The sequence below is a fragment of the Stegastes partitus genome, unplaced genomic scaffold, assembly GCF_000690725.1.
Source record: "Stegastes partitus isolate 25-593 unplaced genomic scaffold, Stegastes_partitus-1.0.2 Scaffold1416, whole genome shotgun sequence".
NCBI classification, from domain to species: domain Eukaryota; kingdom Metazoa; phylum Chordata; class Actinopteri; family Pomacentridae; genus Stegastes; species Stegastes partitus.
The window spans coordinates 127,181-182,639 of NW_007579147.1; the positions used below are offsets into that span (position 1 = coordinate 127,181).

Consider the following 55,459-nt stretch of genomic DNA (forward strand, 5'->3'; position numbering starts at 1 on the left):
AAACACAGGGCTTTCTCAAGAACTGGACTTACATATTCTTGAGGTATTATTCCTTATGTGTGTTATTTTCATACTTGCATTTTCAGTTGCTGCTTTCTGTTGTTTTCTTCCACTGTTTTGTTTTATGCTACAAAACTACTTGATTAGATTTAGGAAAAGATGATGGTTTGGGATAAGATACATCTGTTAAAAAAAAAAAAAAAGCTAACCACAGAGCTCTGGTTATTTTCTAGGTTGTTAAATCCCACCAAAAGATATTGTAAGCATCTCACAATTTTACAGCCTTTTCTGTGAAATTAATACCAGACACTGTGGAGCAGAGTAGCTGTTACACATTCTGCTGTGTGTGCATCATCTATCATGTACAAGTTCTGCATTTTCTTTGAAAATTGTAGGATACATCCTGATAAATTAAATTTAGAAGAAAAAAAATGGACGTAGGTAAAGTCCATACGATACATTTATGTTGTCGAAATGTTCAGTAAGCTTGTCGTTATTTTTCCTTTTAGAGATGTACAAAACCGTTAATGTAGACGGATAGATATGGATGAGGAGGGTTGTGCTATGTACGGTGTAAAAAAGTGCTCAGTCTCGCATGAAAGTGCAAAGATCTCCAGACAAAAAAACAAGAACAAAACAAACCTGATAACTCTTAAGTTTCAAAACAAGGCGTTCAACTCTTCAATCAATCATTTTAAGCCCTTTGTAGCAATGAGCCGCATTTACATTCCTCTCTGCTGGAGCTCAGTAAGAACACTGAAGTCTGACAGAGTGATCTCATCATTAATCTTAGAAGCAGACATTTCCATGTAACACCAACATATATGTGGTTGCATTTTGTCCATATGCTATCAGTCAGAGGAAGCTGCGGATCACAGTAAAGATATTCCCTAATTGAATACATAAATGAGCTATTTTTGGTCGTAATGCAGCTTTATGCCTTTGGAGCTACACTTATCCCAGCATTTAGATCTAACAGTGGAGATAAACAGATCCATGTGTTGCGTCTGTGATGCCGCCAGTATGATGTCATAATTGAAACAAGACAGTGCAGAGCCCAGACAACACTTGAGGTGACCGGTCCCTCGACCTCTCTGCTCGGCCTTAAGTCTACACTTAAGTTATCTTCCTGTCCTCTTCCTCCCGTTCGTCAATTAAGAGTGCTCTCCAACCTTCAGATGTGATATGTACTTTACTGGCTTGCCCTTTAGATGACTTCCCAGAAACTCTCCGTGGCCTAACATTCTTCTGAATTTGTCCCAGGTGTGGACTGTGACCAGAGAGGTGGAATTCATGCACCATCACTCAGATTGATTGCCTCCTTCCTGTTCTGGTGCTTCTCTCATGCTGCTGGCTGGAGCTGCACCAGAGGAAAAAAAAAAAGTAAAAATGGGGGCGCATCATAGACCATCCCTCACAATAGTGCTGAGTGAGGGAAAGCAGACCCAACCGCTGCCACTACTCCCCTTTTCATCCCCAAACTTATTGCGCCGCGCTGTCGATGGCTGTATTAGACAGGCAAACTTCAAGCACGCCATTGCAGTGAATAGTTTCGGAGAGGAACGCAGAATGATGTCTTCCTGCCCTTCTTCTCTCAATCATGCCTCTGTGAACTCGTCTTATGGCTATGATTACAAGTTATTACCGCTCACTATCTTGGGAGCCATTTATCACTTGTGGGACCCGTGAGATCATTTCCTATTCGGAGCCTTTCCTGCCTTGTAACTGTCAAGCAACACTCCACTTCACCCCGCACTCGGTGTAGTTCAGCTCCTAGCAAAGCACAGAGAGCAACTTTTTTTAATATAATTGTTATCCTATCCAAGGAGAAAAAGGACTATCACATGAACAGTACTGTGCCAGAGGTGCAAGCACTTGATTTGTTATCAGTGGCTGATGTGTTTTTCTTTTGTTTTATAAGAAAAGATTGTCCAAGTGCCTGTCCCTTTCTCTGTATGTATAGATAAAAGGGTTGTGGTATTGTGTTTTATATGTGGAATACTGTTCTGCCTTGTAGGATTCTAAATTTAAAATAATAGTAATAAAAAAAAATACAAAGCAAAACACTTAAATTAAAAGAAGTCACTGTGAAAATGGTCATTTAAAGCTGTCATGGGGTAAAACTGAAATGCTTTTATCTACAAAATAATTGATGCAAAAACTTGCAAAAGTTTCAAAATATGCAGGTGAACTGTACAACTGAGTAAAAAGTGGTTTAAATTAGTTAAGGATTTTTTTATTTTTCAAACTTAAAAAGAAAAATGAACACGTCACAAAAAGGCAGGTTTGTTAAGTGGGTTAGAAGATTGTAGATTGCTATTCTGAAGGTGATAAATTAAGTTTACACATTTTTCTTTCAGTTTTTAACCAAAAACACTAATGACACTTGACTACACAATTTTAGATGCATAAAATATACCTGAAGAAATAAACAGTGGTAAACTAAAACTGCTTCAGTGTGGCCACGGAAACAAGGAGATGAACAAATGTGTAGAGGGGGGGGAAAAAAAAAGAAAAAGTCTCTCATCGTCATCCCTCGACTGACAGATCCTGCTTTAACTGGATTTGAGGAGTTAAGATAAATAATTTAATTTGGGCTTTCCATTGCGACGCGTGCGTAAATCCCACTTACGCACCTCGCAAATTCCGAAATCCACAGTTAATCCACAACATACACATATAATTTACAGATAGTCGAGCTGATGCACTTTGACAAAGAAGGCTTTTATATTTTCAGAGATTGGATGAATTTATGAGGAGAGAAGAGGCAGAAGAAGGAAATTAATGTCCTATAATGTTTGTAGATACAACAGTAAATTTGTCGGATAGTTTTGGTTGTGATCGACTAAGACGCATGATGACTTTCCATCTGTTGTTTAAAAACCTAAAGTTACGGTTTAAATGATTCCAAATGAGCCACTTTGGATGATTTATCATTAAAAAAAAAAAGACTGATTCTACAGAGAGACGGGGCCAACTAGAGTATAGCTGGTGGGTTTACTCAAGCCTTTGTGTTTTCGTGCTTCATAAAGGCTAAAGCATCGTGGCCCGAAGGCTGCTCTGCAAACAAAACTAGAACAGGCAACTTGAGGATTTGGAGAGTTGTCTAAATGTGAAGTGACAGGAGGGAGACCTTGGCTCCTTGTGGGACGCCAGCAACCCGGCACCAAGTCTGCCTTAATTAACAGAATCACAGCTTCTCCGTGAAGCAGCAGACAGTCACAGTCGGGCTGCAGTTCACTTCGAAATCTGCAATGATGATATTAGAAATAATAATAAAAGAAAGGAAAAAAAATAAACAAGGGCAATTTCACAAAAAGTTTAGTTTAAATTTACATTTCGGGTCTATTGGCTACTTGCGCAAAGAGCATAAAATGAGTCTTATTAGTAGTAGTAGCAGTCTGCTATTTTTACTATAATGACATAAATAAACGAAAAGTTCAACCTCGAAATAAAGTAAAGGCACTTCGGGCATCCATTCATGCTATGCTGCTTAGGCCTATATGCTATTTAAGCATCCTGACCCTGCGTGGCCCTAAAATCCAGCGATTTCCCTGCAGTGCGAGTGGCTGAAACCCCGCCCAGTGCTCGGCCATTGGTGGGGACAGTGAGGGGCTGTCAAAGAACTTTGTCTCATTAGTGTAGGCTACCATGTGCAGAGGAGGACAGACATGCTAACGCCTTCCCTTTGCCTCCCTCTGTCCCCACTGTATGTGCCATCGCAGTTTACCTTTAACAGGCTTTACGCATGGTGCCAAAGTGCGCTGCCCTCCTCGGTGGGTCGAACAGCGGATTCTTGCCTCTGCCCAAATATCTGGAGATTCGGGAATTTGCATTCGGTGTGAAGACCACTTAATCATGCTACAAAATCCACTTAAAAAAAAGTAGTTGCAGTTTGGATGTAGACGCCTGTGCGCCTGCAGGAAGTGGGTTAATTGAGATCTGCCTGATCGGATGCCCTGATGAGAGATCCAGTTGGCACAGCGGCTCCCATGGCTTACCATCCTCTCCGACCGGGCGCCTTGTCCTTGTCTGCCTTCCTCACCACCGCTCAGCCCTCGTTTTTTCCTGCGCTGACTTTCCCGGACGTCTCCTCTCTCTCCGAGCCCCTGTCGGGGCAGGCTGCGTCTGGCGGGGGGCTGCACGCAGCTCTGGGACGCCAAAGTCGCTCCTTGAAGAGCCTGCAGCCTGACGAGTGGCTGGATGACGACCCGAAAGTTACACTGGAGGCAAAGAATTTATGGAATGACTTTCACAAAATGGGAACCGAGATGGTCATCACGAAATCAGGGAGGCAAGTAAAACTACGATGCGTAATCAGGTTATCACTGAATTCATTTTAGTGCCAGTATTGGAGTCGTGCTGTATTTGAAATGGCATTTATTTGTACCTTCCAAAGCGACAGCACCAGATCTTGATTTTAAATTAAATTAAATTTTATTTTATTTTAAAGCAAGCAATCGGGTTTTTTAGCTGAAGCAGAAAATAACTATTTCAATAACACCGAGACAAATTCTTCAGTGTCAATAAACTAATACCAAACATGACGGCTATTCTGTCCATCAATTTACATTTGTTTGGTTGCTTTTGTGATTCCAACACTTGTAAATGTAATTCACTAAATGCATGGTTCAGTTCTTATCCAATTAATGCTATAAATCCTAATCTGATCAAACTATTAAACCCTCCATGTGGCTTCCGTTTAACAACACAACTATTGAAACATGCTCCGAAAACACATCTGTAAACTTATCATACATTTTCTAAAATACTATCTACTACAGGAGGATGTTTCCACCCTTCAAAGTGCGAGTAGATGGACTGGATGAAAGTGCGAAGTACATCCTGCTCATGGATATTGTAGCTGTCGATGACTGCCGCTACAAGTTTCACAACTCCCACTGGATGGTGGCTGGAAAAGCGGATCCGGAGATGCCAAAGCGCATGTACATCCACCCTGACAGTCCGTCCAAAGGAGAGCAGTGGATGAGCAAACCCGTTGCTTTTCATAAACTCAAGCTCACCAACAACATTTCAGATAAACATGGATTTGTAAGTCATTGGAAACTGCAGCCTAGTTTGCGCATGGCTTAAATGTTTGAGATAAACTGTCTTAAAAAAAAAAATAAAAAATCAGTTTAAAGTGCACTACCGTAACTTGTTCCAATATAATTTGAATTATTATTTTTACATTTGTGTGATTGCAGTTGGACTGGCTATCTAACAATATTTCTGTCTTTGATTTTTCCAGACAATTCTGAACTCCATGCATAAATACCAGCCCAGGTTTCATATCGTGAGAGCCAACGACATCATGAAACTTCCATACAGCACCTTCCGGACCTACGTTTTCCCTGAGACGGAGTTCATCGCTGTCACTGCCTATCAGAACGAAAAGGTACCTCCATCCTCCACACCCTCAGGCTCACGGGACACATATGTCGCTGCGCAAATTACGCGGCGCGCATTAAATTATACAGTGATGGGGAGTTTATTTGTAGACCTTAGGAAAATAACTGACCTGAGTTAAGAGGCGCATTTTAAAGTTATAGAAGGATGCTGTAAAGTTGGTTTTAATAGTCCAACATAATTTTCTGGATGCTGCGCATTTTCGTAATGGCTAACTTGCAGATCTTTTTCCATTCAGATTACGCAGCTAAAAATCGACAACAATCCCTTTGCCAAAGGATTCAGAGACACGGGGAATGGGAGACGAGAAAAGAGGTATTTATTTTAAAGCTAGGACACATCAAACTACCTGCTCATCACCTTTCCTCCCTTGTCAATAAACACAATCCCCTTTCCTCTGCAATATTTACGCACCATCCTGTACTTCTGCGTTAAAACTGGCATGTAAATATACAGTCCAGTAGATCACAGCCTATTTATTTACTTTTTCTATTCATATTCTGAGCTGCATTCATTACAGGAGTCATGTATTTTGTTAGTGTATGAATATTTAGCTTTTGTTTTTAGCTGACAAGCCAAAGTTCCCTACACACTTGCTGAATGAAGTGATTCTGATCAAAGTATTAGGAGATGCTTGTAGAGAGTTGTATCTAATGTCAGTTTGTGATCCGCAGGAATAAACTGTTTAGCACTTCCCCTCTGCACGAGAACCAAGGAAAAGCAGACCAGGACTGTGCTGATTCCGATGACTCCTGCGAGCAACCGGGCACCAGTGAGCCTTTTCATTCCCCTCAGGAACTGGTGACCAACCCTCTGATGTCCACCTCAACCTGTCCAGGTGGGTTCACCGACAGCATCATTAAGCAACATAATGACTTATAAAGTGTTCATCTAGCTCACTAGAGAGGCGACAGTCACTACACATAGGACATGTTTTCTAAACCACTCAACAGCCTTTTAGCAGCTCGTTTACAACTTGCAACTTCAAATGTGCTAAATGTTTAAAATAGTTTAGAATATTCAGAGACTGTTAGAGAATTTCTAATGTGCAGGGAAACCGTATAAATAATATGTTCAAAATTGCACTTTTTTGTAAATCAAATTAAAATGGAATGAAGCCTATTTATGTAGCACACTTTTAAAACAACCCGAGTGGACCAAAGTGCTGAGCACGCTCTAAGACAGGCAACAAATAGATGTGCAAAAAGGACAATAGGATAAAAACTTGTAAAAATAATACATAATATAAAACACTAAAAAAAACAAGGCAAAACAGGAAAAACAACCCATAAGATCCAATTCTAAAATAAAACACTGAAACATTAAAATCACTAAGAGAAACCCAAAGTCTTTGCAAACATCTCCACCCTTAGGATTTTTCAAAAGTGTCTTTACGTAGAAAAAAAGATCATATTTAGTGTTATGGAAAACTGCAACAGATTTGATTAGTGATGCAACATTTGTGACTATTTGTCTGTTTTGCTTTCCTTGTTTTGAAATTTAAGAATCCAAAACTTAAAAAAAAAAAAAAAAAAAAAGCATTTTCTCTGCTTTTCCCAAAAAGATAAGTCAAATTACACTCCTCAGCGTAAAGAAAATCATTTGTCTACAGTCTCTTAAACTAGCTCACGTTTCACTTTGATAAAAACAAACTGATCCTTAAACCACTATGTATTTATTTGTAATGCAGAAATTAATAAACTAGTATATGAGTCAACTTTGAGTTCACATTTACTTTTCTATTTTCTTTCCCTTCTCTCTTTAAATTGCAAAATTACCACATCAGGCCTTTTTCATTTCAATTTGTCTTAGTAGGAAAAAAAAAAGTGTTACTAATACCAGTAACGGTGGCTCAGCTCCGTCTGAACACAATAATTCATGATGGTGTGACTGTAAGTCAATGTGCTCAATGCCAAAGCCCTCATACTTGAAGCAGCAAAATGGAATTCAGCCATGCTTCATTTTATTATTTACGTCTGTGATTTTCCTGCTGGGACATTTCAGAATGTCTACATTTCATTAGTGTGACTCGACTTGACAAGGCTAAAACTACTCTGCTTAAATAAATCAGCTGTTTCTGCTGCCTTGGGGTTAGTTGCACATGAAAACTGTTTCATTAAAGGCTCGAGTTGTTTGCACAAAGTTCTCCTCTCAAAAGTCTGCGTCCACCGTGTCAAAGTAATGCTCGGAAGACCCTCCTTTTTCTTGCAGCTCTAAAGCTTTTCAAAATGTTGTTTACCACAGATGAGAACACTACGGGAAGTGATCCAGATGTTGATCTGCAAGACGATGGCGTATCTGACGCCGGCTGTTCCGGGACTGAACACACGCCGACTTTGAGTCTGAAAAGCAAAGAGATGCTGCAGAACTCGTCTGATCTCAGTCGGAGCGACAACAATCAGCATTCGGCGAAAGAAAGAACAATGTTTAGAACTCCCGGGGAGACGTTTTCTATGGAGATGGACTCTTCAGAAGGGCACATGAGGGAAATTAAAGACGGGGTCCTGCCTGTGACGTTGCAGTCGCGGGGCTCTTCGTCCCTCAGTGCTGGTCAATGTCACACTTTGGATTTCTCAAGCGTGCACAACCAGACGTTTACTAAGCTCGGCGCACCTTTGTTGTTTCATCCTGGACAGCTGTCAAAGAAACCAGAAGCTTTTTCCACTTTGGGTATGGGACATGTATTTTCTACTTTGCCCGGAGTAAGTGACTTAGACAACGGAGGCCTATCGTCGAGAAGCATCACCTCTTCATCTCCCTTCATGTTTCATCTGTCGCAGCACATGCTGGCGTCTCAGGTACGCTTCACCGGCAGCACCGCATTCTACTGTTACACATATTTTAACACACATTGTGAACAGATATAGCGAGCCGAGGCTGCTGGCTCCTCGTAGGGTTCGCCCACATACAGCAGCACTGCGTGTACTTTCTCTTCTCAGAGAAACATCTGCCACCACTCCAGGGCGAATAGGATTTCATTTGTGCTCATAGAATTACTGGGGGGGAAAAAAATAAAGTAAAAAACACTTTGAAAGTATCTTTCCAGAGAAAAATTCTGAGCTGATCTCTTGACCTCATTGTCAACTATTTATATTGGGACTGTTTCAGGTGAGAAGTGTTCACAGAGAGATCTCTGGATTACACACAGAAACCTTTTAATAATACTCAAAGTCGTAATTAGGGAGCAGCAGAATCTTCAGTGGACCTCTGAAACTTTGAGTGAATCAAACTGAAATCATCCACATTACTTGTGCCACGACCGATGGTAGTAAAGGTCCCTATGGAAGACCCTTTAAATGTTACCTCATAATAACGTACCAGCCTCCTACCAAAGCTGCAAGATCACGTTTTTAATTAACTCTTCACATTTGAGGCAGCAGGTACACAATTTACAGAAAGAAATGTATGCATATTTAAGATGACAACATACAATTACAGCTAATTGAGAGGTCCAGGATTGGTTTTGACCCCTCACAAGGATCATAAGATGACTAACGGGGTAGGGAATCGGCCATAAAGAAAAATCAGCATATTTTTCTGATTTTCTCTCAACGTAAAGTCGCTCCTCACCTGAACTGATAACAACTCATAGTTCCTGTTTTGTGTTAAGGTGTCACACACAAGAGATTTATGAACCCAGTTTATACCAAACAGCCATTCAACTGGTGCCCAGTGGGGTCTTTGAAGCCCATCATTCCTGCTTCCCCTATAAAGAATTAAATTTGGCCTCTTTAATCACCGTCTTGTGTTTCATGGAAAGCCTCTTGAGTTTTGTAAACAGCAGGTTATATAACATGAGTAACACAACCTCAGATGAAGTCTATATGAAGGTCAGCATATAGTAAAGCATCGCTGTTGAAGCCTCTCGTTACCCAACAGGATTTGATCAAGACCGTTTCTGAGGTCATTTGCTAACACCTTGGAAAATCATGTCTGTTTATAAAAAATGCAGGGAGATCAGAAGATCTGTGAAGTTGGTGTAACAGGAGTGCTAACAACCTGACTTTCTCATACAGGGAATCTCGCTGTCACCTTTCGGAGGACTGTTCTCGTATCCATACTGCTACATGGCAGCGCCGGGAGCCACCGGTCCAGCTCTTCCCGCCTGCTCCGCGACGGCGTCGCTCACCAGAAACCACCGTTACAGCAACTCTCGGCCTTGGTTGCGATTCAGCCCTTATCAGATCCCCACATCTGTCACGTCGCGCCAAAATCTGCAAGCGGCCAGATTGCTTGGCAGGTCGCATTCGCAGTCTGAGCTGTCCAAATCTGGGAGCACAGAGTCAAGTCCAGCATCTCACAATCACAGTTACAAAGCCAAAGCGAAGCAGACGACTGTTCCACCCAAAACCGTTGTTATGTGTTCCACTGATGAACTGAAACACACGGATAGTCCAGCTGGAGGACTTGATAAACCACATCCTCCGCATTAGCTGTTTTTATAATACACGTGGTAAATACTGGGTGATGATTACACAGACAAGTTTGTTAAGTTGCACATAATATTCACATGAAATAAGTAGTTTTTCAAAAACTGTATCCATTTAGCCCAGGACCAGACCGTATCTGCAACAAAAAAAAACAACTGGTGCCATTTTTCAAAGGCTACCAAGCATGGCAGATTCACTGGAGGGTGTCTGGTACCACACTATGGCTAAATGGACGCAGCGTTAAATTTGGTACGGTTGCAGTTGAGAAGTTTTCCAGCAGGTTCCATAACATTAGTGTCGACTGACTCTTTGTTATAAGACTGTTATTTACTCTCTGAATCTCTTTAAATGTAAATGTTTTTTAACATCTCACTCTGGTCTGGTGATAAGGAGGATTACTGAATTTCAAAATGTGTCCAAGTGTCCCGTATCCTTAGAGGCCTGGTTGTCCGTTTGGCCTTACAGTTTGGCAGCTGTCACTGACTGAATTTGGGGTGGGGTTTTTTTTTTCAGGTGTAAATTTCAAACATGGCTTAACGGGTTAAATTCTCATTCAAGACATAAAGCTGCCTAATAAACACTGATTTAGTGATTTGCAGTTGAAACGACAGCCGTGTTAAAACACAGCCACTCAAAAGATCCTTTTAATTCTTCATCCATGTTCAACCCAGTTTGAACCATTTTATACTTGAACTGTCTTTTGATTTGATTTGATACTAAAAGTTAAAAAACATCAAAGACAAACAAAAGGAGCTCATTGGATTGTCTATAAAATGAGCGATGCAGAAGTCAATGTCCAGAGTGGAATTCTCGTTACGGTAATAATGTGCTTTAAATGCAATTAAAACATATTTTTTACTTGCTTATTCTGTACATTTGTGTAAATATATGACCTGTCATTTTGGTTTTCACATTGTGTTAATATAAAAAAAATAAAAAATGAAGCCTTTCCAGACTGAAAACTGTAACTGATCACTATTGAACCTGCCAATGAGATCTGAAGCAAAGCGTTTACCACCTGTTTCACATTTTTGTTCATGTACCAAAGTTGCACTGTGGACTTGAAAGAGAAAACTCAGGATTTATTTTTCTTCTTCTTCTTTTTTTTAAATTCCAGCACTTAAAGTGTCTTCAGTAAACATAATCTGACATGTTGTCAACCAGATTATTCAGGTAAAATGTGTTGTTTTTTTTCCACAATTTAAATAAAGATGTTGTTCACATTTTCTGCAGTTGTCTCAATTTAGTAATCCTGTTTTAACATTTTCATTCATTGTAAAGCTGCTTTACAAATTGCCTAAATGTTCAAACCTATTCTCCAGAAATAGTAATTTCCTGTTTTATGAAATGCATTTTTATATCTTAGAAGTTCTCCAGTTTACTATCATGACTTGTGTGTTCAAAATTAGCATGATTCTACCAAATAAAACTAAAATTTATATCATTTGAACTAATAATGAAAAGAAAAGAAGATTATACTACAGATTATTTTGTGGATTTAATAAAAACAGACGCAATATCTCCTGTGTTTTAAATTCCAGTAAGAATATTAAAAACTAAAATCTGTTTTGCAGTTTTTTTAAATCATGGTTATTCCCTGCAAAGTCCTTTTTTTTTTCATACTCGAGCTGCTGGTGCTGTAATAAAAAGAAAGTCAGCTCTCTCAAGGGTACAATTGATCTGAAAAGCCCTCCCCCTGTGCTGGGCTCCTCTCAAACCTCTGTTGTGTGCATTTTCTCCTTGGCTGAGCGCAGCTTCAGACTGAAAGAACATCTCCACTGGCTCAAAAATGTGGAGGGGAGGTCAGCTGCAAAGTTTTACGGTCAGCACAAAACTTCCCTCCCTTCTCCAACGGCCGCCGAGAGTCGTACAGGGGGGGCCGGAGAGAGAGGCGCCTTCAGCACAAATAGGAAAGGAGGGGTATTCTCCTGTCAACAACATCCTGCCTCACCCGCTCACACTCCTCACCTTCAGGCCTGTGTGACAGAAAAGAAAGTGCATGGCCACCGAAAGCAGCCATCTCACACCTCACACCGCGCACGCCAACTCGAAGACGATTACAAATGATTTAATATTCCGACCTCACGGTGTCAAGAAGAGGCGACGCGCTTTTTTCGCGTCAGGTGGGATCTCTAAATTAAACATTATCCGTTGCACGACACAGTGTCAAAGCAACGCGGTGCATCAAGGGTAACATATTCCTAGATGCTGGAGGAATGCTCTCTGGTACTCTAAATCTCCTCTGAAAGTAAGTGCTGAGATAAAAATGTCAACACAGATGGCTTAAAGAGATGAGATAGTCATCTGTAGCATACATTATGAATAATTCACCTAACAGGAGTACCATCTAAAAGCCCGTGTTCCCTGTGAATAAAGCACTACCGCGTATCTTGCTGTTAGGGCGAAGATACAGAAAAGGTGTGCAGACGTCTCAGGAGTCACATGAATCTGAGCGTCAAACCATAAAAATATAACAAGAGAGCACACGCTGATGATTCTGTGTAAATGACGACGTTACATTGGGGTAAAATAAATGCACTCCAGATTACCTTGAATGGAAGACGGTGAATTATTTACTGTGACGCCAAACAATAAATGCAAAGGACTCGCATGACAAGTTTTATAGCTGATGAGGGAAGAGGTTTAAGTCTCATTTGTGCACTTCATGGGTTGTTTTTCAGAAAGCAAATTGATGTAAAACACGTACAAATTGTTAAAGCCACGACTAATAATGTGATCTGCACAAACAAAGAGGTCCCATTGAGCAACACAATAAAAGACATGGAGCTTGTTTGGGAAATGAACTACACAGCTGAAAGGCCTCTGAAGCCATCTAGTGGATCACAACTGCAAAAACACCTCCAACCTCTTCATCCTTCCATCCACCGCTTAATCCTCACTAGGGTCACAGGGGGGCTGGAGTCTATCCCAGCTGACTCAGGGTGAAGGCAGAGGACACCCTGGACAGGTCACCAGTCTATCACAGGGCTACAGACAACAAGCACACTCACATTCACACCTACGGACAATTTAGAATCACCAGTTAACCTCAACATGTTTTTGGACCTTGTGGGAGGAAGAGAAGAACCCAGAGAGAACCCACGCTACACGGGGAGAACATGCAAAAGCCACGCAGAAAGATCCCGGGTGTCCTCACCGGAATGTGAACCGGGGATCTTCTTGCTGCGAGGCAACAGTGCTACCCACCACCCCACCCTCTTCATATTTCGTCAAAAACTGGGACTGACATGCCATTCTACTGAATTAATTAAAGAATAATAAATGATTCTGGTTTCATTTTAGCATTGGGTTTACACCTTTATAGTTCTGACAGCAATTAGAAATGTACCTTAAAAGCACCAGAGCATCTTCCACAATACAGGAAACTAAAACCAGTCGTGTGTAAAAGATTTGAAAGATTTACCCTGAAAACATTAACAAATAAAACCCAGTGGTGGCTACAAGTGTATATATACTTAACTGAGTGGTGATGGCAATGAATGCATCAAATCATTCTTCTTCATCAGAAACTTAATCAGGATTTAATGTACTCGTTTTGAAAATGTATGTGCATCTCTGAAATAACTAAAGTAATTTAGTTAGCTATACAAACATGTTACACAACTAGGAAACGTGACCGTAAAATGCTGCACTTATGAAATATTATAAACATGACGAGCCGGAATCTCTGGATTCTGAACCAGACGACCTGCATTCACGCCTCAGCACAAACATCAGCCAGACACACAGCTTCTACCTTCTACAGCTACATCTGCTGCCTGTCAGAAGAACATTCATATTCAAGCTAATTGTTATTTATTCACATTTCACAGTTTTGAATACTACTTGAAAAGTACTATTACCATTTAAAGCAGCAACTTTATTAATAGGAACACACATCAAGTTTCCTCAGTAACACTGAATATTAAAATGGATATTTACTTTGGTGAAAATCCAGTTTACCGTGTCAATATGGTGTTATTTATACACTAGAAGATATTTCACAAGTGAAAAAGGCAGTTAGATTGCAACACCATGGCTGAGCATTTCTACCTTGAAACTACAGCGCACTGATGAGAGTCTCAAAACTACAGATTCAGACTTTTGCGGGTTTATATATTGTCAAACTTCTGAACCAATCCAGTGAACTTGTAAAGAGGGACTTTCTGTTTCATTATTCTTCTTCAGAATCAGTTTCTTGTTCAAATTTAGATGCCTACATTACTCCAATATAAAACTTGCCTTTGTGTGTCATAGAGTGGTTTTACAGTGTTTGAACAGAGTTGAAGGTGAGCTGGTGTACTCGGGCTGCAGCGAGTGGGACGAGGTGAGTAAACAGAGGCAGGGACTTCATAGAGCTGCACCTTCTGAAGGGGGCAACAGCTGCATCTAAGAATGTTAAGGCAGGAAAGGGTAATATTCATGGGAAAAATATCTAAATATGTGCCTTTGATATACAGCGATGAGCTAAAGAGGTTTAAAAACCAATCAGAGGGGGACTTTAATGACCTTTGGGGACTGTCTTTAGAAACAATAAGAAGGCTGCACAATAACATCAGTATTTTTGCAAGTCATCTTTGTAACCTAGTTTTCAGGCTGCATGCCAGCAAAAAAAAATGCTTCAAATTTGTGATAAGCTGAAGCTCTGGTGCAATGCTTGAAATGCCAGTTTTCCTGTTCAAAGGTCAAGAAACTGCATCTGAAATCACATCTCTGTTGGGTATAAACATATATTTTCTGTATAATATGATCCATGATCATAGTGCACTTGAGACTGAACATAATCCTAAACACTTCGGCTGCTTGCACTAATGATGTTTGACAGGACAGGGGAGGGTGTTTACAGAAGCTGAGTGAGTAAAGGTGCAAACTCACAGGCTGCTTACTTTGTTGTCATCCCGCCCGAGGTGTAGATTTAAGAGCGGTCTAAGTGTGTTTACAACCGGCTCCGACTACAAACTGTTCACTCGGGGCTCCAAAGACCTTTAAAGCTTTTCTCACTTGCAAAATACCGGCTCCGTTCCAGACATCTGCACGTGCGGCACATGCGGAACTTGCATGATGACGAACCGCCCCTTCCGGGTCCCACCTCCTGGCTGAGCCAGCCTCACCCCGCCCACTGAGATTCCTGAACGCTGATTGGTTCTCTGCGAATGACCCCTTCCTAGATCTAGTCGCAATAGATAGAAACTGTTCACGGTACATCTTCACTAATAATATGGCCATGGAGAATTTGCTTATCATCCCTAGACTGGATGAGCAGCCTAATTATAAAGCTTCACATTCAAAGACACAATAGCAAAAGAACAAACAACACGATGGCCCTCAAGGAAGTGGATGTTGAAATTACAACCTTCTTGTTTGCATATGCAAAAATTAAACAATATTATCATAATCAAACATTAGTGAACTGCTGCTTCTTTTTAACCTCAGGGTCAGTGAGTTCTCGTTTTTCCAGTGTGTTAGCTGTGTAAACGTTTTACATTCGTTTATAATTTCACTGAGATACTATTAATGGAAACTCTTTAAAATATAATATAATATAATTAAAATGGCTTCATTGATAAGTTTCAAGGTGCTGCACAAAAAAGCACGGAAACAAAACACCAAACATAAAACAGCAGAAACAAAAGCAAAAAAGGAAAGAAAGGAGAAAGAGACCGACATAGTCAATAGTAAAATATAGAAAGAATAAAAGGCCAGAGTAAAATATACAAGAATAAATTAAAACAATCACAGTCAAACTAAGTAGAAGAAGGCCTTATAACAACAATGATAATAATAATATTAATAGTAGAAAGTTTCCAGTATTTTTTAAAACAAGACAACACTGATGGTACAATTCTTTTGGAGAGATTTTCGTAAGTCACATGTAAATGTCGACCATCTGTGGTCACAAGAAGAGATCCAGGAGCTGTCACAGTTCCTGCCATGTGACTCATTTGGATGTAAAGGACCACATATGTAATATTAAGGCTTTAAAAGCAAGCAATAATATATTTTAATCATGATTAAAACCAACTGGTAACCATTGAAGGCCGGCAAGAATTGGAGTAATGTGGTGAAGTGAACCCTAGAAGCGGTAATTTGTTTTTCTGAATGTTCCCCTGACTGATACTGGAGTAAATATATTGTGGGGGATGTTAAAAATAACAACAATAATCATTAAAACATATGATAATGGTCGATCTGTTTGCAAGGGAATTCGAAAAAAATATCAAACTGAGCATTTTATTTTGGTGAAGGAGGATAGGTTGTGTTTATTTTTAACTTCACTAACTGCACATTTTTTTTGTAACACACACACACTAATTTTATTTCATTAAAGCTTTCCTATATATCATTTCTAATTTGCAGTAATAACTATTTTCAACTCCCTCCTCCGCATAGCATCGCTTGCAGGCTCCCTGTGTGTGTGTGTGTGTGTGTGTCTTCTAGCGGATCTACTTCTATGTCGGAAGCTGCAGTCAGAGGTCAACGTCCAGGAGTAACCTGCCTGCGCATCACCACATCACCCCACTCTCTGCTGTTGGAGCGTCTGGCGGAGCTGTGTGACCTCAGCATGATGTGATTTTTTTTTTTTTCATCATCACCACTGGAAACAGAGATGTCTGACAGACGTTTTTAATTTATCGATCTCGTTCACTGAACTCTTCCAGGATTTCGTGTCGGCTTTTCTCCACCGGTAAGTTAGCCTAGCCGACGTGTTTATCTCAAGATTACGCAGGTTGCGCCCATGCTGCGGGACAGCTCACCGGCCGGCGGTTACAGTCAGCACCGCTGTACTAGAGCCGTTACCGACGTATTATAATTGTATTAGCCGCTGCCGGTAAGCTAGCTTTATTAGCATCCGCCCCTCAGCTTAGCCGGGGCTGCTGTGTGGGCAGCTAGCTTTGACAGGTAGCGTTAACCAGTGGACTCAACGTTTACTTAAAAAACAGCTGAAGTTATTTTGTTAAATAATATTATGAGAAGTTTGTCACGAAGCTAAATGCAGCCGTCCGTTGGTGTGGTTTCGCCATGCTGCCCTGGCTCACCTTTGCCGTGTGTCTGACGGCGGTGCTCGGCTTGTTTTTCTGGTCCCGCAAGCAGCTATCGATAGGTAAGGTGTGCCTTACCTCACAGGCTTTCCACTCGGTCTGGCAGGTGGAAAACAACATTAGTTGTTAGCAACTAGGAAGATTGCTTGACAGCAGCATTGCAGGTGAATCGTTTGTTGTTTCCCCAGAGTCTCGTTAATCAACATTGTGTGAGAGCAGACCTGGTAAATTAACAAGCTAACCGAGCAGCAGTCCAGTATGGTAATGGTAGTGTTTAAAATGTGTTATTAGATCAGTGTGTGCAACCTGCAGCTGTCTGTTTAATGCATTTACTGAAAGTGTTTTGCACAAAGTGTGAGTCACAGGATAACAGGAATTATAGTTTCCAACAGATGATTAGAGTGCAGCTCTTTGAATGCATGTGCTTTCTAATGTTTGGAGCTAAAACAGTGTTTTAGATGCTACTAGATGCATGACTAATCTTATCTTTTAATTTTTCATTTGGCAATTGCTGCTTAAATAGTTTTGAAATCGTGCTTTATAGGGTTGTAGAAAGTATTGTAATATATGTCTTGTATGTCTAATAGTGTATATTGCTGGTGCACTGTACTTCTATATTGACAATTATTTCTATTTGAATGAGGGCAGACAAGAAGGCTTTAAATATCTAACTGCAGTTTTTCTGACATATTCATCCATTTGATTTGCTATGTGCATATATTTAAAGCCAGCCTTCAGTTTAAAATTCACCAATTTATTTAGAATATTAGTGTGATGGAGCATTGCCACGTGAGATGCAATCAAAAGTCCCCCGCTGTCCCTCAAGGTGTGAATTTGTGAACCCATTAACAGTTTAAACCCATAAGCAGAGCAGAACATATCCCAGATTGCAGCCTTTGCAGTTTGCTTCAAATTGCAATTGCGATTTGAAATTGATGAATAGTTTAGCCCTAATGTAAATTATTTCATCATCTCTGAGTTGTTATCTACATCATCTCTGGCACGCTCAGCGGTGCTGCTTTTTTCAGAACTTTGATATGATGTGCCGAGCATCTCAGTACAAGTCCAAGTGTTGCAATATCGACTGTATTACCAGCAAACTTAAGTTCATGTCACCCACTTTTGCAATATGACAAACAGCGTCACGTTCCAGCCAAGGCAATCTTGTGTCAGACGGTGCGCTGATATTTGGACCCTCTACCTCCTTTATAACAGTTGCTGTCCATGTTCTCTGTCTTATCAGTGTTCGCAGCCTGCTCGTGTCGCCCAGCCATGGCACAGCAGGACGGTGCTGCAAAGAAGAACCCCGCTGTGGCGGCGTTGCACTCTCACTTCATCGTGGGATCGGTGTCGGAGGAGAACTCAGAAGATGAAAACCAAGGGAAGCAAGACATTCAGCTGGAGGAAAAGGAGACGCGCTCGTGTTCTCCGTCCTCCGCCAGCTCCGACAGCACCTATGAAATGGGCTTCGAGAACATCGATGGCCCCATGCACAATCTGAGGTTAGAATGAAAACCCGGTCTATTCGTGTTCATTTCCAGCTTCTCTCCACAATGATGGCACCAAAATAAATGCCGTTTCCCAGTGTTTTGCTTATGATGCTGGTTATAAGTGGAAACACGCTGCTAAAATATTCCATGTTTAGGAAGCAGCTGTTTCCAAACAATTATTATTATTATTTATTTTTTTGCATTTCAGTAGTCCCTGTTATGATCTGCTCTACTTCCACTCAAAGTTTTTCCTATACACATACACTTGATTAACATATCAAAATTTTAAAATGCAAACTTGAGATGCAGATGGATAAGTTGTGACTTCAAATTCTGTCTTCATGAAACTGATGGAAACAGGCCTGTGGTCCAGAACGGAGCACGCTCTGTCCAGACTGTGTACTTTTCCTCCGTAGCCCCCTTTTTTTTTGCAGCACTTGTGAAAAATGCGGTTTCTCTAGTTGCACCGTGCTAAAGGGCTCCTCTGTGTTCTTTGTACGTGTTAGGTTGTCCTGGACTGCAGGCACGGACTTCAGAATGTTGGTTTGGGGAAGCTGTAAATTGTTCGCACACAGAAATTTCTAATCCAACAGTCGAAAGGAGCTATTCAGCGCTGATAGAACTTTGTTTAATGCTTGCTGCAGTCTTTAGCCTCTCTGCCAACCCCAAGTCTTTCACTGGGCTCCCTGAGTCTCTCAGTTTTGTCGCTGTGTGAATTACATTTCCCTCAAAGTCTCACATAAGAGTTGTCAGGATTTGAGATTCAAATTCGGCAGACTACCTGATGCAGGTAACAATCCCTCTCATTACTCGCTTGTTCCTTTTCAGTTGTGTTAGATAAATATTGTTATAATACGCAACAAGCCTCGAAGACAGTGATGCTCTCTGCCTGCTGACTCACTGTGTGTCCTACTCTGGAAGCTCTTTTTCTATTTGCAACTCGCAATTTTAGGATCTGACAGATCTCAATAGTTACTTTGTCCTGTCTGGACAAAGTCTGGTTTTGTGTGTGCTTCAAGGAAGAAAAAGAAAAAAAAAAGAGGTGAGAGATGTGGCTGTTAACTGAATTAATGATGAACCGGCAGTTTTAATACTAGAAATACTGGCTCGGGGTGTCTGCCTTCTCCATCATTATGATAACCTCCTACAGAGCAGTTCCACAGCTCGGTTGAAATAAGTAGAAATTTGTAGAAGCTCGTTTGCCTCGTGCCGGTGCGGTGATGCAACAGTGCAGTGTCAGGCCATAGAGACCAGCCAGCCAAGTGAGTCCAGGCTCCGTCACACCCTACAGCTGACAGCCATGCCCCTCCCCCTGCGCTACACATTTCCTTGATGGTTGCTGTTAGAGTGGAGCTTGAGTCATAGCGCTTGTCTAAACATGTAAATATGCTTGAGGGCTACATTCTACTCTTTAAGTAGTTCAATTATCCTCAACTATACCATTGTTCACGCTGTACTGTTTTGCCGTTCTATTACCCAAATCTTAATTGATTTGTTTTCCCACTATTTGTTTTTAGATCCTGTTTGACATTCACCCTCGTCATAGATTCTAATTCATAGATAGAAGGTTCTGGCCATGTCTGTAATTCACCCGCAAGCTATCAAGTTTTAGATAAGAGACAGTAGTCAAATACTTAGCTACTGTGATAATAGGCTTCCTATCAGCATGAGGTGATATCAGTGCTATTTTATCTTCTTGGCTGTAAACATCAACTGCTTTAAAAGCTCCCATATGGTGAAAAGCCATTTTTGTTGTAGCTGTCATAAGCTGTAAGGTGTAAAATGAAAGCTGTTCAAATGTGAAGATGTTTATTTCTGCAGTTATTCAAGCCCTCCCTCACAACTAGTTAGCCTCCAAGGTTTACAAGCCAGTAAAAATTAACCCGGGTGCTGTGTAACAGCTAACTAACCAGCAGACGTCGAGCTCTGTGTCGTCAAGCAAACATGCAGACATTGTTCTTCATAAAGGAGGCAGGAACAGCAGCAGTTCAGTGGTTTTCACAGCGGTTTAGTTATCCAGTCATGGTGAACTGGACCATCATTGCAGTATTTTGAGCTGAAAGACACACTGAGAGACTTTGATTCATTTGCAGAAAAGGGGGCACAAAGTGGGACCTTTAATGCTGTGCTGCTGTTGAAACATTCATGTGGGACAGCTTGCTTCTGGCTAGTTTAATAGCTGCCTATTGCCTCTTTTATATTCCAATACTGGACAGGTTCTAAATGACCATTATTTGCATTTGATTTTATTTCTTCAAGCAGATCGAGCATGTCAGGACTACACTTGGTGAAACAAGGCAGAGATCGCCGGCGAATTGATCTCCAGAGAGACTTCACTGTTGCTTCGCCTGCTGAGTTTGTCACCCGCTTCGGTGGGAACAAAGTCATTGAAAAGGTAACAGATTTTAGTTACTGCCCTTCCAAAAAAATACTGAAAAGAAAAAGTAAACCCTGTCATATTTGGAAATGAATCCCAATGTTCTGTATTAACAATAAAAACAAATTAGTGAAGAATTTCTGTTTATGATTTGCACAGCATAAAGGCATCATACATATAGACACAGCGATGTCTCACTGTTCTATTGAGCACATATGACAAAGTGTCCCATTTTGAACTTGACCAATCCAGTTCAATGACCTGACATGTTCTGCAGGGAAAATCATTAGAAGCTTGTGCAGCCACAGAAATGTAAAGACACAAAATATTTGCATTCAGTGATGCAATTGCTGTGATATAAATAGACCAAATCAGCATTACTATCTCACCTGTTTTCTTTATCCAGGTGCTTATTGCGAACAATGGCATCGCAGCGGTTAAATGCATGCGCTCCATCCGCCGCTGGGCCTATGAGATGTTTCGCAATGAAAGGGCAATTCGTTTTGTTGTCATGGTGACCCCTGAAGACCTAAAGGCCAATGCAGGTGAGTGTTAGCGGGATTTCTGTGAACATGTAAAGCTCCTGAGTGAACAGAACAAATGTGGTACTAGACTGAGCTAAGCTTCCTGACACTGACATGGAAACACTGGAGAGTTGATGCTCATTAACTCTTGTTTAAAAGACAATAAACAAGCACCCAGTGAGGAATATTATGTGACAAGATATTGGAAAAATGTGTATATTTGAAGAGTAAAATCCCTGTTTTTCACTGTTTGTAGTCACTTTTTAATCTAATCATGCTGTTTGACACATAAGAGTGGTGAAGTGAATGTATTTAACTACCTGGTAGAAGACTGCATGTTTGTTCTTATGGAGGTCATGAATCCTGTGTGTTTTGAAGTCATTGAATAAATCAATCCGTTTGTGGTTCACAGAGTACATCAAAATGGCAGACCATTATGTTCCTGTGCCAGGAGGGACTAATAACAACAACTATGCCAATGTGGAGCTCATTCTGGACATTGCTAAACGCATACCCGTTCAGGTACCATCAAACTCTTATTTTTCTGCAGAGTTTCCACTGTAATTAATGATTTTACTTTTAATTGAATATATATTTTTTTTGTATATTATAGGCTGTGTGGGCTGGATGGGGCCATGCCTCAGAGAACCCCAAACTCCCAGAGCTCCTTCATAAGAATGGCATTGCTTTCATGGGTAAGGAAAGCTGGTCACTTTGTTGGTATTCTACCTTTCCTACGTTATACCATTTTGCTTAATTAAATTTTTTTTACTCCTTTCCCAGGTCCTCCAAGTCAGGCTATGTGGGCTCTTGGAGACAAGATTGCTTCCTCAATCGTGGCCCAGACGGCTGGCATCCCAACCCTGCCCTGGAGCGGAACAGGTAGATCATTTATTGTGTGCCATTTAGTATTACCTTTAAAAAAAAAAAAAAAAAAATGTCTTTATTATTCATCTGTCAATATTTCCTGCACTTCGTCCGATTTTCATGATGTTTATACAGTAGTAGTTGGTTTCTGTATCTTTGTCGTAAATGTTTGGTGTTCCAGGTCAGATTCCTGAGATGTCATTGTTGAAAACATCACACCAATACACAGATCCGTTTGTCTTTTTCAGGCCTGACAGTGGAATGGACAGAGAACAACCAAAAGAAGAAACTCATCAGTGTTCCCAATGACTTATATGAGCTTGGTTGCATCCAGGATGTAGAGGATGGCTTAAAAGTAAGCAAGCCATCTGACTGACAGATCATAATGTTAAATGAATGTTGCATGTGCTTTAGTATAGTGCGCATTCTCGCATGTGTGCTGGAAACCTGTATGTTTCTGTTGCCAGGCTGCAGAGAACATCGGCTACCCTGTGATGGTGAAGGCCTCAGAAGGTGGCGGAGGTAAAGGGATCCGTAAAGTCAACTGTGCTGATGACTTCCCTAATCTCTTCAGACAGGTACGTGCAAATTTACATAGCAAACGTGTAGTCCAGCCATTTTTACATTGCATTTGGTGCCTGATTGACTGTCTCCTTGGTGCTGTAGGTCCAAGCAGAGGTTCCAGGATCACCCATTTTCGTCATGCAGCTTGCCAAACATGCCCGCCACTTGGAGGTTCAGATTTTAGCGGATCAATATGGCAACGCAATTTCCCTGTTTGGCAGAGACTGCTCTGTGCAGCGGCGTCACCAGAAGATTATAGAGGAGGCTCCGGCCACCATTGCCACTTCTGATGTGTTTGAGGATATGGAAAAGGTACAAACCAATCTAGCATTGTTTGTACTTATAGAGCTGCTAAATGGAAATCAAGACCAACATACTTTTAGCTTGATTTGAACAGAGCTGTTCTCTCTTCTCAGTGTGCAGTGAAGCTCGCCAAGATGGTGGGTTACGTCAGTGCAGGCACAGTGGAGTACCTCTACAGCCAGGACGGCAGCTTCTACTTCCTGGAGCTCAACCCTCGTCTGCAGGTGGAACACCCCTGTACCGAGATGGTAGCCGACGTCAACCTACCTGCAGCCCAAATGCAGGTCAGCCTCACTCACGTGCTTCCACTGCTACAAAAAAAGCACACTCCGTTACATCACATATGGAGCGTTTGAGTCCGTGGCTGTTGTACAGCAGACAAAGTTAGCACGCTTCAACGCCACCACGGCTCTGACGGGCCCCCTGTCTCCATGGCAACAGACTGCAAGAGAAGGAGGCGATATGCAGAAACGCTGTAGTAGCTTGTAATGACAATCGGTCACGTGGTCGGTTCTGCAGTGTTTAGGATTGTGTGTAAATAGGTCAGCGGCAGTCAGGCTGAAGGGATGGGAAAGCTTTGCAGGCAAGCTGATTGGGTGTTACTGTGGGAGTGACACCGGATGAGGAGGAGAATGAGGGGATCCCTTTCAAAACAATGACAGTGCCCACTATATGTCTGCAAAAGTTAAAAATGTAATGTTTGAAACCACAAGATAAACATACCAGTGAAAATGTATGGGGTTCATTCAAAGCAGAAACGATCACGTTGCATAAACACACCTCTATGTTTTGACAGATTGCTATGGGTATTCCTCTTCACCGAATCAAAGACATCAGGATGCTTTATGGGGTCCAGCCCTGGGGAGACTGTCCCATTGACTTCGAGTGTCTGTCAACTACCCCCTCCCCTCGGGGCCATGTCATCGCAGCACGTATTACCAGTGAAAATCCAGATGAGGTAGGATTCACTCTTTCCTTGTAAATGTTACCAATGTTTTGGCTCTGTTCCTGTCATTGTGTGACTCTTTTTCATTCAGTAATTCTGTTGTTCATTGTATAAAGACCATTGTTAATACTCCTAAATGTCACCTTAGTGTAAAATTAGCTGGTTTTGGTTCAGCTTATAAGAAGATCAAAGCTGATGTGTGTGTGTGTGTGTTGTGTAATTTCAGGGTTTCAAGCCGAGTTCTGGAACAGTGCAAGAGCTGAATTTCCGCAGCAATAAGAACGTGTGGGGCTACTTCAGTGTTGCAGCAGCTGGAGGGCTGCACGAGTTTGCTGACTCCCAGTTTGGACACTGTTTCTCTTGGGGAGAGAATCGTGAAGAAGCTATCTCGTGAGTGAACCCAGAATTTAAACACACTGCTTTGTCAGAAAGCTAACTGAAACCGATTTATTATTATTTATTACCAAATATTCAATATGTGGTTTCCATGTTATATCATTTTTTACATTCTTTATATTTTAAAATCAGTTTAATATTTTTATATTTATATTTGCATCTTCTATTTTTTCCTATATTATTGTTGCACCAACCTACCAGAGCAAATTCCTCATATTGTGTGAACTATACCTGCAATAAACCTGAATCTGATTCTGATTTCAGTGCAATCGTCTAATCCGAGGTTCTGTGTTTTTCTAGCAACATGGTGGTCGCTCTCAAGGAGCTGTCAATCAGGGGAGACTTCAGGACAACTGTGGAATACCTCATTAAGCTGCTGGAGACTGAAAGCTTTCAGCACAACAGCATTGACACTGGCTGGCTGGACAGGCTTATCTCAGAGAAGATGCAGGTACAATATGCAGAGATGTTCTCGTTTTATCCACTGGATGCACTTCAAGAAAACTAGAACGATATGTTTAACATACTGACCCATAATATCATGAAATGACTCTTTGTTTAAGTCCTGAGATAAAAGTAAGACCTTTTGGTTAATCCTCCAGGCATCACACAGTTTGTATTTGAGCCTGAATGTATGATGTTTTTGTTTTTGGCTAAGTAGTACAGTGTGTGTTGCATGCAGGCGGAGCGTCCTGACACGATGCTGGGAATTGTGAGCGGTGCTCTGCATGTGGCAGATGTCAATCTAAGGAACAGTGTGTCTAACTTTCTGCATTCTTTGGAAAGGTAAAAAATATGGCATGTCATAGTAAAACATTTCACGACAGTAGTGTTTGGAATAGAAAACACAAGACACTCTCTGCTGTCTGACTAGGGGCCAGGTGCTGCCAGCGCACACTCTACTCAACACTGTGGATGTGGAGCTGATCTATGAAGGTACGAAGTATGTCCTCACAGTGACGCGTCAGTCTCCCAACTCCTACGTAGTCATCATGAACAACTCTTCTGCTGAGGTTGACGTCCATCGGCTCAGCGACGGAGGTCTTTTGCTGTCTTATGATGGAAGCAGCTACACTACGTACATGAAGGAAGAGGTGGACAGGTAAGACACAACAATGGTTTATGAAATGATCAGCACTGTTTTAGGTTTACCACAGAGTAGAATGAAAGGTGATTAAAATGTGTCTCCCTAGACTCAGTTAACAGCATTACAAATATATTTGTGATGCACTTATATCTTCTGATTTCTGGCTCTCCTGACACTAATTATTATTTTTTTTCTGCAGGTATCGCATCACAATTGGGAACAAGACTTGCGTGTTCGAAAAGGAGAACGATCCCTCGCTGCTGCGATCTCCTTCAGCAGGAAAAATCATTCAGTACACAGTGGAGGATGGCGGGCATGTGTTTTCTGGCCAGTGCTACGCTGAAATAGAGGTACAGGTTTTTTTTTATGCTGTCCACGAGAAAGATGGAATCTTTTCAAATGTACTGTGTTTTCGTTTGTCGTATAGATGTAAACGTTGTTGTACATTTCAGGTGATGAAGATGGTAATGACTCTTACCGCCGCAGAGTCTGGATGTATTCACTATGTGAAAAGGGCTGGAGCAGCGTTGGAACCTGGCTGTGTCATTGCCAAACTGCAACTGGATGACCCAAGCAGAGTGCAACAGGTACTCACAACATGTTTGACTGATACAGACTGCACAGGCGTACGCTCTATACCGAGTAGGATATTTCCTTCTCCTTGCTACAAAATGAACCATCCATCCATCCATCCATCCATCCATCCATCCATCCATCCATCCATCCATCCATCCATCCATCCATCCATCCATCCATCCATCCATAGCTTAATCTCCACTAGGGTCGCCCCCTTGCCGAACCTTTTATTCCAAAATATTCATTTGCATTCTAAGTTACAACATTAATTTTAGCTTTCAGCTTATTCGGTCACAAAAAAGTAACTGTCTGAATAACAAAGGGTTGCATTTTTCATATACAAGATCTGCACTCTGCTGCACTCTGTTAGCGTTGTGCATTAGTTGTTTGGATGTGTGCTTATGACAAATCACTTTATGGAGTCAAAACATCAACGAGGCAGGAAATTGAGGCTGCCGACGAAGATGAAGGCTCAATTATTTGAGGGGAAGAGACACTTGTGAGTCAGCAGTCATCCGGGCCAGGCTAATGCAGGAAAATTGCGAGGCAGAATTAATAGGGGAGAAGGCACCCACTGCTGGAAAGTCTGCTGCTAGTGATTAGCCAACAATAACTAGAACAAAGTGCAGTTTGGTCAACTTTCTGCTGCCGGCATTATAATAAGTATAACATCTGCTTCATACCAGACATTGATCTTTGATGTATGCACAACATTTCTTTTTTTAATAGGCAGAGCTGCACACAGGAGCCCTGCCTTCTATCCAGGCAGTAGCTCTGAGAGGAGAGAAGCTACACCGAGTCTTTCACAACACACTGGATCATCTAGTTCACATAATGAGTGGCTTCTGTCTTCCTGAACCTTTCTTCAGCGCTAAGGTAAGAATTCCTACACAGCTGGGCGCATGCTAATAGCACTTCCAACTGTAAGCGGTTTCTGACAAACGTGTTCTTCCTCTGTCTGTTCTAGTTGAAAGAATGGGTGGAAAGGTTAATGAAAACCATGCGCGATCCCTCACTGCCACTGTTGGAGCTTCAAGACATCATGACCAGCGTGTCGGGTCGCATCCCTCCTGCTGTGGAGAAGGCCATCAAGAAGGAGATGGCTCAGTACGCCAGCAACATAACCTCTGTGCTCTGCCAGTTCCCCAGCCAGCAGGTGTCCCAACAACACACACATTCTTTTCACACACACCTTGTCAATTACAGTAAAACTCCTCTCAAGCTGCTCACTGTTCATTTTTTCTTTTGCCAGCAGTAGTAATGTTCAGTTTCCATGGTAATTAAAGTCCTTGGAAAACTGAGCAGGTAGTAGTAGTCGTAGTAGTAATGGTAGTAATGGTATTTGGCAGTTTTTTTTATTATTTACAGAGTTTCTTATGCAAACTAATTATTTGGCTGCATGTTTGTCTAAGAAAGCACAATGCAAACACTGTCTCTGTCTGTGTGTGTGTAAGGTGTTGTGTTTTAAACAACATGTTGGATCTAATGTGCTGTTACTTGTGAAACATTTTGGACTCTTCCAAGTTTTATGAATTTGCTGTATAAAGTAGTAGTGAAAGGGTTTTGTCACTTAACTGTAACAACATTTAGCTCTAACTTTAATCACACATTTCATGACCAGAGTCTTTCAGTCTCTCCCAGTTTCAATACAACACAGATGCGATAAGTGAGGGGTCATCGGTGTCACTGGGATTAAATGCTTCTAAGTCTCAACTGCTGCTGGGATTAAATGCTTATATTGTCCATCTCCTTTGTTTCCAGATTGCAAACATCCTGGACAGCCATGCTGCTACTCTTAACAAGAAGTCAGAGAGAGAAGTCTTCTTCATGAACACACAAAGCATCGTTCAGCTGGTGCAGAAGTGAGCGACGTCGTTATCTCCATATGTTGAAAAAGTTTTGTACACTGATACTCAATGGCTGCCTTTTGTTTTGCGCAAGACTCGACTGCCTTTGTGTCCAACAGGTACCGCAGTGGCATCCGAGGTCACATGAAGGCAGTGGTGATGGATTTGCTTAGACAGTATCTGAAAGTAGAGATCCAGTTTCAGAACGGTGAGGAACACTGACTGCACGCTTAATTGCTGGTTTCAGGTGTTCATTAAGGTGACATGTTTCCGCATGCAGCAGTAACAATAGTTTGTTTTGCTGTGCTGAATATTTTTTTTACAAGGATTGCATTGACTTATTCTTTCCATTTGGTGGAGCTCTTTCACCTCAGTTGTCCTGTGTAGTGTTTAACCAAGCATTTATGTGTTTTCCCATTAACAGGACACTATGACAAGTGTGTGTTTACGCTGCGCGAGGAAAACAAAGGTGACATGGCCAATGTGCTCAACTATATCTTCTCCCATGCTCAAGTCACTAAGAAGAACCTGCTGGTTACCATGCTGATTGTAAGTGTTCTCCCTTACTTAGTCGACATCATATCTATTTGATGTTTTAGTCCACTAAAACAAAAGTCTTCTGGTATTTCTATAAGCCTCTGTGTATGAGACAGTATGTCTTATCTATGATGTAACCCTGAACATAAATATTTTCAGGTAAGGAGAAAACTCTGAGTTTGCACATGCACTCGTAATGTGTGATAGTAGGTGTTTGGTAATAAAAATAATCCATTACTAATTGCTATTACACTCCCTAAGTTGTTATGACACTGAATTACTCTTTAGCAGTGAGTGAAGTATCTTAGTAATGCAATATTTATCAGACTAGTGCTGCAATTATGGATTAATACAGCTCCTGAAAAGCACAACATATTACACTTTACTATTTTGTAAAATGTACTACATAACCTATATGTATAACAAACTAAAGTGTGATGATTTTATGTTATGTTATATCTTCTCGTGTGCTTATAGGACCAGCTCTGTGGCCGTGATCCCACACTGACAGATGAACTGATGGCCATTCTGACCGAACTCACCCAGCTCAGCAAAACAACTAATGCCAAAGTGGCGCTACGTGCCCGGCAGGTAAGATGTGGACTCTTCATTTTCGTTACCAAAATAGTTTTCTACAACTTCATTTTGCAGACTTTTTCATCCAAAGCAACGTACATCTGAGAGCAGCAAAAGCAAGGATCTAGTCAGGAGAAAACAATCTGGAGAAGTGCCATAGAACAAGGTTTAAGTTGTGTTGAAATGATTAAAAACACTCAGACATAACACAAAACCCCCTACATGGCTACATATATTGTAAGCAGAAAAATGATTTGACAGGGTGCTTGTTTAACATAAAAGCTAAAAATAGTAAATTTTCTTGAAGCATCTAAAGCTGTGAATGGGCTCAGTGTTACCCATAATCCACTGTGACAGTTTCCCCACCAGATGTCACTATTTACCCTCCACTATGAGAGCTAGTTAATGTAGACATGCTTCTTTTATGGATGAAAAACAAAACAGCAGGAGCACCTAGAATAAAAGGTGTGTAATTAAACATTCAACCAAAGAAACACATTCATCTTCTTTCCCCAGGTGCTGATCGCCTCCCACCTTCCCTCTTATGAGTTACGACACAACCAGGTGGAGTCCATCTTCCTCTCTGCCATTGACATGTATGGGCACCAGTTCTGCATTGAGAATCTGCAGGTAGGCAATGAAAGACAGGTGCAGCGGCTTCATCGCTTTTTCTGAAAATGGACAAAGTGTTCAAAGCTAATTTTTGTTATTTTTTATGTAGAAACTGATCCTTTCAGAGACGTCCATCTTCGACGTTCTGCCCAACTTCTTCTACCACAGTAATCAGGTTGTCAGGATGGCTGCCCTGGAGGTGAGAGGAATAATGACATCAAAATAATTTTGGTCTAATTTTATCCAACAAACTCAGAGGTGCTTCACATATCCGTCTAACACCGTCTTCGGCTTTATCTCTTCTAATCTCAGGTGTACGTTCGCAGAGCATACATCGCCTACGAGCTCAACAGCGTTCAGCATCGCCAGCTGAAGGACAACACGTGTATAGTAGAGTTCCAATTCATGCTTCCCACCTCACATCCCAACAGGTATCACACATGAAAACGTCTGCAACACTCACACGCTGTGCATTACTTTTCCGCTCTCCTTGCTCCTCCCTTCCACGGCACTGTGGAGTCAATATTTATATTAGTTTTCTCATATTGGATTTTCCATTAGTGGCACAGATGCTGGTAAATTAACAGCACCACCATGTATTTGGGCACAGCTTTATGTTAATTTAGAATATCTTGGTGACAGCACCTGTAACTATCTCATGGTCCTGTTTATTGCTGTCTTTCTCAGGATTGTCTATCACATTTGGTGGCTGCCTGTATTTTTATGTCTGCCTTTTTTTTACCCTAGGCTCCTCTATTATTCTGTTGTCTAGGTGTTTGTAGCATAGGTGGATGTGTGCTGCGGTTACACAAAACATATCACTCCAAAGCCAAGAAATCGCTAACTATTATAAGCTGTATATCAAAAGCACCCATGATAAATGTTTGTTTTAATCTATTTGATATCATCCATGGTGCCACGATTCCACCCCAACATTCCCAGCTATGTGTCATCGTTGTTCTCCGTGTAAATGCTACTCATGTGCAAAAGAAGGTGTTTCGCAAGACTGACAATATTTTTTTTGTATTGGTTTGTCAAAAGTGCGAGTGCCATGAGCAACAAAGCTCCCAGCCTCAAGAGTGTCATGTCAGCAGCTCTTCCTTGTGAGTTCCTAGAAAACCACAAGTTCCTAAAAAACGTGTAGAGATGCTCTTATACAGTGTGAGGCCACAGAATCAGCAAAAAAACAACAACAACAACAAAAAATTCAGGATTCATCTTGTACATGCTCAGCATTTGGGAATCCTTGTAGCAGATGCAGTTCTGCGGCATTTCTGTTGCGCTCATGTTTTGCATTCTAGCTGCGATTTTTTTGTTCCGTTCGTCTGTGTGTGGTTGTGTGTATGTGTCACTGTGTTTCCTCGCTGTCGCTATGCAGTGCTGGTATTTTCCTTTGGTGTGATGGTTTCAGTTTGTTTACACTTACCGAAACCCTGCGAATGCCACCGCGTACTCATTCTGTTGCATGCTTGTGATTTACCGTTTCTAAGTTTAACCTTCACGTTTGGCTCATTAATGTCAAGACAAGACTGCATGAGAGTTTTAAACGATCCTGTCTTTGTTCGGAGCGTGTCTCAGGACAAGGACGTGTGAGGATCTCATGATGCATGTTGTAAAGGGAACAGTCAGGAAGTGAAATGTGTGTTTATTACTAGGAATATATTCTTAACATTTACTTCATCCTCCATCTTTACATGCATTGCATCCATGTAGATATTAATAAATACAAAAACAAATGTTAAAAGACACACACTCTCACACACAGACATTCACACACACATTGCTACACTTTGACTGTCTTCCTCTTCTGATGCCTGACACTAACCACTTAGTAATCAATGTTGTTTGATTGCAGAGGGAACATCCCCACTCTAAACAGGTATTGTAAAAATTCTTTTCATTGCATAAACTACTAGTGACTATAGACTAGCTAGCTGCATGGTCAAATCCGTAATTGAAATTGAGATTAATTCATCATCAAGTTGTTGGTTATGCAAGTATTTGCTGCTTTGAAATCTCCTAAAATGAAACAGATTTAGTCAGTCAAGTCTAGGCTGGTTGACAAGTGCAGCATTTCTTAATTTTACTGACAACAGCATGGCCCATGGCAGTCAACCTCTGTGTCAGATATTTTGTTTGTGTGTTTGTGTCTTGTGGAACTGTGTGTATGTGCTTCGGTATGGGGGAGATTTGGAATAAGTTGTCGAATGGTGTAAGCTGATCAAATTCTATTTTGAGAGAAATGTTGTACGACACTGCAAAAAGCTCCAGAACTGAAACCTCTGATTGTCCTGCCAGGAAAATGTCCAATACTCCAATCCTGGACAGTGCAAAAGCCGCGGACACTAAATTACAAGAAACTAAACCCCAGGACCTTAAAGCACGAGATAGTGCATCTAAGGATGATAATGCTGAGAAGAAAAAAGACTCAGATTTGGAATCTGTGGACAGGTTTGACACACAAAACCTCTTGAGTACTTACAATGGGTGGAACCTCTGGGATGCAATTAAAGGACTAACACCCAACAAAATGAAACCTGAACATTTAATGGGTCTTTCTGGTGGTTTTATGGTTGCTTGTTCTTGGAAAAGGAATATTTCCTTTGTTTTAATTGACTAACGTGATCTGTCAAAAATCCACACGGTGTAGCTGCTTTTACTGAGTTTTTGTTAATTTTATTTTTTCACTTTTTGCGTTTAATTTTTGAACCTCATTCAGTTTTTATACCAAAACGGTCCCTTAGACTGAACACATGAAACTTTCAAGTGTTTTCCAACAAAATAATATATCCCAGCAAACCGCTGAAAAGCTGAGGGATCAAAACTGTTGTGAGGTTCTAAAAGGTGAATTGGGAAAATCAGCACAACCTAGTAGTATGGCAGATTCCCCATTGTGACTGTTCTGTGTCTGCACCGTAGGATGTCGTTCTCATCCAACCTGAATCACTACGGCATGGTGCATGTGGCCAGCGTGAGTGATGTTCTGCTTGACACCTCTTTCACGCCACCTTGCCAGCGCATGGGAGCCATGGTCTCCTTCCGCTCATTCCAGGAGTTCACAAGGTCAGTATCTGCTTCAAAGAATTAGACTTTTTGTATTCGTATTGAAAGTGTGCCTGATCGATTGTATGATTTTCTGCATTTACAGAAACATACCAGACGTGTTGAGCTGCTTCTCTGACTCTCCTCCTCCAAGTCCAACCTTCCCAGAAGGAGGCAACCCGGTCCTGTACGGTGAAGAGGACAACAAGGTGACAAGAGCAGACTTCTGCCAGTCACAGGCCTGTCACTGACCTCTATGACTGTAACTTAGAATTAAATGTGTGTTTGCTTTGTCATCCAGAGTGTCCAGGACGAGCCTATCCATATCCTGAATGTGGCTATAAAGACTGACAGTGACATTGATGACGATGGCCTGGCAGCCATGTTCCGGGAGTTCACTCAGTCAAAGGTGGGAGCTTGTTTGCAGCAACGCCTTTGCTTCTCTTGGTTTTATAGGAGAGAATTACGAGGTGTGTCAGAAAAGTTTCCAGACTGGTGTCACAAAAGATATATTTCAAATGCAAACTACAAGTTTGCCCCTTCGAAGTAATCCTCCTGGAGTCTAACACACTTTCCCAGCCTTCTCTGCCGCCGTGCACTCCTGGAAGGATTCTTCCGAGATCTTTCACAGCTGCATCATCACAGCCATCTTGATGTCGTCCACGTCTTCAACATGGGTCCCCTTGATGACCCCCTTAAGCTTGGGGAAGAGGAAACAATCCCACGGAGCCAGGTGGGATGAGTAGGGAGGTTGCTCTTCTCAGCCAGGAGCTGTCGGACGCTCAGGGCATTGTGAGCAGACACGTTGTCATGGTGAAGCCACGACAACTCTCGCCTCTTCTTACACACTGAATGAAGCAAACACCGCAGGATCTCTTTGTTGATGTGCTGGTTGATCGTCTGAAGGGGAAAAATCCTAGTTTTTTGTTTGGGTTTGAAATATACCTTTTGTGACACCAGTCCTGAAACTTTTCTGCCACACCTCGCACATGTTTTAGAGAAAGATCCTGACATTTCTGCCTTTTTCCTCATTGTAGAAATCGCTGCTGTTTGAACACGGCATCCGAAGGCTAACTTTCCTCGTCGCTCAGAAGGTGAGGGTTCTAATTAATATTCACTCAGACGACTATCTGTCTTCACAATCTGCTGCCTCGCATGTCATCAATTCAGCAGCTCCGAGCCGCATGTACCACAAATGTTACAGTCGAATCTTGCATCTTTTCTTTTTGTAATGACTAATATTTTATTAGTATTCAAATGGAATGACGTTACTGTGGTAATTGTAACAACAATTTGCATAATTTGCATTTGAAATTCAGCTCGTTTTCCTGTTCGTCTCTGTAACTCTTTCTGCATGCCTTGCTTTTGCTGCATTTTTAATAACAGGATTTCAGGAAGCAAGTCAACTGTGAGGTGGACCAAAGATTTCATGTAAGTAGCGGAAGACAAATGAAATCTGGACAAGAATCACTGCATTTGTTTGAAAATGGCTCAAACACACCGTAGCAAGTAAAAACGTATGAAATATTCTTGTTTTACAAATTCAAACAGTCGACAGGAGGTAGCTCGATAAGATCAAACAAGAATGTGTTAATATTCCTAAACTGACTGTTATCCAGGAGCTTGATCTTTTCCTTAAAGTCTCTGTGATCCTGCATCTCATTGATTTCAAAAGGAAGCTTATTCAACTCTATTGTGCCGGCTTAAGTAAACAAAATCTATCAGAATCTCAATCAATAAGGATTTAGCTTTTGAAACGGTGTAATTTTGAACTATGTTTCCACGATGTCATTAAAGCGCCAGTACTGTGACCTCATTACATAGATTCTGTCAATTATAACTGGTCTGCAATAACGTGAGCTCACATTTTGGATAGCCAGGCAGGAGTTGTTGGCTTTTTTTTTTGTGATGTTTCCTGCCTACTGTGCTGTAAAACCCAGGACGGCGTTTATCTCTCCAAGTCTGACCCAATGTAGAGAGAAATCCTCTAACATTAGGATGACAACAATAATGACAGGGATTTAGGGCAGGATTAGTTTTTGAGAAATGCCCAAATCTTTTTTACGGCCGCTTGTCATTTTAACAATAGGCTTTGATTTCTCTTTTGTGGCACCACAGTCTCTGATGAGAGCTAATCATGCTAACTAATGTCACCATCATTATGCAGCCCCTGTTACATGAATGGTCTTTTGGCAGTTTTGCGCCATTATGCATGCTCACCCCGTAAGGATTTTTTTCCTCAGTTCACTATATTGTGGAGGATGAACAAGATATGCAATCACAGTGTCAAATCATGGCTGTGCAGGTTCCCAGTGTGTGTGTTTATTATTGCAGCTTACTCATTATCATGTGGGCTTGTGAGTTGATGAGAGCATCTCCAATCGGTCTGGCATTGTTTTGGCAAGTGGTGTCACTTCAACTGAATACGTCAAACGGGGCTCCCAGGCAGATTTCAGATGATCACATGACTGTGGAAAAAAAAAGAGAGAGATGTTTCATTCATTAGCATAGTGAGTGGTGCTTGTGTATGTAGTCTGTTACTGGTATTATGTTAGCGTGCTATTGTGGTGAATACATGGTGATTCCTTGATGGATAAATGACACCAGTAAAGGACCACACTGCCTCTAGAACAAGGGCCTAATCCCCCACACTTGCATTTTAAGACCAGAATAGCTCATTTCCATCTGCTGTAATTGGGTTTATAGTGCTGCATGTCTAACTGATTTGTCTTTCTTAATGTAGAAATGCTGTCTTTGCTAACAAGGTTTTTGTTACGAACAAGTTGTTGATTTTTTTTCTTTTTGTCCTTATTGTTCACACAGAGGGAATTCCCCAAATTTTTCACATTCCGTGCCAGAGACAAGGTACGTGTTGATATTTGACATATTTACGTCATCACTCTGACTTTAAATGTCTTCCTTTAATGTCCAAATCGGTTCTGGCCCGTGCAGAAATGACCACCTATTCAGAAGATGTTTGGGTATATATTTGATGATGCATCTGATTACCGTGGCATCGAAATAAACCCCCTCAAATCTGAAAACAAAACAGACAGACCACCAGCCCTCGACGCTGCATGTCCTTCCATCACAATCAGCGACGGCTCTTCTTCTCAGCCTCCCCTGATAGTTCCACTACAATGACGCCACTAAAACCCATTAAAGTAATGAACTCTTTAATTATGTCTCCCATTTAAGAGAAATGACACCCATTAGCAGCTTTCTGAGATTGAGATTGGCCATGATTTCATTTACTTAATACAGTGTGTGGCTCACAGGCATCTCTCTGCCCTTACACCAACTCAATACTCATGAAATTGCCAATTTTCACTCCTTCGGTTAATGTAAGAGATGTTGGCAGGAAACTTGAGTGAAAAAGTTCTACAGAAAAGTCTTGAAACAAACTCACTTTGCGGTGCTGTTTGTGATTTTGCCATACTTTTTTCTTAACAGTTTGAAGAGGACAGGATCTACCGTCATCTGGAGCCGGCATTAGCGTTCCAGCTGGAGCTCAACCGCATGCGCAATTTTGCCCTAACTGCCATCCCTTGTGCCAATCACAAGATGCACTTGTACCTGGGTGCAGCCCGCGTGGAGGTGGGCACAGAAGTTACAGACTACCGATTCTTTGTCCGAGCCATTATCCGCCACTCTGATTTGGTGACAAAGGTGAGAACACAAAAGAACAAGGATGTTTTCTTAGAGTAATTGCCATTTTGCTTTCTATTTCTGATATTGTTTTTTTTTTCCCTTGTATATTTTTCCACAAAGTTCTGTATGTACTTACATTTTTATCCACAAAATCAATCCTACCAGCCCCTAATGACGGTTATTTCCTTCTGTTCCTTCAATAGGAGGCCTCCTTTGAATACCTTCACAATGAAGCAGAGCGTCTGCTGCTGGAGGCCATGGACGAACTGGAGGTGGCTTTCAACAACACGACTGTACGAACCGACTGCAACCACATCTTCCTCAATTTTGTCCCGACAGTCATCATGGACCCATCAAAGGTTTGTCAAACAATCACACACACATCTGACACTCAGAGCACAGTATTGTCTGAGAGTTTGCCTCTTACTAGTCTTTTCCTGCAAACTTCAGATCGAGGAGTCCGTGCGCTCCATGGTGATGCGTTACGGCAGCCGTCTGTGGAAGCTGCGCGTCCTGCAGGCCGAGCTGAAAATCAACATCCGCCTGACTCCGACGGGAAAGCAGATCCCCATCCGCCTCTTCCTCACTAATGAATCAGGTTACTACCTGGACATCAGTCTGTACAAGGAGGTCACTGATTCCCGAACGGGACAGGTGGGGCCCAAAGACCGACAGGTGGGGCACTCACACATCTTCCATCTCATCTGCTTATTGTCCACTTAGTGGCAAAAGGCTGCAGCTCCATCCTGGAAACCTCAGCTCCCACAATGCAATTTAACAGACTGCCTTGTAAAGCTAAAAAATACGGAGTCTGTCATTTGTATACATTTGAGATACGTCGAAATTGAGTAGAGATCCAGTATGGTGTCTTGCCTTTTGCCTGGTGGACAGTTCCTTTGGTAATGTGTTTCTTCTCGCAGCGGATCAGGTAAGATATACTTCATCGGTCATCCATCCGGTCATCCATCCGGTCATCCATCCGGTCATCCCTTCATCCCCCCATCATCACTACCATTCATTCAGTAGTGAGTGAATGTTAGATCAAAGCTACATGATGCACTAAAGAAAAAAAAGCTGATTATATTCACACACATTTCACCTGTTATGTTCCTCTGTTTTGTTTTTTTCTGGGTGTTTGCTTTATTAGCTCCATAATAGGGAATGTGAACAGTGTCTAATTTGTTTTCTGTTGAAAGATTTTAGACATGATTGAGAAGGAAATGGTGGCTTTTCCTGCAGCTATAATAATTTAATCAAACGAGTTTCAGGAAAATCTTGAGCATTGTTGGGAGGTTAGAATAAGCCATGGTTGGAGTGGAATTGATTAAGTGTACAAAGACAATTTTAAGTTTTTTTAGGATGCTGTTGGTCTAATATAACAAAACATATGTGATTAGAAGTGCCTGCTTTAAACATTCCTATATGTACAGCGCTGTTGCACATAGAACAGTGGCTGTCACAGTGTTCATAATCATCATGACCATCATGCAACAAATCATGGTTTTGTTTTCTCAGTGCCACGGTTGTTGAAGAGGTCAGTGTATCTGTCAAGTGACTCCCTTCATTCCTTTCCAGATTATGTTCCAAGCATATGGAGACAAGCAGGGCCCCTTGCATGGCATGCTCATCAACACACCGTATGTCACCAAGGACCTGTTGCAGTCCAAGCGCTTCCAGGCGCAGTCTCTGGGCACCACCTATGTCTATGACTTTCCAGAAATGTTCAGACAGGTACCGTATACAAACATGCTTCTGGAAGACTGGGCTCAGCTTCTGCTTTGAAATACTCATTCATTTAATTCTGTCTATTTTCTTTTGTGTCCCAGGCTCTGAAAAAACTGTGGCACTCTAGTCAGGCCTATGCCCACTTACCTAAATGCCCTCTTCCTTCTGAGCTGCTCACCTTCACGGAGCTGGTTCTCGACGCACAAGGTCAGCTGGTCCAGATGAACCGACTGCCAGGAGGCAACGAGGTGGGAGTTTTAAGCTTTATGCATGAATACAGACATTGGAGAAATTGACATTAAACCCATTTGCTTTGACATGACCTTTCTCTTTACCTGCCCACCTCGTATTTCAAAATGTGCAATTTCCCTTTTACTCTCTAGGTGTCTCTGTGTTTCTTTGGCTTTGTTGTTGAGTGCTTGTTATAAGCTGTGTTTTCCTCTTTATGGCAAAGCCTCATGCTTCATTGAGAAAGTGTGCATTAAGATATAATGCCTATATGTAAGACTTGTATTTAAAATAAAATACTGCATCATGAATCAGCTATAGAGTATCAAATACAGAAAAACTCACACTTAATAGCATTCCCAGTAATATTTTCACCCTTAAAATCATAAAAACACAGTCAAGTATTTACTGTATATGTATTGTACAGTTTTACACGATATTTTTTGGGGTTAAAGTGCCTCTATTTTGTCTGTTTAGATTGGTATGGTGGCATGGCGGATGACCCTGCGTACCCCAGAGTATCCAGCGGGACGCGAGATTATCGTCATAAGTAATGACATCACGCACAAGATAGGCTCGTTTGGACCCCAGGAGGACGTGTTGTTTCTGCGAGCGTCGGAGATGGCACGAGAGAGCGGCATCCCTCGAGTCTACATCGCAGCCAACAGCGGTGCTCGCATTGGCCTGGCAGAGGAAATCAGACACATGTTCCATGTGGCCTGGCAGGATCCAGCTGACCCTTATAAGGTCAGTCAGCACAGTCTCATAACACTGTGCTTGAGATCTTTGTTTTGTTTTGTTTTTTTAAATCTATACAATTGTTCTAGATTTTGTACCTGAACATTTTGTTTATTACCTCAGAAATTTACCTGGTGACTGTTAAGTTTATATTTTTTATATGTTTTTTTTAAATGTGTTTCTTTGCTTGGGATTTGTCAAACTATTTCTGAAACTGCCCCTTTTTTTTTTGCCTTTCAAAACATTTATTGACTCTTTGTCTTCTGCATCTATGTCATTGTCTGTTGTGATTAATCTGTCACTGCTGTGTCCCCTGCAGGGTTTCAAGTACCTCTACCTCACACCTCAGGATTACAAGAAGGTTTCCGCCCTAAACTCTGTGCACTGCGAACACGTAGAAGATGAGGGAGAATCCAGGTACATCCTAGTATTTACCTTTGTATGCAAGGGAAATTAATGTATAAGCTGCTGTGGTATCAGTCAAGTGGGTGTTCCTCCATTGCAATCTCCTGAGTTTCAAATAGCAAAGATGACAAGTGGAAAGCTATAGGTGGGTCGCAGCTGGCTTTGACTGAATGTATGTGTCATCATGCAGGTACAAGATCACTGACATTATAGGAAAAGATGAAGGACTGGGTGTGGAGAATCTGAAGGGGTCTGGAATGATTGCTGGAGAGTCTTCTCTGGCTTATGAGGAGATCATCACCATGAATCTGGTAAGGCTGCACTTGTGTTCAAAAGCACATTCATACATGCAGTTTGCTCCTTAGCCTTGAACTGCACGCTTGGATGATCTTCAAGAACAAAGACTTGCTCTATACAAAGAGTTGATAAGCTGGGATGCGGTTATGTTACGCATATGTGAAGCTTTAAGATAATTGTCTTGTCCTATAGGTCACATGTCGAGCCATAGGTATCGGTGCCTATCTGGTGAGGCTTGGACAGAGAACCATCCAAGTGGACAACTCTCACATTATACTTACTGGAGCTGGAGCCCTCAACAAGGTAAAAACGACATACAACATCATTATTATTATTTATTTTATATATATAATGCATTTTTTTTCTAATGTTTTAAATTGAAAACAAGATTCTGTTGCATGCATCTGCTCTCTGCTACCAATGTATCGCAGAGTGAGCATCAAATGAGCTGTCTCTAAATTCACACAATTAATGCATCTGCATTTTAATGAGAAAATCTCTGAGAAATATTCATTAGTTGGCCATTAAATTTTTCAGCTGATATAGAAGGAAGGTCAAACAGATAAGCCCGAGTAAAACAAAATTTTTCAACTGTTTTTCTTTTTTTTCCTTTTTTTTCCTATAAACAAAGAAGTGAGAGACGAACGATGTGTATATCGAAGAAACAAAATTAGAAAAGTGTCCTGTGATTTTTGAGGCTTGTTCCAACCCGCTGATCGGGCAATTTTGAGGCTCGTTCCTTCTGCCTTCTGCTGTTCAACTAGGATTCCCTTTCCCGATCCCAGCCACAGGCCTGCCTGCCACTCAAACGGGAATAATTGAAAGCGAACCATGAAGTTGTATTTGCATAGAAATAGAGTGACATGCCAGAGGCTGCAGTGCAGGACACCCATATCATTTGTTTTTAATCAAAATGAAAAGTTTTGCTGATGCAGATTGTTTTCTGCGTACAGTTGATTGGTGTGTGTGCCTGTGTTTCTGCACGCCTCACTACCTCTTCTTTTCTTGCTTTCCATTCTTTGTCCTTGTCAGTGCATTAAGATGACTCCATTTGAAATTAGATGACAGATCGCAACATGACAAACCATGCAAATAGCCCAATGATGGCGTACCTATTTGGTGGCAGCTCAATTGTTTTTAGATGGCCTCACTGTTTAGCTCCATTTGTGGGAGCAGAATCCTGGTAATGGTTACTGACAAATATCCACAATGCAGTGGTGGTGTGTTGCAATATATCATTTGTTTGCAAGTAATTATTTTCATAAAAATAAAAAAATAAAGATTTTTAAGTGGCAACGTGGGAAATAAGAAGGGTAGTTTATTTTCTGCTCATTTGTCATGTGGTTTCCTGGCTATTAACTGAAACTTAATGGAGAGCAGGAGGCTGCCACCCAGAGATCATCATTTCATTAGCTGCTGGAAAGTGCTCATATTTTCATGGGGACTGGATAGTAACTACTAGCACAAATACCCCAGTGAGCTGTTACTACCAGTTGGCCCCTCGTTTTCTTCCTCCCAGTCATCTCCCTCTGTTCCTCCTCCTATATCTCCTCCTCTTCTCTCTGCTGTGGAATCTTAATGAATCCGGCAATGGCCGGAGGCACAGGGGTTTTGTGTATGTCAAGGTGACTGCAATGTTTCTTGGGGCTGCCGGCTTTCCTGACAGCTTTAGGAGAGTGCCCTAGATTTGTAGCCAGATACATAACCATTAATGGTAATAAAGAAAGTAAATGATGGCTGAAAAGGTGAGAGCTGAGGGTAGGGATTGAGCTCCTCTCTTATTTTTATGGAACCATGTTAGGGCCCTGCCACCTGTTCTTGGCTGCTTATGAAAATAGGGTGGGCTGGCAGTGAGGCTTTATGGCTTCAGGTTGGCATAGGAACAACATGAAGGTAAAAAAAAAAAAAAGAAAAGAAATTTGGTAGCTTCTATCTTATACTGATGGATGATTCAGAATACATGACATCAGAAAATGACTGCAAATCAGTTGAATGAATCAAATCTCAAATTAAAATGAGTGTTTTAGCTGAGAAAGGCCATATGTTAGTGCACTGGTAGAAAATTTCCCAGGAAGAGAAGCAGGTGGCGCCCCCATCCTGTGACTGCTGTGATCGAGGGCTTTCTGGCTGCGGCTCACCTGTATTGACAAGGTTGCATGTCTTTGTGTGGTCTCATTGAGCCCAGCTACACAGTGGTGACAACATTGGTTTGCCTCAGTTCAATACCGGAGAGAGGAGGTTATTAAAGAGTAAATAAGAGCACTCAATTAAACTGAGACGTAAACTGCTGCTTTCGTTTTTCAGCAGCTTGTAAGAACAAGTGCCTCAGTAATTTTCTGATGTATTTTTCCAGGTCGTGTACTCGTAAAAACCCTGCTTCCTTCAATGCTTGTAAATCTAGATTCAAATTGCAAACAATCTGCCATTCAACAGAGAAAAATATTACTTTTAGCGTCCTTTTTTTACTGATATAAAATCCACACTTTTTGTCTTTTCCCTGTGTTAGGTGCTGGGCAGAGAAGTGTACACATCAAACAACCAGCTTGGTGGGATTCAGATCATGCACAACAATGGTGTGACCCACTCTACTGTTTGTGATGACTTTGAGGGAGTCTTCAATCTTTTGCAGTGGCTGTCCTACATGCCCAAGGTAACATCCCGCTGCTTTGAGTAAAATGCTGCTCAGCGTGATAAATATTTGTTGATAATATAATAATAATGTTTCTTTTCTGCAGTGTAAATTTAGTCCAGTGCCCATCCTCCAAGCCAAGGATCCCATAGATCGGCTCATAGAGTTTGTGCCCACCAAGGCTCCTTATGACCCTCGCTGGATGTTAGCAGGACGTCCCAGCCAGAGTGAGTTTGGATGTACAGAGAAATCTGATTGTTTTTGACATTATATTGTCATTATGTAAAAACATATTGCTCAGAAATTATAGCGGAGTAATGGTTCTGATAGACTGGTAGTTATATAGCAGCAGATCTTTATCGAGCAAGTAAATAGTAAGAATTTTGTAGATATTTATAATTATGTTTGATATATTATTAAATATCAAAACATCTTCATTAGCACAGTGATATATCTGGTTTCTCACACACTCAGATGCTACTGAATTGATAATTCAGTTAAAAGCAAACCGTTATTGATAACCAATTAGGTGTCAAATATATTTATTAAGCAAAAAAACACCATCACTTGCTGGTTTCAGCTGCTAAAATTTGAAGATTCATTGATTTTCCTGTCTTGTACATTACTTTAGATTAGATGCTCTTACATTTTGATTGGTTAGGTGGACAGCACAAGCAATATTAAGATGTCAAATTGGGATCCAAGAGACAGACCTGTCATTTTTTTACATTTGATTTAAGGTTAAGTGCTGATGATGATACAATCATGGTATTAATTACTTGTGCTATTGATGCTGTAACGCTCTAATTTGTAGCCCTACATCCAAACCATTCTCAGTTGACTTGAAAAAGCTGTATTGCATAATATAACATCGAAGCTTTGACTATTAAGATAATTTATACACTTTCACTGTTGCTCTATGAATCATTAGTAATGCTTTATCAGCACCTGTTAAAAGTCACACCCCCATTTTTTATGTGTTATTTAAAGTAAATATAAAGATTTATTGTTTCAGCCTGATATCCCAAGAGTTAAAGGTTGAAATAATTTATTACAAGCAGGAGGCTATTAAAAAACTAAGAAACAGTGAAGCTTAACATCATGCCGCTAAAGGCAAGATCAGCACTAGAATTGATGCAGTGTGTTCCACACTGCAGGTCAGGACTGAGCAGGTTCCACATCAGTGTAATTACAGCTTGGGATGGCAAAGAGATCAGGGGACTGTGTGGGAAGCCAGTCAACGTCTCTGGTAGTGATGAGTGGCGAGGCTTAATTGAATGGTAACCTCATAGGCTGGCCATGTTTCTCAGAGTGTGCAGGCAGAAAAAGAGCTGAGCAAGCCTGCTTATACAGTCATCCATCACGGCTGCTGCCAAGATTACAGATTCTGAAGAAACAAAATACACAAGCTCAGACTGCGTACAGAAGAAAGCCAGGGATTCCAAAAACAGCACGGGAAGAGAGAAGTGTTTCCGAAAATAGACTCAGTCGCATTTTTCATTTTTGACTTGCAACAATTAACTGATTTTTTTTTTTTTTTTAACCTCGCTACACTCTCTTTCTTTTTCCTCTATCTGAAGCTCCGAAGGGTTCCTGGCAGAGTGGTTTCTTTGACCACGGCTCTTTCATGGAGATCATGCAGCCTTGGGCTCAGAGTGTGGTGGTCGGCAGAGCCAGGTAAGTTCCATGTACAACCAGATCACCAGTAAATCTGCTATATCACAGATGAACAGCTTATCTTTCTGAAGATGTTTTGTTGACATCAGCATTGAATGGACTCTCTTCACAGACTGGGTGGGATACCTACTGGAGTTGTTGCTGTGGAGACCAGATCAGTGGAGCTGTCAATCCCAGCTGATCCAGCCAATTTGGACTCGGAGGCGAAGGTAAGGGCAGCTTAAGGTGTATGTATTCAAATGTGAACTTTAATAATAAGATAGTTTCCGACATCTATGTACTTATGCAGATTTTCTGATTTGTGTTTTAGATCATCCAGCAGGCAGGACAGGTGTGGTTCCCAGATTCTGCCTTTAAAACAGCCCAGGCTATTAAGGACCTGAACCGCGAGGGCTTACCTCTCATTGTATTTTCCAACTGGAGGGGCTTTTCTGGAGGGATGAAAGGTACTTTTGCCTTTGTAGTAATCAGCTGATAGAGGATTGAACCCATCCTTCATGTCATATGAATCATGAAATTATCCTTTTTAGATATGTATGACCAGGTGCTGAAGTTTGGGGCCTACATTGTGGATGGGCTGAGGGAGTACAAGCAGCCAGTGCTGGTTTATATCCCCCCTCAGGCTGAGCTGAGAGGAGGCTCTTGGGTGGTCATAGATCCAACCATCAACCCGCGTCACATGGAGATGTACGCCGACAAGGACAGCCGGTGAGCTTGACAGATAAAGGGCAGATTAAGTATCATTATTCTAAAACCAGCTTCGCTCACTTAAATCATTTCTGTCTCCAGAGGTGGAGTGCTGGAGCCTGAAGGAACAGTGGAGATCAAGTTTAGAAGGAAGGATCTGGTGAAGACCATGAGAAGAGTAGATCCGGTCTACACGAGCTTGGCTGAAAGATTGGGTGAGTTGCGCACTTCAATTCTTCAATTACAACTCATTACGGGCGTCTTTGTCCCCCTCGGCCTCGTCCTCATTTGAGCGAGGAGCAATAGATCAGCTGGCAGCGTGTGTGCTTTCATTGTCGTTCTTTATTTGGTGTTGATTGTGTCATCTTCACTGCAATCCCCCGGGAGACGTGTCAATCACAGCCTCCTCGGATCAATCACAAGCTCTCCTGTCTCTCCTGTGCAGGCTATTGATTTTTCTTCGGTCCAATGCTGCATTGGCTTGGCGCTTTGGGCAAACTGGTGGAATTGAGGTTTACTGTGGAGGGTTTGAGAGCTTACAGATTGGAATTGACAGAAATCAGTCTTTGGTGACAGCAGCAAGGGGTTCGGAGGAGCTCCAAAGCAAAATGTTGTTGGCAGGAGTTAATTCTCAGCTGTACTCTCATGTAGAAGCTAAATTGATGGTAATGGAATGCAAGGAACCAACACAGGGCTGCCACATGAGGATAGAATTAATGCCTTTCACACCTGAACCCTGAAGGTCACTGTGTGGCCTTTTAGTTTTCTTTCAATCATCATCAAAACCTCCACATGTGGATCAGTTTTTTTGCAAATAATTTGGAAACAGTGTTTTATGATGTTATGTGAAACTCCACCAGGAACCCCAGAGCTGAGCCCACCTGACCGGAAAGAGCTGGAGACCAAGCTTAAGGAGCGTGAGGAGTTTCTGTTGCCCATCTACCATCAGGTGGCTGTGCAGTTCGCAGACCTGCACGACACTCCAGGTCGCATGCAAGAGAAGGGCGTCATTACGGTGAGAGCTAAACGCTGTCTTGTGTGCACGGAATTGTTGCAGTATGAATGTGCAGTACGTGGACAACCTAAAAAAGCCCGCAGGGGAGAATCAGTCTAGCTGCTGCTGCTGCACCTGCCTAGTGAATAATGTTTGGTCTCACCAGGCTGCGAGACTCGTCCTCATAATTATCTTCTGATGACCCTGGTCAATCACCTAGACAACTACAGAGCAGCCTCGGGCGGGCCCCATCTCATTCTGTGCCTTCACACGGCCATCTTTCACACACACACACCTACACACACTTACACACACACACACACACACACACACACACACACACACACGAACACTTGGCTCACATGACCAGAAGGGTGTTTCACAGATGGATGGCTGTCAGGGTGTTTTTTAGACACAGTATGTGCTGGAGAGGATTACTAACTGTACTGGTCTTCACGTTCACCTCAAGTACACCAGCAGAGAAATCTATAATAGTGGGAACTGAAGGGACGTCTTTAAAGCTTCAGTTCACTGTGTTCACTAAGTTTAGAGAATGACATGTTTCTGTGTCACATATTGTTCTGCTTTAAAAGTGGTACACCTTCATCAAGAAAATCCACAACACAAAATTTCTTATTTTGCATCCACACAGCTATGTCCTGGAGTTATGTAATAAGTGTCACTAAATAAACAGCCAGTTGTCTTTATATTCTTTATGTGTTCTACTTTAGTGTGACATCCTGGGAAGGAGTTGGAATAGACTGAAAATGATTGATACTTGATTGATATTTTGAAAATACTGGTATAGAAATTTACATGTTGGCATTTAAATAAATTAAAAACTTCTGAGCTACCAGCTCTGTGTAACAACAGCTGCTTATTTTTTGTGTTTTTTAGGATATCCTGGAATGGCAGACATCACGTCAGTTCTTCTACTGGCGCCTGCGGCGTCTGCTGCTGGAGGATACAGTGAAGAGGAAGATCCAAGCAGCCAACAGCGAGCTGACAGACGGCCAGATCCAGGCAATGCTGCGCCGCTGGTTTGTGGAGGCCGAAGGGGCTGTTAAGGTAAAAAAAAAAGAACAAACCCACAGCATACTTCTAAGGATTTGTGCTGTTACCTCCAAATCTCTCTATTTGGTGACTCCGAGTGTAAAGCACAGTGTGGAAAGTGTCATAGTAGAGAAAAACATTATTCATATCTAATAGTATTTGGCTGATTATACAGGGGGCTGCACGGTGGCTCAGTGGTTAGCACTGTTGCCTCGCAGCAATAAGGTCGCCGGTTCACGTCCTGGTGAGGACACCCGGGATCTTTCTGCATGGAGTTTGCATGTTTTCCCCATGCAGTGTGAGTTCTCTCCGGGTTTTCCGGCTTCCTCCCACAAGGTCCAAAACATGTTGAGGTTAATTGGTGATTCTAAATTGTAATGCTCTCTAAGTGTAGCCCTGTGATAGACTGGTAACCTGTCCAGGGTGTCCCCTGCCTTCACCCTGAGTCAGCTGGGATAGACTCCAGCCCCCTACAACCCTAGTGAGGATTAAGCGGTGTATAGATGATGGATAGATGTTTATACAGTGATGGTTAACTTTGAGGACTTTAGAGAGAGAAAGAGAGAGAGCTATTATTTCAAACTACCGGCCGGCCAATATGGTTTCTGTAGGCGGGACATTGCTGGAGACCAGAGTGGTGGCTACAGATAGAGATATACGGCTGCATCAGAGCCAAAATAGCTCATTTTTAAATTCATTTGTTTTATGGTTATCAGTTAACAACAATAATGATCCAGATAATCGCAAAAATGCTGAATATCATATCCGATAATCAGCCAGTCACCAGCTCATTCACCCGTATTTTAAATGTTCTGTATACTTGAAAATAAAAATAAAAAAACATGTAATTTGGTCAGTTAAGACACCTTGTACAACTTTATGTTAAGCTGATGATATAAAAACATCAGCCTCCCTAAACACACTGGAAGTGGTCAGTTCTGTTAACTTAAATGAAAATAAAACTACTCCAAGTGTTTTGCATTCTAAAATCCAATTGCTGTAAAACAAAATAACACAGTATCTGTCCTGTACTGTACCTTTTTATCATTTCCTCACAACTGCACACAAATCTGTAGTGTATCTACTCATATTCATACTCCTCCTATAGCCAGAGCTCCTGTGATGAGGAACTCAGCCAGGCCTAATAAGTGGGTTTTCTCACATGCCAGTATCATTGACTCATTCTGAACTAATATCGGTCTTATTTTTTTTAAGTAAAGTGTGTGGATACACTAAAGCAAACACCACATTAACCTCTGGCTTAGGTAATGATAACGGAGGGAGCTTTTTTTTTTTTTTTTAAATCCTCAAACACTCATCTGTTGTCCACAAGGTGTACTAGATTAAGAATTAGTAATCATTCCTATTAAATCATCCTGATTCAATACAGATGAACTGATTAAGTGGTAGTTAATGAAAATAAACATCCCCCAGAGATACACAGATGTGGTTTCCTCTTGGCCCAGCCTCGCGCTCAGGAGACCAGCTGCAGGGTTGACAGGAGCCGTGTCAGTGTTTGAGATTTCTTTAGAAGTGGCCTTCTTGTTAGCTAATACATTACCCCAATCAGGACCGGCTGTCTTAAGGCACAATTAATCACAGCCCTGGCACGTGCAGATAGGAGAGCAACATGCTGTTTCTTAATTAAAAGCAAACAGATTAAAAATGATTAATAAGGGCATTAAATGTTCTTGTGGACCTCAAGCTCAAGCAGGACTGTTCATAAAAAGGCAAGAGCCCGTTAAACCCCTCTACCCCCAAATCTTTGCTAAGCCCTCCAGCCTGGCTTTGTTTGGGATCAGAAATGCCAGCACTCATGAATACTAATTTCCCTATCAGGTCCACTCAACGAGACATCAGACCCCCACTTTGAGCGTGTCCAGCGCTTTTGTTGTTATTGATATTTATTTTGAAGTCATGATGGTTTTTTTATATTTTACCTGTTTATTTGTTATGTAAGTCTTAATTGCTCCCTGGGATTTTTTTTCTGGCTTATTCACACACATCATTAGAAAAAGTACTATTTCTTGGCTTTATTTATCCGTGAATCCTTTGACTCTTGCTCACAATCATTCAACATTTAACACCCACTATGTTACGCAGGCCTATCTGTGGGATAACAACGAAGAAGTGGTGGCGTGGCTCGAGAGACAGCTAGCCGAGGAAGAGGGCGCGAGGTCCGTCATCGACGAGAACATCAAGTACATCCGCCGGGATCACATCCTCAAGCAGATTCGCAGGTGATGATTCTCAACGGTGCTGAACAGCCACACCGTGCAAACGACGGCGGTTAATTAGCTCATTTTCACCTGTCTTTACCTCCGTGTGCCCACCTGACACGCTCATGCTTTTTCTTTTGTTTCTGCCTCTCATTTCCAGCCTCGTTCAAGCCAATCCAGAGGTTGCCATGGATTCCATTGTGCACATGACCCAGCACATCTCGCCCACACAGAGAGCCGAGGTGGTGCGTATCCTGTCCACTATGGAGACGTCAGCCTCCTCCTAGCGGGAGTCTGGCCTCTCCTCCCTGCCTGGCTGAAGCACAGCTCAGGCCAGCACCACAGCCAGAGGAGCCGGGTTTAGCCAGATCTGCTCCTAACTGGGGCCTGGGCTGGAAACTCAGGCTGGAGGAGCCAACGTGATGGCCCTTGGCAGCTGCCAGGTTACTGATGAATCGTTGGCAATGATTCTCACTAAGCAGGAGTTTAGGTGATTGACAACAGTTCTAACATTTTGTAAATTGACTCACATGTGTGTTAGCATTTAGATAAATTGGTGTATTTTGTATTAAAGTGCAATTATACATGTCCATATAGAATAATCTAGTGATTCATATTTAATAATGTGTTTGGAGTTTACATAGTTGGCTCAAGAGGATGTTTATGCTTCCATGATAATCAGTGGCCTCCATCCTTTTGACCTGGAGTGTGCACAACAGTTCATTAAGAAACGTTGTTGTCCTGTTAAAATGCACCTTGGTTTGTGACATATGCTTGTTAAGATTTGCAAGTGTTTTGATGACCAGCTCGACAATGACAACACATTGCTGGGGGAGTTAGCAAAAAAGGGGGTTTTACACTCCCAAATAGGGAGCACTTAGTTACTGAACAAAGACGGGGAGCGCTACAACAGATTTGGACAGGGGCAGCCCAGCAGGGAGCAGGGACAAGGTCCCTTTTAGACCCCGACTGTTTCACAGTTACCCTGCAGTGAGCAATGGGCAGCTCGCCTCACAACAAAACCACAGCTGTCCCTTCTGTTCTCACCCACAGTACATGCTGCTTTAGAGGCACTTTAGTGCTTACTGTTCCTTTACATGGCACCTAGAATCAAATCTGCACAGTTTTCACTGATGTATCTAGTATGCAAACATGCACACGCACAAACTGACACATGCATACAGAGTGGATAATAGAGAGCCGACAATGGTACTATACAGAGTGAATAATAGCACGCTTGTTTAGAATGATGGTCTTTGCTCCGTTTGGTTATTTTTGACAGCTGTTCTGTTGCTCCTAAAAGCAGCACAGTAGCTGTAGCTTTCTAACTAAAATACATTTGAGTGAGATAGCCAAACCCTGATATGTCTCTGCTGACAGAACAAAGGCTGCTGTTCACTTGACTCTCACGTTACACGTCGGATGTGGTGTCTAACTTTAACTGTAATCCTCAGACTCTGTTCTATTTAAAGTTTGTATGTCATGTATATGAAACGTTACTTATTTTTAATATTGATTCTTTTTTTTTTTTTAACAGCTTGAATCAGATCTTACTTCTCTTGACTACTTGAGTTTGTTACTAACAGACAGGGAAATTCTGAAAACTGTATCATAAAGAGAACATAATGTCGGCAAAACGGCAGCATATTGTTGAATTCCATCCTTGAGGTCGTTGTGTCATATGCTCTGCTGGAAAACAAAAACAATGTTAGCAATGTGAAATAGCTTCATGGTCAGTGCTGTGCCTTCCATGCGCCCGTATTGACATGCTGTCCAGTTGCTTTATAAGTAACTGGCTGTTTCCCTTACAAGGATGAAGAATATTGACAGAGATTAGCTTTAAATGTGTCTGCAGATTTAATAAAGCTTACCCAACTTACTTTTAAGTGTGTTTGTTTCAAAAAAAAATCTCTGTTTATGTGCCACTAAAAAAAAAAAGTCAAAATGTGTTTCTTAAAACTTAAGCTTCCAAGAATTTTCTCTAATTTAATTTGTCAATTATTTTTCTATATTGATGATCCTGGGGACAGATAATCACATCACTGGAAGCCTCATTAATTTTAGCAGTCGGAACAAAGTCTATTACTCTGGAGAGACATTTTCTGATTACTTGAAAATGATAGTCTTCCCATTCCTCAATCCACACATGATTAAAGTGGCATTTTCTTTTCTGGTTTTTAAACTTCAACAGTATTAAGGAGGATGAAGCAGATCAAACAAATATTGAGGGATCTATCTCATCCTTTTTTTTATTTTTTTTTTATTTTGTCTCATTCTTTCATATCATCCCCTTGGCTCTGTCAACTCTATTACCATCCTACCAACAAATATGTAAGACAAATTGAGTTGCATGCACCCAATACCCACCACAATTATAGAAGGCCCAATAAGAAAATGAGTCATTTGGCAGTATAATTGGAAATGTGCCTTGCTTGGTCTCTCTGGTCTCCCAGAGGGTTTTGCTCATTTGTGGTGGCATGCTAGGCTGGCTAATTCTGCTTTTAATCACTGACAAACTGCAGAATCAGGTTCCTCCTCAACCGCTGAAGTGGAGGGAAGAGGACTGATTGGTGAAACTTGGAGGAAACTGCTTAATGTCCTTTCTCTCGTTAACGGTGTGGACCGGACGTGCTGATTTCGGATACATTTAGTCACATCAACAGTCCAGATAGGCTTCGTTGGCCTTTTGTTTGTCCAAAGAATTAACTTTTAAAGTTACAATAAAAGATCTAGATAGTTTACAATTTCTTTCTGTCTTTTTTTTTTTTCAACTGCCAAGCCTCAGTGACTGGTTTCAGGCACAACTGGGGAAAGAAAAAAAAAAAAAAACATGAGGGAGCAGCAAATGTAAATGGAAAAAAAAAGAGAAAATCAGAGTCTGTGATGAGACTGAAATGGAGGCATTAAGATAGCGCAGAGGGGAGACTCAATCATGCATCTGAGGCAACCATAATTCCACATTCACGCGTCTCAATGACTTGACAGCACTTGAGAGACAATGCCTGTGACCCAGTTGCAGGATTCCAATTAGCAGGGTGTATGCAACAGTTGAGATGAAAAGAGAACAGGGTCTTTACAGAGCCCCAGGGCTGTCTGATTACTGCCTGAAAACAAGAGTCTTTTGCCCGTGACAAAGAGTGGGCCGACACAGAGGGAGCGCCAGGCCCCAGCTGTTCTCCGTCTTTCCAGGCTGAGGATTTTGAAGAGCTCATCTCATCTCCCGCCTGCCTTTTTTACATTTCAAACATACGGACAGTGTACAGCAGCCCGGTCACAATAACACGCCTTTTTCATATGTGTCTTATGAGTTCAGTAACTCCTAGATGTTTTTCTGGGATGGAAGCAGTTGACCTCTGGGTTAAAACCTGACCTGGCTTACCTCAAGGCATTTGCAGAAAGACTTATGTTTGACATAATCGTATCTGAGACCCTCCAAAACTGTTTTCATCTCCAGATATAGAAAACTGATCAACGTGCAGTAAATTCCATGTAAACATATTAAAGTATTTTTTTATTTAACAGTTTTGTTTTTAAAAATAAATAAGGGTAGCATATGTAATTTGACAAGTATAAATACATTTGTATTTTGCATATGCTGTATTTTTGAATACCTATCATTAACAATTTCCCTGAGGTACCCTCCTAAAGGGATCAATAAAGTTCTATATCTAATCTAATCTATCTAATGCAGCGATAAAAACATAAATAGAACATTTTAATTGCACTTAATTCTAAGTTAAATATTACTTTTAAAAATGAAATTCTTCGTGTATCGCACATTAAAAATACAATCATATTTAACCAAGTGTCCAAATTTCTGCAACTTTTGTCTCTTATTTTTGAAGCAGATTTTATAAAACTGCTCTATTTGTGCATTTGTGTGCTTTTATGGAGTTCTAAACACATAACTCAGAAGAAAAAATGATTAAAGTAGTTGTAAGAACTTGTAAAAAATCATATAGGCTGTGGATGTTAAAGCAAAAAACACTTAAATCAACATTTCCAGTGCTTGTACATTACATACAACCTACTTCATGTTGTTAAACACAAGAGTAGAAGTTATAAAAGCTTCCCATTAAATTTATCACCAACAACAATGCAGCCGTATACAGTAGTGTGATCAAATACTAAAGTCCAGCCGGAGTGAAGCTCGAACCTCTAACGGGAGGTAAAACATTGTTGTCACACGATTGGTTTTGTTTGAATTTACTTTTATGAAGGCGGTGAGATTTCCCCATGCGTCTCGGCCTGTCATGATTTATATCGCTTGATAGACTTATATAATGAAGGGCGACGTGAGTTTCTGAAAAAGCCATTTCCATGTATAGATCAAGAAATTTAAATAAATGATGCATTGTGTCTTTAATGCGAGGAGTGCAGAGTTATAGTTAATCTCCCCGGGGGCAGGAAGGCAGCCTGTCAGCCAGCCGCAGGGCGTCAAAGATTACAACGCCCCGTGATCATCACCACATAATGCATACATTTTCATTCTGCCAGAAGCTTGGTAAATATTGGCTGAACACTGGGCTGGCAGAGAAAATTCACATGCATGCGAGCCTTCTGCAGACAGTAAAGAGGGAGAAGGAGTCAAAACAAGACAAAGTTGTTGTTATTCCCCACAAAATAAAAAGCCCGGCGTCACGTTCTGTCTTCAAGAGGGAGCAAACGACGATTGTGTGTCTTAACACTGCTGCACTCGATGGCATTTGTTACATATAAGGGAAACATCGCTTGGCTAATATGAATTATAATATGCAAAAAGCTTCTTATAGCTGGGCACAGCAGACCAGGTGAAGCTGCTCTCTGTAGCATGCAGCTCTCCCTCCCCTCTCCTCACCCTCCACCCTCCACCCCCCAGACCCAGCATTAACATTCATGGAGCCAGTGGAGTGTGGCGAGCCACGTACTTCGAGCCAACTACGAGATGCAGGATGAGGATGGGGATGGGAGGGGGAGGAGGTAGAAGGAGGATGGAGGCCCCCCCACCTCCTGAATAAGGTTGGTGGAGGAAGAGGGGGGGAGGTGTGGTGGTGTGATGGTGAAGGTTGCCCAGTATGGGATTGTGGAAAGGTCAGCAACCAAAGTGGCACACCTTTGGTCATACATCACAATTATGACTGTAGGTCACTGACTGGTATAGAAATGATAGAAGCAGCGACAGGCTTGGTTGAAGAGTGGGCAAGGCCGGGCTAGCTGGAAGTCCCTGCTTACTGTTACTATCGGTAAATGTGGAAATATAGTCCAAAGCCACGCTGGCAACGTGGCTGACAAACTGTTGTTTCTGCCGTTTTGGGCCACGCTGAAATATCTCAACAGCACCTGGGGTTACTGCAATCGGATTTTGTTCGTGATCTCCAGAGGATGAAGTCCCCTGACTTTTCCTTTACTGCGAGCATGAGATTGACATTTGTGTTTATAGCGACATATCTTTACAAGCGAGGCCTGGAGCAGGTCCCCCAAAGCACCAACCGCCCCCCCGCTCCTCCTCCAGCAGAGCCGGAGGACGACAGTGATGATGATTGGCCTGACCCCTCTCCGTGGCCCGGAACTGAAGAAGTGATTGAGCATTCTCCAGTCACACAAACAGTGCTGAGCATGTTGGAGAAATTGATGGCTGACCTTCAGGTCATAAAGGACCAAGTCTATGGACAGCAGAGCACACTGTCGCCAGCATCAAAGACGCCAGCCTCTTATTATTTTCCTCTTGTGTTGCTTCTGTAGGACCACACACACACACACCTTCACAAAACCCTTGATGTCCACTCATCTTCTTCATTAACAAGTCCACGTAAAAATAGATTGTCAATGTTTTTGGTGTCAAACATCATCCATCTAACAACAGATCTATGAATTCTCACCTACAACAACTAAACAAATGCACACGACATTTAGTACAAATATTTAAAATCTTAAGGTGACTTTTCTTCTACACGATGTGACCCACAACTTTGGAGGAGTGTCTGTAAGTCTGCAGGAACAGTAGATCTACAGAACCAATCCTGTCAACTTGCAGGTTCGAGCTTTATCTATTATGATTCAGAATTAATTGCAGCTCAGACACGTACATCTGAATCATTGCAGGATTACAACTTGCTTTAAAGTAGCACACAGTAATTTTACTGTTTGAGCAGCATCATAAGTGAGCTGGTGTGCTTGAGTTGCAGCGAGTTGAAGACGGCTGTTCAGAGGTACAAACGGTGTAGAGTTACTTCTAAGTAATTCTAAGGCAGGAAGGAGTTTGTGACGCCCGTGTACGGTGGCTGTGCAGGCGGACCCGAACGAAAAGGGGAGGCAGGAGAAACAGGTAAAAAAAAAAAAAAAAGTTTTATTAATAAGGGTGATGGGGTGGAGGTCACCAGGAGCAGGAACCAGATGCAGGAGTGTCAGTCGAGGGGGGTGCAGGTGGAGGTTGTCCGTGCTGGGATCCGAGGAGGGGGAAGAGCCGCCGAGGGAGTGCTGGAGAGGGAGGCGTGGAGGAAAACGCGGACGGTGCGCGCAGGGACGGTGCTCGAGGTGCTTCTTCCCGGTGGAGG

At 41.7% G+C, this 55,459-nt stretch overlaps 2 protein-coding genes across 9 annotated transcripts; both read left to right on the forward strand.

Annotated features, from left to right (window-relative positions):
* Positions 1-3,962: 3,962 nt before the first annotated feature.
* Positions 3,963-10,801, forward strand: LOC103370385 (T-box transcription factor TBX2b-like). The gene is made up of 7 exons (XM_008299417.1): positions 3,963-4,294; positions 4,785-5,052; positions 5,252-5,398; positions 5,648-5,724; positions 6,084-6,247; positions 7,654-8,207; positions 9,426-10,801. The coding sequence occupies exons 1-7, from the start codon at positions 3,963-3,965 to the stop codon at positions 9,840-9,842; spliced, it is 1,959 nt and encodes a 652-aa protein (XP_008297639.1). The 3' UTR covers positions 9,843-10,801.
* Positions 10,802-16,350: 5,549 nt separating this feature from the next.
* Positions 16,351-50,805, forward strand: acaca (acetyl-CoA carboxylase alpha). Of its 8 annotated transcripts, none has more exons than XM_008299418.1 (55): positions 16,351-16,524; positions 18,123-18,381; positions 20,629-20,764; positions 21,153-21,291; positions 21,683-21,792; positions 21,884-21,965; positions 22,054-22,152; positions 22,386-22,492; positions 22,605-22,715; positions 22,804-23,013; positions 23,118-23,288; positions 23,801-23,962; positions 24,177-24,340; positions 24,647-24,797; positions 25,029-25,132; positions 25,221-25,448; positions 25,633-25,783; positions 25,886-26,020; positions 26,739-26,885; positions 26,977-27,165; positions 27,771-27,871; positions 27,976-28,064; positions 28,281-28,405; positions 28,871-28,984; positions 29,486-29,599; positions 29,691-29,780; positions 29,894-30,012; positions 31,437-31,460; positions 31,880-32,032; positions 32,501-32,644; positions 32,730-32,832; positions 32,925-33,032; positions 33,661-33,717; positions 34,010-34,054; positions 35,447-35,488; positions 36,077-36,292; positions 36,478-36,633; positions 36,725-36,949; positions 37,850-38,005; positions 38,101-38,247; positions 38,705-38,974; positions 39,285-39,382; positions 39,561-39,681; positions 39,860-39,970; positions 42,174-42,317; positions 42,403-42,523; positions 43,877-43,973; positions 44,086-44,182; positions 44,284-44,419; positions 44,504-44,681; positions 44,763-44,875; positions 45,521-45,675; positions 46,552-46,722; positions 48,811-48,947; positions 49,087-50,805. In XM_008299418.1, exons 2-55 carry the CDS (start codon positions 18,152-18,154, stop codon positions 49,211-49,213), a joined length of 7,230 nt encoding a protein of 2,409 aa, XP_008297640.1. In that variant the 5' UTR covers positions 16,351-16,524; positions 18,123-18,151; the 3' UTR covers positions 49,214-50,805. The 8 variants fall into 8 exon arrangements, with proteins under 8 accessions (XP_008297640.1, XP_008297641.1, XP_008297642.1 ...); XM_008299419.1 differs by having other exon boundaries at positions 20,632-20,764; XM_008299420.1 differs by lacking the exon at positions 34,010-34,054.
* Positions 50,806-55,459: the final 4,654 nt, after the last annotated feature.

What these genes read in the sequence shown, in the direction of transcription:
- LOC103370385 (XM_008299417.1), top strand. Translation starts at nt 3,963, where the DNA reads ATGAGAGATCCAGTTGGCACAGCGGCTCCCATGGCTTACCATCCTCTC. An exon ending in CTGCCTATCAGAACGAAAAG is followed by an intron (nt 5,399 to 5,647) that starts GTACCTCCATCC and finishes TTTTCCATTCAG; the next exon opens with ATTACGCAGCTAAAAATCGA. An exon ending in GTCCACCTCAACCTGTCCAG is followed by an intron (nt 6,248 to 7,653) that starts GTGGGTTCACCG and finishes TGTTTACCACAG; the next exon opens with ATGAGAACACTACGGGAAGT.
- acaca (XM_008299418.1), top strand. Translation starts at nt 18,152, where the DNA reads ATGGCACAGCAGGACGGTGCTGCAAAGAAGAACCCCGCTGTGGCGGCG. An exon ending in GCCAGTTCCCCAGCCAGCAG is followed by an intron (nt 27,166 to 27,770) that starts GTGTCCCAACAA and finishes CTTTGTTTCCAG; the next exon opens with ATTGCAAACATCCTGGACAG. An exon ending in TCATCATGGACCCATCAAAG is followed by an intron (nt 36,634 to 36,724) that starts GTTTGTCAAACA and finishes TGCAAACTTCAG; the next exon opens with ATCGAGGAGTCCGTGCGCTC.